This window comes from the organism of the source record quoted next, unplaced genomic scaffold (genome assembly GCF_019419815.1).
Source record: "Pyrus x bretschneideri cultivar Hongxiangsu unplaced genomic scaffold, Pyrus_bretschneideri_v1 Contig105, whole genome shotgun sequence".
In the NCBI taxonomy this organism is placed as follows: Eukaryota; Viridiplantae; Streptophyta; class Magnoliopsida; order Rosales; family Rosaceae; genus Pyrus; species Pyrus x bretschneideri.
The window spans coordinates 602,369-674,457 of record NW_025999397.1 but is presented as its reverse complement, the minus strand read 5'-3'; the positions used below and the strand labels follow the sequence as shown (position 1 = coordinate 674,457).

At 39.5% G+C, this 72,089-nt stretch overlaps 3 protein-coding genes across 3 annotated transcripts; 2 read left to right on the top strand and 1 right to left on the bottom strand.

Annotated features, from left to right (window-relative positions):
• Positions 1 to 26,040: 26,040 nt before the first annotated feature.
• On the top strand, positions 26,041 to 32,668 carry LOC103954100 (probable glucan 1,3-alpha-glucosidase). Its single transcript, XM_009365906.3, has 6 exons — positions 26,041 to 27,663; positions 29,009 to 29,282; positions 29,359 to 29,494; positions 30,779 to 30,989; positions 31,091 to 31,297; positions 32,135 to 32,668. Exons 1-6 carry the CDS (start codon positions 26,056 to 26,058, stop codon positions 32,501 to 32,503), a joined length of 2,805 nt encoding a protein of 934 aa, XP_009364181.1. The 5' UTR covers positions 26,041 to 26,055; the 3' UTR covers positions 32,504 to 32,668.
• Positions 32,669 to 45,146: 12,478 nt separating this feature from the next.
• On the bottom strand, positions 45,147 to 53,243 carry LOC103954101 (auxilin-related protein 2). The gene is made up of 8 exons (XM_048571349.1): positions 52,571 to 53,243; positions 49,676 to 51,374; positions 49,478 to 49,598; positions 49,273 to 49,373; positions 48,701 to 48,766; positions 47,798 to 47,887; positions 46,991 to 47,167; positions 45,147 to 45,659 (listed from the first exon to the last, which is right to left on the bottom strand). The coding sequence occupies exons 1-8, from the start codon at positions 53,209 to 53,211 to the stop codon at positions 45,621 to 45,623; spliced, it is 2,934 nt and encodes a 977-aa protein (XP_048427306.1). The 5' UTR covers positions 53,212 to 53,243; the 3' UTR covers positions 45,147 to 45,620.
• A 6,219-nt stretch (positions 53,244 to 59,462) lies between these two features.
• Positions 59,463 to 60,014, top strand: LOC125471203 (uncharacterized mitochondrial protein AtMg00810-like). Its single transcript, XM_048571402.1, has one exon. It carries the CDS (start codon positions 59,463 to 59,465, stop codon positions 60,012 to 60,014), a length of 552 nt encoding a protein of 183 aa, XP_048427359.1.
• Positions 60,015 to 72,089: the final 12,075 nt, after the last annotated feature.

The following is a 72,089-nucleotide window of genomic DNA, read 5'->3' as shown; positions in this document are numbered from 1 at the left end:
ATTGAGCACTTACGTACTTGTCTTGATGTCACACACACCAATGACTCGAGACTAGTCACTCTCCCTGAGAGAAGACATAGCACGTACTGATCTTAACGGACTGTCAATGCCCAATTGACAATCCTATGATCAGGAACGTTTAGGATGTGTCAACGAAAGAATGGTCTCATGAATCTAACTTCTTTAGATCGCATTCTTCCAATCACATATTCCTTGGACTTATCGTTTAAGCATATAACATTTATATGAGACGGCTCAAACAATAATCTTTGCCCTTTACATTTAAACTACATTAGTTTGAAATGTCTGTAAAGTATCATCATATGATTGGTTTTAGGGCACATTTCCAACAAAAATTACAAAGCCTACGTGGCGCGCAGGCCGAGTAACTAATAAGCTAACTACGTCCTTCGGTTGAATGCGGGGCGTGCCAACTCGTCGGCCGAGCTCGGCCGAGGAGTAAAATATGTTGATGTTGCGTTGAGCGCGTTGTTGACTTCTTTATCTTGCGACTGCGGCCGAGGAAGGAACAAATCTCGGCCTTTGGATTCTCGAGCCTGAAGACAAGGCTGTTAGTTCAACGAAGTTCAATATCAAATTCGGCTCTCAAGGTGCCGAATGTAGTAACCTGGTAACACCTCACTTCGCCGAGAAGGCTAATGAGATGACCTCTGCCAATAAGGATTTGAAAATCCTTCTCGACCGAGACTTGGATAGATAACCAGTCGGCCTCGACGCAGTGCTGTTTATCCAAATTGAAGATGCTTCGGGAACGGCTGATTCTACGGCAACAGTGCTGTTTATCCAAACTGAAGATGTTCGCCGGTTGCCTTCACAGTGCTGTTTATCCAAACTGAAGATGTGTCGGCGGAAAAAAGAAAATAAAAAAAATCTCAAGATGTTTGAGAGGTTTTGCGCAGGGCAGTTGTGTGTTGAATTAGAGGTCCTTTTTTAATTGTTAGCCGCTTGGTATTTATAGAGATCTGCAAGCCAAAGTCGCGAAAACCAATCCTAATTGTACTGTGACTGTAAGTCTTTATTGCGCACCTCTTATCAAAATTTGTTGTCATCTTGCAACCTGGTGCAATCTTGCTTTGACTAATAACCCTTATCCATCATTATCATAACCTTTATCCATCATCAAAACCTTCTGCCAAAGACCACATGCATGCATGACTCCTTCACCAATTCCTAGATAAGACCACGTGCACCAATCTCATCCATGAATTCCAAGTCACTTTGTACCGCACCACCCACTTCTATATCAGAAATAGGACTTAGGTTTAGGTCATAATTAGCCACGTAAGAGACTGCATACACTTAAAGTCTTATATAATGAGCCAATTCGAATGTCTCTGCGCAATCCTTTGAAGACGGATCAGATCATTTTTTCCAAAACAACCAATTGGATATACCAAAAATTAGGTTTTAACTATCCTAGTTATTATTAAGATATAATTATTATGATTAAAAACCATAACATTATCTCAAAACAAAATTATCTTAACTTTCTTATCTGACGATCTAGAATCATGCTTACTCAACGGCCTCGATAGCACGGGCCGATGGTGTAATTTTGGGTCCAAACATTGCCCCCCAATTTCCTTGAGCTTCGGCTCATAAACCGAATGGTTAAGGAAATTAATTATCAGTAACCAACAACATTTCGTCGTATTGCCGAAACAAATTTTGCTTAGCGGCATTAAAATCACCTCTGTTCTACCAGTACCTTGGTCTTCCTCTGCTAATTCACCAACCGTCCCTTCCATGCACATGCATGCACTATATTTATTAACACTTGATGGATACTATTTGTTTTCAGCAGCCCATTTGTGATGGCAGAGAAGCTGCAATGGAGAGTAGAAAAGGAGACAGCTACCACAACTCTCGACTGCCAAGGTTGAGAAAAAATTTGGGAGGGTCAAGAAAAATTGTTCTTGGAGCTCGGCCTGCCTATATATACATAACTAATCATATATAACTAATAAAAGTGGCTGAGCTCATTAGCTATATACGCTTGGTGGGCCGAGAAACACAAAGATAATTTCTGGATCGCCGAATATATCTCTCCTCCTTTTTGCTGCTAAAACCCTCTTTTCCACTTCAGTTTTTTTATAACCAAAATCCCTACTACAATGGCATCCTTGAAAAGCCAACTTTGACTCACATAATGGCCATGCAGAAATCAACCGACTGACAGGAAGCATGATATTGAGTCACCTTCATTTCAAACTTGGACACGGCACGAACTCTGAAGCTTTAAAATTTTCTTCGACCAAATCTCCTCGTTTTGATTGTTAGTAACTCGCCGAAGAGACATGGTCATGGCCTTTTTTTTTTTTTTTTTTTTTTTTTGGACCCAAAAAAAAAAAAATGGTCACGGCCGAGGCCGAGAAAATCTGAGCCAGGGTCGAGCAGAATTTTTCTTAGTAGCTCGGCTTGCATATATATATATACATATGGTGAGCCGAGGTCGAGAAGCTCGGAACGAAGGCAAGCAGAAACCAAGTGAACACTGTTGAGCTCGACAAACACATCATTGCAATTTTTCTCGGCCGAGACTATTCCACCGAATAGGTCACTAATATCATCATGTTTGAGTCGCATCAAAATTCTCTGCTTACCTGCCCCAAGAAAGGATGCGGCAAAAGTGGACATCATGGTGACAAATGACCACCAAACAGTGTCCTCCCACATCCATAGGCTGAAGCCTACTACCATTCTTGTCGGTAGTGGCATCCTGAAGAAACTATGTATATATAGCCTCAGTGCTCGTTGCCCCCCTAATTTCTTATGCATCGGCTAAGGAGAAGGAGCCGAATGGTTAAGAAAATAATTTACTCATCAATTTTTTTTTTTTAGCAAATGAAAATGAAAATGGCCGAACCATAATCAGGAGGAGGCCAACGATGCTTTATTCCCAGCCGAGATCTTTTTATATCAAAATTTTCACTTTGTTTTTGCTCTAGGCCAAATAAAGAATTTTCTCCAAATATTTCTAACTTGGTGAAATATTTTTTACCTTCGGCCGCCGAATGTGTTAGACAATTATTATGCCCCCCAGACATAATTTCTTTGCCAATTTCGACTTTCAACTCGAACAACTTAGCCGAACGGGATTTCTCCATATCGGCTTTATCACCAATAATCATATCGATTGGCGTAGTTTTGGCATCTAAAACCATGTCTCCAATTACCATATCAATTGATGTGGTTTTATGGTCCGAAGTCGTGTATCGGTCTTGGTCGTCATTGGAACACTCCTCTAAAGAATCATTTTCTGAGTCAATTTTTGGCTCAAAAACTTGAACATTTTCTTCTAGGCCTACCACACTTTCAGTCTCGACCGAAAAAATAGGTGGCCTTTGTTCCTCGACCAAATTAACAATTTTCTTAGGCCGATGTCTGATTCCGGCCAAAGCGGAAAATTGCCCCCCAGTCTTTTCAACCAACCATTCCTCAAATGGAATTGATTTGTAGTCGAAAACGTAAGGAAAATATTTTCCATCTAGCCAGGCATTAAATTGAGCCCTGTCTTCATTTACCCATTGCTCTTGCAGGGTAACATGAGCTTTTATTCTCAACATGTAAGCGAATGACTTTTGCAACTCTTTATGGCCACAAAGAACTTTTTCCACTTCCAAAGATCTTTTTCGTTCTTCATTGTGTTTTTTCAATTCCTCTAGGCGCTCGTACAATTGGCTACGTTGAGCCAGATTGGAATCTTGATATATCATATGAACTTCGTAGTTTTAGCACTGGGTCCCACTGGGCGTGCCAAAATGTTGACCCTAAAATTACAAAGCCTACATGGCGCGCAGGCCGAGTAACTAATAAGCTAACTACGTCCTTCGGTTGAATGCGGGGCGTGCCAACTCGTCGGCCGAGCTCGGCCGAGGAGTAAAATTTGTTGATGTTGCGTTGAGCGCGTTGTTGACTTCTTTATCTTGCGACTGCGGCCGAGGAAGGAACAAATCTCAGCCTTTGGATTCTCGAGCCTGAAGACAAGGCTGCTAGTTCTGCGAAGTTCAATATCAAATTCGGCTCTCAAGGTGCCGAATGTAGTAACCTGGTAACACCTCACTTCGCCGAGAAGGCTAATGAGATGACCTCTGCCAATAAGGATTTGAAAATCCTTCTCGACCGAGACTTGGATAGATAACCAGTCGGCCTCGACGCAGTGCTGTTTATCCAAACTGAAGATGCTTCGGGAACGGCTGATTCTACGGCAACAGTGCTGTTTATCCAAACTGAAGATGTGTTGGTGGAAAAAAGAAAATAAAAAAAATCTTAAGATGTTTGAGAGGTTTTGCGCAGGGCAGTTGTGTGTTGAATTGGAGGTCCTTTTTTAATTGTCTGCCGCTTGGTATTTATAGAGATTTGCAAGCCAAAGTCGCGAAAACCAATCCTAATTGTACTGTGACTGTAAGTCTTTATTGCGCACCTCTTATCAAAATTTGTTGTCATCTTGCAACCTGGTGCAATCTTGCTTTGACTAATAACCCTTATCCATCATTATCATAACCTTTATCCATCATCAAAACCTTCTGCCAAAGACCACATGCATGCATGACTCCTTCACCAATTCCTAGATAAGACCACGTGCACCAATCTCATCCATGAATTCCAAGTCACTTTGTACCGCACCACCCACTTCTATATCAGAAATAGGACTTAGGTTTAGGTCATAATTAGCCACGAAAGAGACTGCATACACTTAAAGTCTTATATAATGAGCCAATTCGAATGTCTCTGCGCAATCCTTTGAAGACGGATCAGATCATTTTTTCCAAAACAACCAATTGGATATACCAAAAATTAGGTTTTAACTATCCTAGTTATTATTAAGATATAATTATTATGATTAAAAACCATAACATTATCTCAAAACAAAATTAACTTAACTTTCTTATCTGACGATCTAGAATCATGCTTACTCAACGGCCTCGATTGCACAGGCCGATGGTGTAATTTTGGGTCCAAACAGGATGTCTAGAGAGCCTAATATGTGCGGCAAATTATGTATATATAGAGGGAGAAAGGTTAAAGTCTTAATTAAATGTTTTGGGAAAGAATTTAGCTCCAAATCCTCAAGGAAAAAAGGTAACAAATCAGAATCCCAATGGAAAAAGGAAGGAAAAAGTGCAGCAGCACCTAAGGAGAAAGGGAAAGGTGTTTTAATGCAAGGAAAGGGGGAATAAGGGAATGTGGGGTGCGGCACATCTAGGGAAAGGAAGATATGTGGTAGATTTTGGAAGAAAATGGTAAGGAGGGTGCGGCAAAGACTAGGAGAAAAGGGAGCTTTGGTTTGTGTCCTAAAATGCATAAGAAACCTTCAATGTTGCTGGAATTTAGGGACATTTAGGATTAGGAAAGGTTAAACCAAAATAGGAAACCTTGGCTTAACTTTCCTACTTTGATTAGGAATCCTTCTTTGATTAGGAATCCTTCTTTAATTAGGAATCATTCTTTCCTAATCCTTCTTTGATTAGGAATCCTTACATCTTTAAGTCTTCAATTTCGTCCATTCCTTTTGCTCCAAGCATATGCTATCCATTCCAAGTCCAATTTTGCTCCAAAATGCACTTTCTTGCTACCTTAGCCATATGAACCATAAACACACGAAAATAGCTTAAAATACTAAAATAACTATGAATTAACAACATAAATGTAAGAAACAAGCTAACTAAGTCGCCTAAATATGCTCCTATCATAGGCACATAGTATGAATAACCACTAAGTAAGCACATAAAATCATGAACATAATCTTTCCAAAATATATCTCTTCGGAGCTCTATAGCTCAAACATCATATCATAAATATCTCAGTACACAGTTATTCGATAAAGCATGAAATATCATAAAGCGTAAATCCAATTTACTCATAAATGTTTCATAAAACGTAGTCACAAAATCATGTTTTTCATGTATGCATTTCTAGTAATAAAATCATGCATTTCGGAAGGGGTCCACTCACATTACTCCATCATCGAAGAGCTATGCAGACTAGAGAAGATGAAAATGCCACTAACAAACGCACCTAAGCACATAAAGGGACTAATTAATAAAACAATACTATAACGATTGAATTTGGGAAAACGAACATCGTAAATGGATTCAGGATGTCGAAAAACCTAGAGGGGAACCTTATGTACCCCCATGTGCTGCCATAGGGCAGCAGCCCAAGAGGCCACGCGCCACCGCACGCACCGAGTTGAGTCACCAAAAAAGTCACCAGCGCCGCTGTCACAGTACCTTCGGCGGAGGTGCGTGTGCTCTACACGCCAGCCATGGTAGACACCTGTGCGTGCCCACACGCCAGCCTACGCACTGACTTGGGAACCGGTCGGATCTAGGTTTCAGGTCTAGGCTTGCTTTGGGTTGTGCAAAAGGTGATGGGTTTGGGTTTGGGCTTGGTTTAGTGGGCCGAATGCTTGGATTGGGGCGAGTAGTATGGCCTAAAGGTTTGGGCCGGTTTGGACAATTAAGCCAAGTAGCAACTTGGGTTTGGATCCAGGTTTAAAGGTGATGGGTCGGGTCGACCTGGTTTTGGGCCATTGGTTCTGCTGGAAACTGAGCAACACTTCCCGAGCTCTGTTTGAGCTCATTTATACACCATTTGCAATGATTCAAAATCCAAAATGAAGCTTAGGATGAGAAAAGATTCGTATCAATTGGAGTTGTGTGGTGGCCGGAAAATGGCCTGGAAGACATGAGTTCTCGCCAAAAAATTGGGAAAGTATCCCTGAGTAGTTTCTTCGTAGTTTCGACGTCCAAAACATGTACAAAGTAGTTAGTCTTCAACCCAAGATGAGGGAAAGACGATGAAAAAGGATTTAGAACCTTACCCTCTGCCATGACTCGTCGGGGAAGACGATTAACAATACCTCAGTCACTGTTGGGGTACACTGCATCAAGCTTGGGGTTTCGAGGTCATGATGTTCAGATGGTAGTGGTGGTCAGGTGGGGAGTTTCATCGATGTGGTCGTGTGTGTGTGAGTCAAGCTCGAAGGGAGATGGGGGTTGCAACGAGAGAGAATGAGAGAAAAAAAGGGTCTGAGAGTTGTAGGGTTTTTAGAGAAAGACATAGGGAGAAGAAGATGAAAAGAGAGAGTGGGCCGGGGGACCAAAAAGGAAAGTGGGGCCCATATGGCACACCAAACAAGATCCAAGAGCAACCATTTCAAAATATCTCCCAACCAAAGTGAAATTACAAAATTGCTTTTTCGATTCTTAAAATCCGGGATGGGTCGTTACATAGGAACTCCAAGACTTATAACTAATCTTATTGTGTCCACATTCGGATTAGATCTCGTGTCTTACGGAGCAAGCATGGTTATTCCAGCGGAGTCATTTGGACTTCGCCTATTGCCCCGAAATAAGGGATGGCACTGCTACTAAGTCTGATCCAGCTCCGCATGGAGCAAGTAAGTCTATGACCGAATTTCTGAGGTGTCTGTTTACGTATCAGCCTTACTTTGGCCCCTAGAAAACCATGGTCCCAGATCTTTGAAATATCCTTCTCGTGGGCTAAATGCACCAAAACCACCTTCAACTCCTTTATTTGTACTTTCAACTTACTAACATCATTTGTCTCGGGAGTAAGGATGTTAGGTGTTGTCTTCATTCCAAGTGCAAATATAAGGATAGTATAATTGCACAAGTAAGGGTGTTGAACCACAAAGACTAATTAGACCTCTACAAATTACTAGCTTTAAGTGAACGTAACTAAATAATGAAAGTAAGAAATTGAATGTAGTTTTTGTGCTGTAAATGAAAATAACTTAAAATGCAAGAAAAATTGTAACACTTAATGATATGTTGATTGAGAAACAAAAGGATGGTACTGGGGATTTCGAGTTCACCATTACAAAACCAATTCCATGTTTGTAAAGTTAAGCCGTATTCAATTACCAACCTATTTCCAGAGTTTGTTTTACATATGTATGATCAGTCATATGATGTGTGGTTTTGATCAAATTCTCCAACTCTACACCTAATTGGGATGTGCAATTTCAGTTCTAAATTAAGAGACAATAGCATGCAAGACAACATCCAAGAACCTAAGAAATTACACAATAGAATGTTTGCAAAGCATTTTCCTCATTCATTCACATGTCCACCAAGATTAAGCATGATGTATACTAAAACCTTGATCAAATAATCTGTAAGCAACCCTAACTGTGATCAATCATTAAAATTAACAAACAAATTTAACAATAGATTCAGTGAATGAAACAAGAAACAGATTGATGAATTCAATACTTTAACTTAAAAACATGGATCAATTGTGCAAGGCTGCATCGAAATCCCTAGCTATGAATTTAGCTGCACATCATGTTTACATAGATGAAATTGGAAATACACAACATGAGTGTAAATAAATCGAAGAGAGAAAACCCTTGAAACAATTCTAATGTTGAACTTCTCCAACAACAACCTGTTGGGATGAGTCTTCGGTGATGGTGGTAGTGTATGGAATGGCTAGGGTTTTGAGTGTGGATGAAAAAGAGAGAAAAATAGTGGTTGGAGTGGTGAAACTTGTCCAGAATGAAAGGTTTGTGTAAAAGTGACTAAAAGGTTAGTTTTTATGAGGTTAAAGAGGCTGTTACAGAATGCTAAGACATCCCAGTAATTGAGCATTTATTTCACAGATTTTTTTTTTCTTCTATTATTGGTCTTCTAAAGGGGCCATATTCATCACCATCGTCAATTTTCCACTTTGATCCTTTCTCTACATCAGCATGCTTATTCAGTTCTACACTTTCACACATTTTGCCTTAGTTGCCTTCAAACGGACTTTAAAATATGATTAACTGCACACTAACACAAAAGATGGTAAAACATAACCAACTGGCTCTCCTCTTTAATTGATCTTTGTTGTTTGTTTTTGTCATCCAGGGCCCTTGTGCTATAATTAAAGGATTTGGAAATTGCATCTTCTTTGATTTTTTTTTCTTTTTTTTTTTTGAAACTTTGTTTCTTGTTTTGTCATTCCAACACATGTTACATCGGTACACACCACTTTCTTGATGTGGAGCTCAAATTATCTTTGTCTACATCACCTTGATATTCTCAAGATATAGGGTATGACTACAATGCAAAGTTTGGTGTGGGTGATGAAAGAATTGGGTTAAAAGTGTTTGGTTGCAACAAGGGTGAATGGAGCACACAAAATAGTTGGGAATTATAAAGCCATTTAGTGGTAAAACATGCATAGCCTAACATCATCTCAATGAGTTCATTCATAGGTGATAACAAGCACATGGTATCTACAATACATGATTATTTTTAGTATTCAATAAAAAGGAAATAGTGAGATCATTTAAAGTGAAGTGAAAGAAAAAGATAGGAGTAGAAACACTTTAAACCTTCTAAAAGAAGCAAATAGGTTCAAAGTAGTTCACTAGGTAGTCTCCACTATTCTTCGTCATGAATTTGAGCATGATACTTTAATCACAATAATTCCAAGAGTAATAGCTTTGTGAAAAGAAAAAAAAAATTATGATACGAAACTTTTCATGACAATGCCATAGTCATGATTGTATACACATCCGTTATATACATTCACATTAGCAAGGAAAAGCAAACTTTAACCAAAACTAAAAACAAACGAAAATTTTCACTCCTATACCCCTAAACCTAAACAAAGCATTGTCCTTAATGCTTAAAAATGAATGGAATGCATGCAATGCAAATAGGCAGAGTGTGCATGGAATGGAATAAAACAACATGAAAAAAAGACACAAATAAAAGGAATGAACACAAACCTAGCTAGGTTGCCTCCTAGCAAGCTCTTTATTTAATGTCTCGGCAAGACATGACAACATGGTTAAGTTGTCGTAAACTCGAGAGAATCCACAACTAGATAAACCTGCTCTTGTGCGACACTTTCTAAATAAGGCTTCAACCGCTACTTTCCGAAAAAGTCGAATCATCTCTACTTACACCACAAGTGAGATAATTAACAAAATTAGCATGCCATAGCTCTTTTTCTTGAATGACATAGCTGTTCATCTAGGAATGATTCATTGAGAGGCAAAATTTGTCTGTCTCCATGGTTTTCATCAATAAGGCGTGACAAATGATCGGCAACAACATTTTCACTCCCTTTCTTGTCTTGAATTTCCAGTCAAACTCTTGTGGCAAGAGTATCTATCTGATCAAGCGTTGTTTAGTATCCTTCTTGGTTAACAAGTACCTAAGAGCTGCATGATCAGAGTAAACAATCTCTTTAGAGCCAACAAGATATGAATGAAATTTCTCTAAAGCAAAAACAACAGCAAGTAACTCTTTCTCGGTTGTAGAGTAATTGAGTTGAGCATCATTGAATGTCTGGGTTGCGTAATAAATCATATGTGGGAGCTTATTCACTCTTTGACCTAAAACAACACCATTAACATAGTCAGAGGCATCACACATTAATTTAAAAGGTAAAGACCAATCTGGTGCAATAATAATAGGGGGCAGAGGTTAGTCCATGTTTCAAGATGTTAAATGCATTCACACAATCTTTATCAAAGTTAAATACAACATCTTTAGCCAAAAGATTGCATAATGGACAGGTGATATTGGAAAATTTTTAATGAAACGACGATAAAAACTAGCATGTCTTAGAAAGCTTCTGGCTCCCTTTATTGAAGTGGGAGCTGCCATATTTACTTTGTCAATTTCAATACCCTTGCTAGATATTACATGACCCAATACAACACCTGTTTCACCATGAATTGATAGTTATCCCAATCGAGAATCAAATTTGTTCCTGACATCTTTGAAGCACTAGAGAGAGATGGTTAAAGCAATTATCAAAGAAGAACCAAAAATTGAAAAGTCATCCATGAATACCTCAATAAATCTCTCAATCATATTTGAAAACATTGCCAGCTTACATCTTTGAATTGTTTTTGAGGCCTTGCAAAGGCCAAAAGACATCCTTCTATATGCAAAAGTGCCAAAGGGGCAGTGAATGTAGTCATTTCTTAATCTTATGGAGCTATTGAAATTTGATTATAACCTGAATGTCCATCAAGAAAACAATAATGTGAGTGACCAACTAATTTCTCTAGCATTTGATCAATAAAAGGCATAGGAAAATAATCTTTTCTAGTGTCTGAATTCAACTTCCTGTAATCGGTGCAAACATGCCAACTAGTTATGGGTCTTGTTTACACAAGCTCTTTGTTCTCATTCTTTGCCATTGTGATTCCAATCATCTTAGGCACTACTTGAACAACGATGACCCATTTGTTATCAGAAATCGGGTACCCATATCTAAGAACTTGAACACTTCAGCTCTCACTACTTATTTCATGTGTGGATTGAGCCTCCTTTGTGGTTCACAAATTAGTTTCGTACCTTCCTCTAGTAAAATCAAATGCATGCACATTCTAGGGCCCATTCCCTTGATATCTACAATGGACCCACCAATGGCTAATTTGAATTCTTTTAACACCCTATTTAGTTATCTTTTTTCAATGGGTTGAGGTCAGATGCTATGGTAACTGGGAGAGTTTCAAATTCAGCTAGGTAAACATATTTTAGATGTGGTGGGGCAGTTTAAGCTTAAGTTTTGGAGGCTTAACAATGGAAGGGATCAGATGTTTGGCAGATGGTTTTGATGGCTCTATAAGAGGTGAAATAGTGGAAGGAGGCTGAGCATCATCAAACTTGACGTTCTAGTAAGTCGCCTTCTTTTCTTCCTCAGTGGGAGTAATTGGCTAGACAAGAAGCTACATCCGATAAAATCGGTGTTGCATAAGTTAGTAGAATCAATTGTTAATAAAAATTCAGTAAGTTTATTAAAATTGGATCAAACACGTTCTGATTATTGAGCAAAGAGATCCATCTTCAGCTTCTCATGGGTTGGACTTAAGTTGGTGTCCCAACGACCGCACTCATCGAATAGGAATTTGTTTTCTGAAAGATCCTGGCTTTCATGCTTTGGTGGGTCTCTGAGATCCTTTCAATGAGCCATGTTGTGTTGAAGCGATATCTATATGATCCGATCGATTGTGCAAAGTCAACAGTGGCAATGGAACCAGGCAAAGTGTACAGAAAAGATAGTTCTATTCTATTGTATTAGCATTTTCATTAGTATTAGATTAGTAATAGTTAGTGATCTCGGCTCAATGAGTCATTTCTTCCGTGACGAGGAGAAAAGGGGCTCAACAGGAAGATGATTGTAACATGAAAGAAGCAACCTTTTTCAAATATACAACATGGATTCTAGCAATGCAATGTAGTTGGACTCTCACGGTGATCCGAATGAATTATCTTTTCCACGAAGGTAAATCTTTGCCTGCTAGGCTAGAGAATAGCAAGTTACAAATTTTGTCTCAGTAGGACATGTATTTCTATTACTATGAAATTCTTAAATGATCGGGAGGCCTATTTTAGTGTCACAAACTTTTTTGTTTTCACGCCGGGAGACTCTTAACTATATTTAGGTTATGAAAGAATATGCAAATAAAATTTTTTTATTTGACCAAAAAAAAAAAAAACTTTTGGATTGCTAAATAATGGACAAAATAAATATATAAAGCAACAGAGCCATCATAGTATTTTTGAACTACTACTACTACTACAAAAAAAAAGGTGGCTATGGGATCTTTTACCAACCCGAGTTTGATAGACCCTTTATTTAATTTATTTGATATTTAAGTACGGTAAAAATGAATTCCATTATAGAACCGTATACAATGCTTAAAAGATGCATGTACAGTTGTTCAATTATATATTTATTCTTCATCTCTTCACCTTACCATCATGCAAGATAGAATAAACATTTATTATGTTATATCATCAAGGTAATGATCCATCAACCTGCTAGTTCTTTTTATGAGGCACAGATGGGAGAATTTATCTTGGAAGCGGAAGAGCTTTTGAAGCTACGTGAAACCATCACAAGGGTTTATGTACAAAGGACAGGCAAACCTTTATGGGTCGTATCTGAAGATATGGAAATAGATGTTTTTATGTTAGCAACAGAAGCCCAAGCTCATGGAATTGTTGATCTTGTAGTGACTAAATAAAAAAGAAAATCCAGGGCAATAGCTCAGGGTTCTTTGTTTGCAACTTCGCATAGTTTTTGGTCCTCGGGTACGACAAAGTTTCAAATAATCAAATCTACAAAATTTAAAGTGATAATGTAAATAACTTGCAACGAAAACGACTGCAAAAGTACGTTAAACTTATAACAACAAAATAAAAGGGAAATTACCTGAAAAGCGCATGGAAACTCACTCAAGTTATAGGAGTCCCGGATCGGAGCCCCCGGTTTGTCTACATATTTTTCTTTCACAACCTTATGGTGGGTCAAAGCTGCCGCAGTTATGCTTGGTATTGACAAATGGAATGATGTAGATCCCCATAATGGTAGTCAATGGATGAGACATTCTCCTTGCCCAAAACAACCAAGTGGATGAACTACAGGAGGCCCAGCTTGTAGAGTTCGTCTTGGTTTTGGCACAAGTTGAATTGATCCTCCAATTGTTTCAGGGTTTTCTTCTTCCCCCTGAAATAGATGTATCTAATATGACATTCATCTTCCTTCTTTTTTTTTTTTGGGGGGGGGGGTCTGGGGGGAGGAGGGGGAGGGATTCTCCTAAACTGAGTCCACTCACCAAACAAAAGTTGCAACATGTTCCAAAAAAAAAAAGGAATGAGATGGAATCATCACTCACTCTATCCTTAATAGCCTTAGAATAACGTAGTGGTTGAGTTGCCCAAACCAATCAGTGCAGTCCAGATCAACCAAATGACCGAAACTAGATTGCTCAAATTTCTTCAAGAGATCTTTTGAAAATCGGCTTCTAATATTACCCTGACATCCCAAGGTGTAGATAGACAGGAGATGGTCATAGCAAACATCTAATCCGATGGACATACAAGTTCCAACAGAGATGAAGATTTGACTTTCAACCTGCAAGATTTTCAACATAAGGAAATCAAATTAATAAGATAATCATGCATATTGGATATGCACAATGTATGCATTTTGTCTGCCCAATTGAATCGGTTCATCAACCAAATACAACCAAGTATGCCCACATCTACACATGCATAGAAGATGCACATAATATGCACATAATATCTACCGATTCATGAACAAAATTCAATCAATTATTTCTAGCAATATCAAAAGGATGTGCACATAATATACATACAGTTTGCACAAATTCAACCAATTCATGAACCAAATCCAAATGTGCCCAATATATAGACATGCACGAATTATGATTGTAGTATGCACAAATTGATGAACAAATTTTAATCAATTAATTTCTAGCAACATATAAACCACATGCACATCACAAATTAATATCGAACATCTTAACAGTACAAAACGCTAAATCGCACCCAAAACCCAAAATTCTCAAATTTACAAAACTTAGGTCTAAATAATGAAACGTCATTTCAAACCATACCTTTTTATTATTTTACTGTTGAAATTTTTTGAAAGGATGGTTAACACACTCGCTTAGGCTACGAAATATATAGAACGGATTCAAAAGTTAGCATCGGTAAGAAACTAGGGTGGAAAAGGGTCATGTTGTTTGGGGTTATGGTTTTTGGAGCTAAGGGTTGGGCACTAGAGATTTTTGAACAAGGAGGTGCAAATTCTGACTAGGTTTGATAAAATTAACCCATTTATATACAAGGGCAATTAGGTCATTTTAATGTGTAGGAAAAATCCTAGTTGTGTCATATTATTGTGCATGACATGGGCATGCTCTATGCATATTCAAAAAATCCTATTTTGATCTCAAAATTAAGAAAATTGGTCATTTCTATCAATTCTCCAAAATTATGTATAAGGAAACCCCAATTAGTTCATACTTGGGTCATCCAGGTCAGTACTTGAAACCACTGTTCTAAAAATTCCTGTCTAGCGCTGAGGCAGTTAGTCACTGCCCCGATTAATGCCTAGGCGCTTGAAAATTAAGAAAGGGCACCTAGACATGCTAAGGCATCCGTCTAGAATGCCTAGGCACCCGGCTAACCCGCCCAAACCCGCCTAGGCATCCGCCTCAATTGCAACTCACTTAGACAAATAGAAAACTTTCATTTTGCATTTTATTTTTTTCAATAAATTGTAAGAGACTTGTTGAATACTTATATGAACACACATTAAATGCTTATTCCCCATGTTTTCATTATGGTATAATACTCCATAATGTATATGTCATTCTATTTTGTAGCATATGATAAAATAATAAATATTTTTAGTATAAACACACATTTATTTATACAAAATATAATACATGTACTTAAATCCGCCTAAACGCTCGCCTAAGTGCCACCTAGCCGATCCGAGTCCACCGCCCTAGCTACTTTTATAACCCTGCCTGAAACACATCGATGAGAGATTGCCTAAGAAGAACTGAAAAGAGAAAATCCTTCTTGTTCATTTTCCTTGCTATTACTCCTACTGATAAAGGTATTGTTCAGGCAGAAATTTCACTGGGAAAAGTCCCTGGCTAGAGCACACAGCTCCCCGAGAAGTTGGCACTTTGGTTAGTTGTCAGGCTCCTTCTTGCTGAGACGCTGCAAAAGGAGAACAAAGTTAGTTTTGAAAAGTGCCTTTGTGGGGCCTTAGGTGTAGGCCTTAAGGCTCACAATCAAAACTAACTAAGTGCTTAGGCATGCCACTACCATCTCAGTATGGCAGATGTATAACAAGTGTGTTTTAAGTCAATTACTTGAGCCCCCAAGTTATTCTGACTTCTTTTTATCAAAGGATTGTCGTAGATGGGTTAAGTTTACATTAAGTTCTTTTTTGTGCCTTGAGACCAAGGACTTTTGGTTTATTATCTTGTATGCTTTAAAGGGTGAAAGCCCAGATCTGGCTTAAGCCATCAGTCTAATTTCCGTTCATCTTTTATGATAGTAAAACCACTAAATGAACCAAATCTGAGAACCTGTGGAGCTTCTGATCACCAAAAGACTGGAAATAACTTGAATATATATTGGAGAATACATCATAATACCAGATCTACTAATGGAAAGATGAAACAAAGAGTGTCAGGCAAGATTTCACCTTGTCGGGCAAGGTTGAACGTCTTGCAGTCTCTTTTCTTTATGATTACAAAAGGTTGTGTGTTTGAAATGGATGGATGGTAAGCAATTTTACATGAGAGAATCGACACTACACCACTAGGGGTGATAGCAGAGCTTTAAACTAGACAAAAGATGGCTTTTGTAAGGAGTTATCCTGGAAATGATTGAGGTCTGTGCTGATTATAGCTTTGGATGCAAATCTGGCTTGAGAGCAAAGTTTGTATGTTTGTTTGTTTGATTGGTTGAGTGTCCTTGTCTCTTGGCCCTATTTTCCCTTTTATAGGCAATGATCTTAGCAGTTGCAAGCTTTGCCTGAAAGCACTTCAATGAGTCATCATCTTTTTTATGTGTTTTGCCATTCAAAAAGTCCTTTTGGGCTGAGAGTAGGTTGATTTCCATCAGTTGTCACTTGCCTTATAAGCACTTAACCTTTGCATTAATGAGGGGCCGTCATATTGTCTTTGAGACAAATGGACGGGCTTGATGCTGGGCATCAGGCAAGTCTCCTTTCTTTAGTTCTTTTGGGCTTTCTTTCCTTTAAGTCTAAATATTAACCCAAGCAGTGCCCCCTTCAATCGTTGTTGAGCCTGAAATCCAAGGCGTAAATAATGATTGAACAACTGCCATCGTCCCACGCCCTTTCTCGGAACTTGTGCCATTTTAATGCAACCGTTTGTTTGCTTGAAACCCTTACACTAACGCACAATCTCTGATATTGATTAACTTCTTATTATATAATCCTTTCTAATCCCTTGGTAAAATACCTTGAGTCATTTCAAACCTTTAAGTTCTTGAAACTTCCCATAATTCCCAGAATTTCCAAAAAACCTTTCTCATTTTCGGCTTCCTCCTTTCTTCTGACTTAAATTCTTTTTATCCCTTTTTTTTCCTTCAAACTTAATCAATGGCCCCAAAAACCACCCAAACTCAACCAACCACTCGACCTCGATCTTCTTATGAATCTGGTGAGGGTATTACCACTCTGCGCTGTTTGTTCAATAGCCTTCATCGCCCTTGGGCAAGCCTGCATTCTGAGCTTTTCTTTGAAGAGGGGGGAGCACACTCACTAGGACCTTCATGGACTTCTCAAATTCCAATTGCAGTAGAGACCAACATGCCTAGGGCCAATTGGTTTACTTCGAACCCGTTTATGGCTGAGTCGAGCATTTCTTCTTCGAAGTGGCCAAACCACCATTGCGATTTTCCTTTGATGAATGATGATGCCTGGGTTAAGTGGATAAATGAGCTTGAGCCTATCTTAAAAAAGAAATGGATGAACAATGGCATCTATGAACTGATAATGCCCTCAAAGATCACCGTGGTTGCTAAACCCGAGCTACTGACTACCGTTCTCCTTTTCTGGAACTCAAGCACTAACACCTTTGATTTTAGGATAGGCCCTATGTCTCCAACTATCCTGGATATGGTGCAAGTCTTTGGGCTAAGACCATCGGTCAGAATCTTGGATGTGACTCACGACTAGGCTCCACCTTCTTGTTCGACTGCTGAAAGTTCGGGCACTTCGGCTTCCCCACTTCAACTAGAATATGACTTTGCAACTTTTAAGAGTTATGAGACTTCTTTCAAGGGTTTCATCCCTTTTGTGAAAAATAATTTTGGTGCAGACTCCTCCAATGCCAATTTAGACCAAAAGCACATGTACTTCCTTTTAAACTAGCTCAACAAGCATGTCTTCCCTAACAAATCTAAAGGAGTGAAGGTTGAGTGGATCCCTTTAGTAGAAACTCTTCATAATTTTTATGATGTTGCCATTGGCCATTTCCTTCTCTCTCATCTCTACCATCTCATTTTTGAGATGATTCAGGGCGAACCATTTGAGACCAACCCTAATGGACCAATCTGGATGGTCCAATTATGGTTAGAAAGGTATTTCCCAGAGTTTGAGGTGGCTAACTTGGAGTTCCCGAATGTGTGGCCCTTGTTCAAATTTTGGCTGAAGCTCTCCCCACTGACCATTCCACGTTTGCTTGTTTTTATTTCTTCAGAGTTTGCAAGACTCGGGCAGACTTGGAGTAGGGGGCGTCTGTTCTTAGGAGGTATCCCTGGTTTTCTAATCAAGCTTTCTAAGATGCCTTTGGAGAAAATGCTAATCCTTTTTGCAGAGAGAATTTCATCAGCTGTATTCAACCACAGGATTTAGCCTGGGCAATTCACAGTGATCGTTATGAACGCGGGCTGGAGGTTTATTATCCAAACTTCTGCAGTAGGCAATTAGGCTTTAGGCAAGCTATTTCAATCCCATTTTTTTATTTTGTTCACTGTCGTACCTCTTACCTCCTCCATTCCCCTTAAGAAGTCACATTCTGAGCTGCCCGACTTAGCCTTGAGGTTATGAGCAAGGTTATCTGAAAGCCTTTAGCCCTTAATTTTGAGTATTCTTCAATTTTCTCTACTTGGTGGGAGGCTAAGTGGGTCAAGAAGTATGGAAGAGATATGCGGAAAGCTCACGACCGTCTCTTTAGCCAACTTTCTCTCAGATCCTATCCTAGCTCGGGTGAGCTTGAGAATTGAAAGGAAATGATTAGTCAAAAGAACCAGCTTCTCCTGATAGGTACTTCTTCTTTCTTCAATTTGTATTTTATTTCTATCCTTAAGACTTTGTCCTCCTCTTGATCCTTTATTCATTTTTAAACTTATAGCTCAAGGGAATGCTGAGACAATAAATACTGGTTCAGATGAAGAAGTTTTCAACACACTGATTCTTCAGGAAGCTGCAGCTAAGGCTAAGAGGCAAGAGGCTGGAGAAGGTGGAGATAACTCTGAGTTATTTGGAGACTCGGAGCCTGAGGAAGAGCCCGAAGCAAGAACTCAGGTGTCTCGTCGGGTGAGGGCAACAGTGGTGGAAACTTCTGAATTAGAGCCCGAGAAACAACCTGTGCCTAAACGAGCAACTCCTATTAGGAAGAGAATAAAAGCCCAAACTTCCAAGATTTCAAAAACCACCACCGTTTTCCCGTGTTGCTACACCTGTAGCAAGAATGAAGAAACAAATAGCTTCAAGTAAGTGAATCATATGTCCATCCCCTATCCTGACTTGTACTCTATTTTTTAGGGCTAATAACTTTGTTTCATTGAATACAGGACCCCGAGCAACCAAGAAATCCCTAACTATTTCAAAGGATGAACCATTGGGCGTAGAAATACAACGGAAGGCCAGAGAGCAATGAGATGTTGTCCTTAAAGAATTGGAGGTATAGTCGGTTTCTCTAAGTTATTTTTCAAACTTTCCTTCCCTCTCTTACTTTTCTGACTGTATGAAATAGGAGATTCGGGCAGAGAAGATCTCACCGCCCGAGACTTTTTTTCATTAACCCGATCAAGGCAAGCTCCTCCTTCTCAAGCAAAATCCATCCCTTTGGTGGTGACTCCTACTTCTCAATTTGATCCTTTAACTGGGAAGATGATGCATTTCGTGGAAGATGACAATAACTCGATAAATACCCCCTTTAATACATTTATGCTAAGAATCCCTTCTCTTTGTATTAATCGTCCTCTATTTCTTCCAACTTTCCCCATCTCAGGAATTCCACCAAAGACCAGTTTCTACCTTTGGGGAGCCTATAGTCCTTGAGTTTCTCGTGGTTTCAAAAGTAACTAATCCACAGGCTTCTCAAGTAGCTCCTACTAATGCCCCTGAAGCTTCTAAAGTGCCTACTTCCAAACCTCAGGTTCCCCCTCAGGTACATCATTACTTAGACCCTCTGCTTTTCTTCTTCATAAGTTAATTACTAACTCTTATCCCTTCTTCTGTTATTTGTAGGTCACTGTTGAAGGTTTGGGCATTGTCTCTCTTTCCCTAGTAAGCAATGATAATTTTTGCCAGCAATCACAGGAAGTAACTCCCCCTCCACTTTCTTCTAAGGCTTCAGGCTTGACCCAGGTATATCGACTTTTCTTACCTTGTCCTTCTTTGACTTGTGAACTCTTCTTTTAACATGTCTGCCTTAACTGTAACAGGGTTCTGGAGAAGGCACAGGCAAATCTCCGTCGCCCATAGTGCGCAAGAGACATCTTCCTCGTCCTCTTTTGGTTTCTGGGATTACAGGGATCTTCGTCCCTGAGCCTGTGAAGAAGTGAACCAAGACTACTACAACAGCTACTTTCATTCCTGCTCCTGCTCCTACTCTTACAATTTTTTCTGCCCTTCTAACTGAGGCCGCTCCCACTGCCACCATTGAAGGTGTGACGCGCCCTCAACTTCATCAGCATCATCAGCATCATCCTTGGCTGAACTGGTGAAGAAGTTCGGGCAAATCAAAACTAAACTGCAGTCACCTTCAAAATTTTACGAGTTTCATCTTCTTCAAAATGCTCGTCAAATCTTCAAGGATTAGACGAAAAGGGACTTTACAACTTCTTTCAGCCTTAAGATTCTTTATGATGCAGAGAAGACCCTTATTGAGCTTTACAAAGCTCAGTTGTTGTCCAAGGCTTAGCACAAGTCTTTTTTGAGATTGTTCGAGAATTTGCAGGCATTAAAGGATCAGCATCATAAGGCGGAGCGGGCATCAAATAGGGTGAAGTGCTTTCAGGAAAAATATGTGAAGAATATAGCCACTCTTCGATAGTTGGTAGAAGAAAGGTTAGTGATGGAAGAAAGGATTGCAATGGTCGATTCTGAAATCCAGTGTTTGGAAGAGTAGTTGTCCTCCCTCAGAGCTGAGAAAGTGACCCTTACCAACCATCTCTCTCAAAAAGTCGAAGAATTGGAGAAGATTTCTCAAGAGGTTGAGGATTCCAAGGACCAACTTGTGAATAACAACATGCATTTAGGAGAACTAAGCCGAATTTTCACTATCATGCAAGCTTATTTTTCTAGAATAGTTGCTATGGCCGAAGATGTAAAATTGTTAGACTAAGATTTCTGTAATCCCTTCATGAAATGAATTCTGCTTCTATTTTAACTCCATTCTTCTGAACTTTTAATAGTATAAGTCTATCTCCACCCTTCTCATCTTGGTTTAATCTCCAAATTTGCCCGATCTCGCCTCTAATAAGCCACTGATCTGGCTAGGCCTTGGATCTTCCTTAGTTCCTAAATCAATGGTCTCTAAAGGGTCTTGTACTTCTGGTGGTGGCTTGTCAGATTCTGCGCAAAGGAATTCAACCAACTCTGGATTCTCGGGCAAGTTTTCTGGCCCATTTAGATCATATACACATTTAACCATTTGTATGGCCGCTTCCAACTCCTTTCCAAAAAACTCTTCTTCGTTTTGACTGCTTGAGGCTTCTTTCTAGTGTTCTTCTACCCAGCTCTCATTTTCTTGCTTTCTCTCTCTTCTATACACCAATAGTCTTTTGATTAAGGACCTGACTGCAACTACCTGGTCCTTCTTTCTTTGTTCTGACATCACTGGTGTTGGGGATTTGGGATAATATGGGGTCGGTCCCATTCTTCCCTTGTAAGGAACAACCCTTGTTCCAAAAGCTTTTGGGTCATCACCTTAGTCGGGTGGTCGTTCTCATCAGCTCCTAAACAATGGAGAATCCCAATGCTAGAATTATAAAAATTAACTTCTGCCACATTGGCAGTGGGAAGGAATGACCATGACTCGGCCTCTACCATCTCCCAAAATCCAGGTCTTGCTTCCCCTTTTTCATGATAGATAGCCACTTATTGGTGTAAGGTAGATGGCACAGAGAGACTTTGATGAATCCAATCTCTGCCCAATAAAGCTTCATAAGTGGAAGTCCTATCTACAACAAAGAAGGCCAACATGATTTGTTTAAAACCCAAATCAATTTATAATGGCAGTATCCCATAAGTCTTAGTAATGGCTCCTGAGAAACTGGAAACTGTAAAATATGTGGGGATGAGATCTTCCTCACTTCTGCACACTCTTTTCATCTGCTTATATGGCAGCACATTGACCGCTGCTCCACCATCAATCAAGACCCTCTTGAAAGGTACTCCTTCCAGATGAGCATTCACATATATAGGTTTGAAATGGTTAGCCATGGCCAAATTTGGGCGACTGAAGACTATCATGTCTATGTATACCCTCTCGAGCTCTCTCTTTGTGGGCTCGGGCAAATCCATTATGCCTAACTCTTCTTTTCTGACGTTTTCAATACTAACATGTGCCAGCATAGATCATGTTACTAAGTAGTCACCCTCCATTGTGGCAGGTTGATCATGCTCAACACAAAACGTGGCAAATAAAACATATGTCATGTTTACGTGGAAGTTGCTCGGTCCAAATAAGTTCTCCTTTTTGCCCCCAATGTGGTTCATGAACTCATCTAACTAGGCCTATACTTCTTCAGGTAGCATCAGCTCAGGAACCCTTTCCTCTTGGGTTATGCCAAAGTTTGGTATTTGTTCTAGAACCTTGCAGAGAGTATCGACCAACAATGGTACGGGCAACACCCTCTCAGATGAGATAGTTTCAAAGCATATTGGTTTTGGGCTCCATCTTGGGGTTGGCATCATCATCATATCCTCTTGAGCTCTCCTCAAGATTTTATATTTCCTAGGAAGGGGGTTCTGCGGCACATGTTCTCCTTCCCCTTCGGCCTTGCTATTAGCCTTCTTCACCTTCTTCTTAGTCCTCCAATGGAGTTGATTTCTTCCCCAATCGGGTACCCTTTCAAACTTTACATTCTCTAAGGTCTCTGAGGCAGTAGGGACTTTTAATGAGTTCATGTGGTCTTTATGTTGCCTCTGAACTCCCCTAATCATGGATTGCCCCATCTTCTTAACGAGTTTCCCATCCTTTCTGACCACATACCATTTCCGCTCGAGTCGGGTAGGATTCTTCTTTGTAACTGGATTCACGGTTCTTGCCTTTACTCTGACATCTCCACCGGCATAGCTCGGTTGGGGTGGCCTTACATCCATCCATCTTGGCACCTTGGCTTCCCTATCTTCTACTTCTTTAAAAGCTTCATAATTTCTGAACACTTATGACAAACCCTTCGGTTGAGAGTCTCATCCCAACCATTGGAAAACGTTCCTAGAGGTTTCTCTTTCCGCTGCCTGCATAACATTTTTGCGGGCTTCTTACTCTTTTTTTTCTCTACTTTTGATCAACTCCTGATTAATGACAGCTCCTGCTGCTCGGACTTCGAACTCCGAACTCACACTCACATTGGCATTTACTACATAACACCACTCCTTTGATTATGGCTGTTTTAGGCTCTCAGGCAACTTGATAGCCCCTTCAGTTGGCTTATCATCTTGCCTTCTTTCTGCCTTCACCTCCCAGGTAGCTTTTCCTTTCCCCTTCTCCACCCACATCAAATTGATCATGTTTATTGGGACTTCAGGGAAGGGGTCAGTGTCAATCATCATGTTGGCTTATGGTTTCTCCAGCAACAACTTTCTTTTTACTATAAGGTCTTGTATCCAGTCCCTAAACTAGACGCAGTTGGTTATAGAGTGATTGAAAGTGTAATGCAACTTGCAATATTTCTTTCCTTTTAACTCTTCGGGCTTAGGCATCTTTTTGGTATTGTCGGGCACGATCATTCTTGCCTGAACCAGCTCCTCATAGATCTCCGTGGCCTTGGTTAAGTCAAAGGAATAACTCTGGTACTTGAGGGGGTTTCATGGGGACAAATCCTCCATCGTTCGTGACCACTTTCTGGTCCTTAACTGGCTATACTAATCCATTTACAGTCAATGGTTTGAAAGGGGTAGTCATCTCTGCTGCGTGCACGTCCATTCTCTCTCCTTCATGGCCATTAGTCTTTTCTGGCTCTCCTTCAAACTCCACTTGGTGAATGGTAACTTTGCTTTTATAGAAGGGAGACCTTAGATGAGTGCTTTACTTGCTGCTTCTCTAGTAACAGCTTCTCATACTTGGTGGCTACAATTACGAACTCATACAGCTCATTGAACTGCACGTCATAAAACCTCTTCCTTAGAGGCAATCTTAATGCCTTCTAAGCTATGGATATGAGCTGTGCATGATTTATAGGGAATTGGCACCTCATCCTCGTTCTCCTGAACCTCATCATAAAGTCTTTTGTAGACTCATGCTCGCACTGCTTCACCTCTACAAGGTCATTGATAAACATTTCGAGCTCGACCCTGTAAAACTGCTTATGGAAGGCCATCTCCATTTGCCCCCAGTTGGCAATGGAATTAGGGGGTAACAAAGAATACCACTGAGATGCTAAGCCTACCGAGGAGTTCCCAAACATTCTTAACTTGTAGTTGAGATTGTCTTCAAATGCTACATAGTGATTAGAGAACTTGAAAATGTGATCTCTGGAAGACACATTGCCATCTTCTCCGCTGAATGTTGGGAATGTGGGCATTTTGAAGTTGACTGGAAAAGGGTTCTGCTCGTCAACGTGCTCAGGATAAGGTTTCTGATAAGTAATCCTAAACAGCGGGCGAGTTTGTGGTTGGGCATTCCCGGCCACCATCCTCCTCAATTCAACTAACTCATCCCTGAGCTGTATTATCAGGAAGAGTATGAGGAGGTTCCTATTTCGGGCTACGATCATTGCCTGAGAAAGTTTCTTTTCTTGGTTTGGGCTTCCTCCACTTGGCATACCCTTCTTTATTGGCCAATGGAAGAGGCTTGTTTGCCTTGGTAGACTCGCCTTTCCCACTGGATTCCTCGATCAACTGGGGCATCCCATACTTCATTATTTTTGGCCCACTTTGCCCCTTACCATTTAATGGGAATAGAAAGGGGTCAGGTAACCCCGCTTCCAGTATTTCCTCTAACACTGGTACACTAGCTCCGGATCCTTCCTTGTTTTTATTTTTACCATTCTTCTCCTCAAGTAAAGGAAAGAATGGAATATCTGGTTCTTCCTAAGGGCTTGCTCCCTTCACATAGCCATTTTTTGGAGTAGAAAACTCTAGATCTAGCCTTCTCTGCAAACTCCCCGTTAAGGAACGAAGTCTGCTGACTTCTCCCCTAGTTTCCAGGGAGATCTTCTCCATACTTCTTAATACTTGCACCATGGTGGCTTGCAAGTCTTCATTGGTTACTAGGAAAGGTCCTTGGCTTGAGCACACAGCTCCTCGAAGAGTTGGCACTTTGGTTGGTTGTCGAGCTCCTTCTTGTTGAGAGGCTGCAAGAGGAGAACAAAATTAGTTCTGAAAGGTGCCTTTGTGGGGCCTTAAGCGTAGGCCTTAAGGCTCACAATCAAAACTAGCTAAGTGCTTAGGCGTGCCATTACCATCTTAGTATGGCAGATGTAGAACAAGTGTGTTTTAAGTCGATTACTTGCACCCCAAGTTAATCTGACTTCTTGTTATCAAAGGATTGTCGTAGATGAGTTAAGTCTACATTAAGTTCTTTTCTATGCCTTGAGACCAAGGACTTTTGGTTTATTATCTTGTATGCTTTAAAGGGTGAAAGCCCAGATCTGGCTTAAGCCCTTGGTCTAATTCCCGTTCATCTTTTATGATAGTAAAACCACTAAATAAACCAGATCTGAGGACCAATGGAGCTTCTGATCACCAAAAGACTGGAAATAACTTGAATATATATCAGATCTACTAATGGAAAGATGAAACAAAGAGAATCAATCAAGATTTCACCTTGTCGGGCAAGGTTGAACGCCTTGGAGTCTCTTTTTCTTTTTTTCTTTATTTTTGTCCAAAAAAAAAAAAAAAGCTTTGAATGCAAATCTTGCATGAGAGCAGAGTTTGAACGTTTGTTTGTTTGATTAGTTAAGTGTCCTTGTCTCTGGGCCCTATTTTCCCTTTTATAGGCAATGATCTTGGCTGTTGCAAGCTTTGCCTGAAAGCACTTAGTGAGTCATCATCTTTTTTACGTATTCTGCCATTCAGAAAGTGTTTTTGGGCTGAGAGTAGGTTGATTTCCATCAATTGTCACTTCCCTTGTAAGCACCTAACATTTGCATTAATGAGAGCCCGTCATATTGTCTTTGAGAAGGAAAGGCTTGATGCTGGGTCTCGGGCAAGTCTGGTTTGTTTAGTTCTTTTAGGCTTCCTCTCTTTTTAACTCCAAAGTCTAAATATTAACCCAAACAGGTTTGACAATCCATGAAGATGGAGAGGCAGGTCAGAATTCCCAATCGAAATCTGACGGTCATCGTTTTCCTCCTTCTCCTGGTTAGTTGTCAGCTTTGTTCCGTCGTCTCCTGGAAGAAAGAAGAGTTCAGGAACTGTAACCAAACCCCATTCTGCAAACGAGCCCGTAGCCGCAAACCCAGCTCCTCCTCCCTTGCCGCCCATGACGTATCTATCTCCGACGGTGACCTCACAGCCAGGCTCGTTCCGTGCGACAAAACCCAGGAAGATGAAGACCAAATACAACTCAAGCCCTTGATTCTCACTCTTTCTGTTTACCAAGATGGGATCTTGCGGCTCAAGATCGACGAGGACCCCAAACTCGATCCACCCAAGAAGCGTTTTGAGGTTCCCAATGTGCTTGTGCCGGAGTTTTTTAGCAAGAAGCTGTGGTTGCAGAGGCTTTCAACAGAGACCATCGGCGACGATGTAGGTCCGTCGTCGATCGTCTACTTGTTGGACGGCTACGAGGCGGTTCTCCGGCACGATCCCTTCGAGGTTTACGTGCGCGAAAAGGGAGGTAATCGCGTGGTTTCTATGAATTCTCATGGTTTATTTGATTTTGAGCAATTGAGGGTGAAGAAGGGTGGTGAGGATTGGGAGGAAAGGTTCAAAGGGCATACAGATACGAGGCCTTTCGGCCCGCAATCCATTAGCTTCGACGTGTCTTTTCATGATGCTGATCATGTGTATGGGATTCCTGAGCGTGCTACAAGCTTCGCTCTGAAGCCCACTAGAGGTCCTGGGGTTGAGGAATCTGAACCCTATAGATTGTTTAACTTAGATGTGTTTGAGTACATTCATGATTCCCCATTCGGACTTTATGGTTCTGTACCCTTAATGATTTCCCACGGCAAGGCGCGCGGGACTTCCGGTTTCTTTTGGTTGAATGCTGCCGAGATGCAGATTGATGTTCTTGGAACCGGCTGGGATGCGGAGTCTGGTATTTCTCTCCCTACGTCACAGAATAGGATCGATACGCATTGGATGAGTGAGGCAGGTATTGTCGATGCCTTCTTTTTCGTAGGACCTGGACCTAAGGATGTAATTCGCCAGTACACGAGTGTAACTGGAACACCTGCAATGCCACAGTTGTTTGCGGTGGCCTATCACCAATGTAGGTGGAATTACCGGGATGAGGAGGATGTTGAGCAAGTTGATGCTAAGTTTGACGAGCACGACATCCCATACGATGTTTTGTGGCTTGATATTGAGCACACAGATGGGAAGAGATACTTTACATGGGATAGAACGCTTTTTCCACACCCAGAGGAGATGCAGAGGAAGTTGGCTGCTAAGGGTAGGCACATGGTTACTATTGTGGATCCTCATATTAAGCGGGATGATTCCTACTTTTTGCACAAACAGGCCACAGAAAAGCGGTATTATGTTAGGGATAACACTGGAAAGGATTATGATGGGTGGTGCTGGCCTGGTTCATCATCTTATTTGGATATGTTGAGGCCAGAGGTTAGGTCCTGGTGGACTGAAAAGTTCTCTATTGAGAATTATGTTGGTTCAACTCCTTCACTGTACATCTGGAATGACATGAATGAGCCTTCTGTCTTCAATGGTCCCGAGGTAAGTTACTTAATTGCCACTGTGCCATGCTTTTTATTGAGATTTGATTTAACGTTAGTTATATATTTATGCCTTATTATTTCAATAGAATACTCTTTAATGTTATTCAAGGAGAAATTTGAGCCAAAATCTTTTCTTTTGTATTTATGATTTTATCAATATTTTAACGAGGAAAGCTGGTTAGAACACATTCAATTAATTATTATGTATTTTCTGACCGAGTGAAAAAGTTCAGTTCTGTTCCAAGTGTAGTAGGTCGATTTTTATGTACACGTAATCGTCATTTGTTTATACTAACATGTAGATCAGAATGTTAAGACACATTTATTAAGTTTGGTCACAATGAAAACATTGTTTCAGTAGCAGAATGAACAAATATATGATTACATTAAGAAGTAACCCACTTCTAATTGTGTTGAGTAAGGAATCAGCTTCAGTTTCGTTGCGACATTTTGCGTCATTTGGACTCTCTGCATTCTTAATCTGTAGTTGGTACATATTTTATTTGTTGCATCATTAATATTTCTTCTGGAATCTCCTTATGATTCTTTGTTTTTCCAATGAATGTACCATGTTTCCTTATAGATTAGTCTAATTATATAATATTAGAATAGAAAATCTTTAGTATTCAAATTATTCAAGCAGAGAAATGAGGTGGGCATATTTGCTTACAGGCATCAAATGCTATATGTGTGGTTTTCAATCAAACCCCTGTGCTAACATAATTTGAGCGGGGAAGTTCTATAATAGGTCAAATTTCGAGAGGTGCGGAGAGATGCAATTTAAAAATTGGTCATAGCAAATGAAAATCTGGAACATTCAAATGAATTTAACTGTCTTCTTTTCTGTACATGTAAACCTTCTATTCAAATGTATGCTTAATTTAGCTAAATTACACTCAAGATTTCTTACCCATATTGTCTTCTGTATTAGTTATGATGTCTAAAATAGGATTTGTGAGTAACTCATGGTTTCTTAGACTGGTTTTGAACTGATAACTATATGTCTAACTCGTCACATCAACTGGGACCTATTGATTGAAAACAAACAACTAAACTGCAGGTTAGACTAGCGGAAATGGAGTAGATTTTGGAGTTTATAGTCCTATATTGCCTTTTTTTTTGTCTTCATTGCCAATAAAAGGATAGGCTTTTGCTCGTTTACGAACTATTAGTGATACAAGATGTGACTCACTAATAAAGGAATCAACCTAAAAGGATTACTGGATTAGAGTACCACACACAAATTTTCATTTTTTACTGATGCTGTATTAGAGAACCATAGAGAAACACTCTTAATTTGTAGTATACCATCTAAGCATCTCATGATTATTGACCATGACCAGGTTACAATGCCTAGAGATGCTTTACATGATGAAGGTGTAGAACATCGAGAGTTACATAATGCCTATGGGTACTACTTTCACATGGCTACAGCAGATGGGCTTGTGAAGCGAGGTGATGGAAGGGATAGACCTTTTGTTTTATCAAGAGCATTATTCGCTGGAAGTCAAAGGTATGGAGCAGTATGGACAGGAGATAATTCGGCTGATTGGGATCACCTTAGGGTTTCAGTTCCAATGGTTTTGACACTTGGTCTTACTGGGATCTCATTCTCAGGTATCAAGAGCAATATTTTCTTATTAACACAAAGTTTCTTTTTCAACTGGTACTCATGGATGTAATGTTGTTACAGGTGCTGATGTTGGTGGGTTTTTTGGCAATCCAGAACCTGAGTTGTTAGTTCGTTGGTATCAGTTAGGGGCATACTATCCATTTTTTAGAGGCCATGCCCATCATGACACCAAAAGGCGAGAACCATGGTTGTTTGGGTAGGATTTCCTCTCTATGAGTATATTTTTGCTATTTTAGAATATTCTCTTAAAAGTGAATATGTTCAGACCAATGTTTTAAAAGGCGAAGGCGTAGGCGAGGAGTTTCTTGGATAGCCCCCCCCGAGGCAAAAGCCTTGAGGCGTGAGGCGAAGCCTCATGGCACATATATTATGTATATAGTTATATTTATAAAATATAATACTTTGAAAAACAAACATAATTATAACTAAATCAAAGATAATATCATCTTCTTCATTACTAAGTCTAGTTGTAATTGGAAACTATGTCATATAGTCTTAGAATGTTGTAGTTTTTTAATTTATAGTAAGCATTTATAGAGAACTTCAAGAGAAATAAGACTGAGTGGCCACAATTATAGGGAGTTTCAAGGAAAATAAAGGATCAAAGTCGCAATTATAGGGAATTCAAAAAGAAATAAAGGCTAAGTGGAGCAATTATAAGGAAATTTAAAATGAAATAATGGCCGAGTAGGCAATAATATAGGAAATTTAAAGGAAAATAAAGGCTTAGTGAGTGGATCAGTTATAGGGAAATTCAAGAGAAATAAATCTTTGTTAATCAAAATGCTAGGTGGCGGAATCTACATGGGCAACAATTAAAAAAGCAAAAAAATAGAAAAGAGTTAGCATTAGAGAGAAACTATCTTCTTCGTTGAAACTAGAACGACTTCTCTGCATTTCAGAACCAGACCTGGGTTTCGAAGGAAAAAAGGCCTAGATGAACACCTGGGCACGCCTCAGCGGGCCTAGGTGTGCCCTGAGGCCGCCTTACGCCGACCCCCACAAAACAGGGGCGAAAACCCAGCCGCCCCGCCTCCAAGGCCGCCTAGACGTGCCCCAAGGTGAGGTTTTAAAAAACACTGGTTCAGACATAACAAGCGTTCCACTTTGGTCCAACTAATACTGATTTAATTTTTCTTTCAAATAAATGAAGTGGAATATTATAGTACTTTTGGTGGGCGAGCACTCTATGATGGTTAAGTGCCTTTAAATGAAGTAGTGTTGTAATACTCATGCAATATGATTGTCTTCATGGTCTATTATCTAATAGCTTGGTCATATCCCCTTGTGAACATTTTATTGTCTAGAAAGATGATATTATTATTGCTTGAAGTCTAAGACTGGAATCAAAACCATGATATACCTTCTCCTTGAAAAACTGAAATGTGTTTGTCTGATTCAAAATTTGAGAACACGTGAAATATTGCTGGTACATAAGATATGACTGAAATCAATCAAATGGTCTTTACCTTGATTACAGAGAAAAAAATACTGAACGTATTAGGGAGGCCATACGCATTCGTTACATGTTGCTTCCATATTTCTACACATTATTCAGAGAGGCAAGCACAACTGGTGTGCCAGTTGTTCGTCCATTATGGATGGAGTTTCCTTCTGAAGAAAATACTTTCAGCAATGACGAGGCTTTTATGATTGGAAACAGTATTCTGGTGCAAGGGATTTATGCAGAGGTATTATTCTAGGCTGATATTGCTCATTCATTGCTCCCGTCTACCTTTTTTTGTGTTCTACTCTTTTGATACTGTGGTGTTATTTTATTATGTTGTGCAAGCGTGCAAGACATGCTTCAGTGTTTTTGCCTGGAAAGGAATTATGGTATGACACAAAAACTGGAGTCGCATACAAGGGAGGTAAAATCTATAAGTTGGAAGTTAATGAAGAAAGTGTTCCTGCCTTCCAAAGGGCTGGAACCATCATACCGAGGAAAGACAGGTTTCGTCGAAGTTCCACACAGATGGTGAATGATCCATACACTCTGGTATGTCTTTTGACTTTAAAGTTTAGGATACTTGATTAACTTTTGTATGTATAGAAGTTAGAACAAGGACTTCTGCATCTTTGATATAAAAATATCCATTAATGAAAATGTAAATCCATTCGAGGGCTCACATTGACAGTCTATTTCTTATCCTTGCTTGAATCCCAGTCTCTCTTTGGTAAATATCAAAGAAAATCCTCAACATTAGAGTTTCCGCGAACTTCATGATGTTGAGAACATAGTTGAACTTCATCATGTTGAGGACATTGTTCCTACCCATAATAAATACTTGTTGGCAAAGAACAAAGGTCTCTACCCATAAGTCTGAGACGACCAATTTAGCGAGAAAATCTGGAGGGGTGTGGATTTTAAGATTGGGGTATACTTCTGTACGGATCTGGAGATTAAAGATGCAATTGACATTTACGTGCTGATTATGTCAAACACTCTATACCTTTTCATGCACTCTCCTTATCGTAATAAGAAATACCGGTAGGTTTCATAATTCATTAGCCTTGAAGATTTTAATTCCACCCTATAGAGTCTATCCGTTTCATATAGAGCCGACAATCGATTTTTTGTATTGTCTAAGCATTTTGATGATACGGTGAATAGATATCTGTTGTGGAATTTAAAATTTACTACCTATACCAATTTATTTACATGTTTTAAAGAAATATGATAGCAGACTGAAATACTTACACTTCAATACCATTTAACTGTGATGTCCAACACTGTCGTGTTTTCTCTGTAGTACTTATTTTATGAATGTCTCTTTGTAGCATGAAAAGCATATGTGTATAGTGGATGGTTGTAACTTAAGTGTACATGTTGTAGGTGATAGCACTTAATAGTTCACAAGCAGCTGAAGGTGAACTCTATGTCGATGATGGTAGGAGCTTTGAGTTTCAGAAAGGGGCCTACATCCACCGTCGTTTCATATTCTCAGAAGGGAAGCTTACTTCTCTTAATCTGGCATCCGCTGCCTCTGGCCAAAACGAATTTTCTTGTGGATGTGTCATTGAGAGGATTATTCTGCAAGGACTCTCCACTGGGCAGAAAAGCGCTCTAATTGAACCCGCAAGTCAGAAGGCCGAAATTGAACTGGGCCCACTTCTCATGCATTCGAGGCACGGTCCAACTGCGATAACAATCCGCAAACCCAATGTCCGGATAGCCGATGATTGGGTGATAAAAATGTTATAAGAATTTTAATTTTTTCGTTATTCTCATGCTGTGAACTGATAAAATCTCCTGTAGGACTTTTTTTCCTTCTTTTCTTGGGTTTAAGGAGGGATATTTCTTAGATTAGAAACACTGGAGGAAAACACCAAGTACTTTACATGTGAGAATTATACATCATCCACTGCACCCGTAGGATTACATTTCTGTTTAGGTCAGTTCTTGTTAAGGTTCCTCCTTGACGTCTTTTGGCCGAGGCACCCTCTTGTTTGTTAGCCTTCTGATGCCCTCGCAATGCTTGGGAAGTAGAGAACACTCTGTTGCAAAACTTGCATGTGAAACCCTAGGTTGGGATTTTTTGTCGTCATCACCCCCACTACCACATGGGTTATTGTCTCTCGTCTCCTTGAGTAGAGATGGCTCTAACCTAGAGTTCAATGATCAACCCGGGTTTAGAGGGTGCGTTTAAGCTTGGACAACGATTTTGATCCATGAGAAGACACTACAAAGCAACCAACAATGTCACCTCCTAGCACCCACCCACAACCCATTTAATGAGAACAAGGCTAGTCATCCTTATTCAAGATGTCAACCATTGAAGATGAGGGTCGGTTGACCCATGTAGAAATGCTCATTTCCGAGTTCTTAAAGGACGTCAACCAATCCATAGCCTTTTTTGTCGATCTGGGGACCCACGACCAGCGACAGACCTGGAAATCTTACCTGAGCTTAAAGAACTTTTTGCAAGATAGGGAAAGCCTCCCATCTTCCAGAGAGGAGAGAATTATTTAGACATAGAACATTTTCCTTTAAATTTGACTCCACAATGATCCTACACAAACCAATCTGGTTGGCAAGTGAGCAGCCAACGCCTCTACCATCTTAACACTTAAGGCTGTGACCCTAGATTTCCTAGCAATGATGAAGTTTCCATCAGAGTCTCTAATCACCACCCCAGCATACCTCGATTGAGACGTGGCTCCAGCTACCTCCCACATTGACTTTGTATAGTTGGGATTCTAGGGGGACTAACAGCAACTGGGCTGAGAAACAACATGATGTGCCTAATTGCATGGTTGGGCTCTGTGATGCCTCTCTGTAAACCCCAACAACAATCATAGAAGGAAATATAAGATGCACAAAAGAGACTGGTTTGTGGTTGAAGATGGCATTGCACCTTGCCTTCTAAATATTCCAACAAGTAAAAGTAACCCAAGTCATAATCAGGCCCTATCCTGCTTAGTGCCACATTCGTATCAACCATCGATTGCAACCAAGCGCCAAAAGAGGTGATTCCCCATTCAATTGACTCTATAGTTAAGCTTCCCTAAACCACACGACTTTACCCACATGCATAGAAGAAACAGCTGCTCAACTATCTCATCTTGCACAAAGCAAATCAGGCAGGTAGAAGTAGGAGATGACTGTCTCTCGAAAAGGTCTGCCATAATCACAAGGGCATGATGTAGGGCTTTCCATATAAAGCATCGGATTTTAGGTGGCCCTTCCATCTTCCACACTCGCTTTTAGACCTGACTGTTAATCACCAAGGAGTTCATGGGTGATGCTGGCTATTGAGGCCATTCCAACCATGGAGCCAATGATAACCCGATTTGATCGCAAAGATCTCTCTTTTATCCATAGGCCAAATTAGACAATCACGGCTCCTGGGAATCCCAAGTTACAAATTCTTTATCGTGGAGTACTCCCTCCATGAGACAAGTTTTCTGATGGGTTCCAAATCCCATTCTCCCGAATTATGACAAATCAAGGAGTTAACCCGTTGGTTAGCAGTGATAATGACTTCATTACTAAGGATAAGATGGCCCCATGGGGAGAGAGAGGAGCCACATATCCACCCAAAGTCGCACATCGCAACCATTCATTACCTTCTAGTATGCATCCTTCAATAAGATCTCACATCGCTCCAATAGACTTGCTCATGAGGCCCCAATTCCTCTTTTAGCTTACAGAAACAACATATATAGGATCTCACACTTCTCCAATAAGGTTTAACTTCCAGTAGACTCGCTCCACGAGACCCTTCTTCCCCGTTTAACTTCCTAAAATGACATATTAGGAAAATACCTAGCTTTTATGAGTTGCACCCAAAGATCGTTTGGCTCATAATCTGCTAGCACTGTTTTGCAAAGAAACCAAAGTTAAATTCCGTCAAATTCCTAAAGCTGAGCCCTCCCTCGCATTTTGGCTTGCCCAACTTACCCCAATTAACCCAATGGATTTTTCTTTCGTTTCCCCTTTCACCCCCACCAAACTCTCCCAAGAAAGGAGTTAAGCTCAATGGTAAACAAAGATGGAGAATTTAAAAACATTCATTGGGTAAATCGAAAGCGCGTGGGTCACCACTGTTATGAGCGCTTTGTTGGAAATGTGCCCTAAACTCAATCATGTGATGATACTTTACGGACATGTCACATGTTTAACTACACTAGTTTAATGGAAGGGCAAAGATTATTGTTTAAAGTCGTTCATTAAATGTTATACACTTAAACAATAAGTCCAATGAATATGGCATTGACAATCCGTTAAGATTAGTACTGTTGGAAATGTGCCCTAAAACCAATCATATGATGATACTTTATGGACATTTCACATGTTAAACTAATCTAGTTTAATATTAAGGGTAAACATTATTGTTTGAGCCGTCTTATATAAATGTTATATGCTTAAACGATAAGTCCAAGGAATATGTGATTGGAAGAATGCGATCTAAAGAAGTTAGATTCATGAGACCATTCTTTCGTTGACACATCCTAAACGTTCCTGATCATAGGATTGTCAATTGGGCATTGACAGTCCGTTAAGATCAGTACGTGCTATGTCTTCTCTCAAGGAGAGTGATTAGTCTCGAGTCATTGGTGTGTGTGACATCAAGACAAGTACGTAGGTGCTCAATAGAGAATGAGTTCACTGAACACGATCAACGAAGAGTTCTCATATTCATGTCACATGAGAACTCATGGTTGGGATAATGCAAATTAGTCTTTTGACCTGAGGCATCACAGTTGTCTTGTGGTTAGGTCCTTAATCTTTGATTATGTCAAAGTCACTCCATCAGGAGGGTGTCCAAGGCATCGTTGGGGTTAAGCCACTTAGCCATGGAGGCAAGTGAATGCGCAACAAGGGATCTCTAACCTTCAAACTGTTTGAGGGAGAATACTCTATGATATGATTAAGAATCTTTGGCCAAAGTATGAATGAGATTTAGGAATGTGTTCCAAATCACATTCAAGGTAATCATATAAGCACAAGACTCACATTGGATAGTAGACATGAATAAACTATCAAACCAAAGCACAAGACTCACATTGGATAGTAGACATGAATAAACTATCAAACCAAACAATGTGGTCAAGAGTATTGTATTAGAGAAAGACCGTATTGCATTTGTAATCCTAAAACTGAATAGGTTCTCCACCTCTTCTGATTAGCTTGGGTAACCATGACATGCTGCTAGGCGTCAACCATGGTTTGTGGAAGCCCTAAAAGTGTATTATCACTAACGGGAGAATTGAAAGTAAGTTTCAATTCACAATCGATTAGAAAGAGTTTTAATCGCCCACTGCCTCGCTAAAAGGAACCTAATGGATCGTTCACCGAGTAAGGTAGAGTTTGAAGAAACAACGGAGATGAGTAAGAATAATTAAATGGTTTAATTATTTATCTAAGGCTAGGATTAATTAATATGTTAATTAATCAAACGAATAAGTTTGTTAAAGACCTCGGGTTAGTTTTGGGCCGCATGGCCCAATGGGATTTGAATGTCAAGCCCATTAACTCAAGTTGTATGACAACTTGAATAAACAAAGGGCTTGAAAGCCCAATAAACCCTATAGGCTTGCCATGTTAGAAGAATAGGGCTTTTGGTCCATTAGGTCACTTATTTGAAGGGACTATATAAAGGACTTTATAGCCTAAAATTTACATATGGTAATTTTTGGGGAAAGGATGAGAACACAAGCTCTCCTTTCTCTCTAAAATTTAGGCCACCTTGGAGGGATCATCTAGCAATCAAACTCCTCCAAGGTCACTCATTTCTTCTTCATTATGCCTTGGTGATGAATCATTAGAGGTTCTCAATTTTGGGAACTTTGGAGAAACTTTTTCATCCATCCAAATCCATGGATCTAAGATGCAAGGAATGAAGGCCCTCTCTTTGGGTGATTAGCCTTTGCTTATGCAAAGAGGAATCTACAAAGGTATTGATTTCTCAACTCACTTTGTTTTGAGTTGAGTCTTGGTTCACCTATCTACTAGGCTTTGAATTTCATGGGTAAATGTTTTGTTTTAAGTGCATACAAGCATGATTCCGCCTTTAATTGTTAATTGCATGCTATTGATGTTGCTTAAATGAACATGTTTTTCACAAATCTTCCTTCAAGTACATGCTATGTCTTCTTTTGGGGAAAGTGACTGGTCTCAAGTCATTGGTGTGATTGACACCAAGACAAGTATATAGGCGCTCAATAGAGAATGAGTCCACTAAACGCAATCAACGAGGAGTTCTCATACTTATGTCATATGAGAGCTCATAGTTAGGATAATGCAAAGTAGGCCTTTGACCTAAGACATCACATTTGTCTTGTGGTCAGGCCTTTAGTCTTTGACTGTGTTAAAGACTGTCCACGACATAGTTGGGGCCAAACTACTTAATCATGGGGACATGTGAATGTGCAACAAGGGATATCTAACCTTCAAACCGTTGAGGGAGAATATTGTATGATATGATTAAGAATCTTTGGTGAGAGTATGAATGAGATTTAGGAAGTCATTCTAAATCACATTCAAGGTAATCATATAAGTAAGAGAATTGCATTATATAGTAGACATGAGTAAACTATCAAACCAAACAATGTGATCAAGAGTGTTGTATTGTAGAAAGACCGTATTGCATTTGTAATCCCAAATCGAATATGTTCCCTAACCTCTTCAGACTAGCTTGGGTAGTCATGACATACTGCTAGGTGTCACTTATGACTTGTGGAAGCCCTGATGATATATAATCACTAAAGAGAGAATTGAAAGTAAGTTTGAATTCACAATCGACTTAGAAAGAGTTCTAATCGCCTACTGCCTCGCTAATAGGAACCTAATGGATCGTAAACCATGTAAGGTAATGATTAAAGAATTTAAGGAAGATGAGTAAGAACAATTAAATAATTTAATTGTATATGGAAATGATTAATTAATAAGTTAATTAAACATACGAAAGGTTCGTAACGGGCTTTAAGTTAGTTTTTGATTTAGGGACCCAAAATGGTTTAGGTCCATTTGCCCCATTGTGTTTAAGTTGTATGACAACTAAAACAAAATGGGCAATTGACCCACTAAACAAAGGGAGGCCAGCTTTGCACAGAGAGGGAGTGATCTTGGACTTATTACAAGTTTGCCACGCAAATGAAGGAAGGTAAAAGCAACTTTATAGCCTTCCTCAATCCTTCCTTGGCGTCAAAACTTAGAGGCCTCCTCTTTTTATGGCTTTTGGAGAATCCATTCCTCCATCCAAATCCAAGAAGATATGGAATGAAGATGTAAAGTTCCTCCATCCATAACCATTGAGCCAAGGAGCAAAGAAGAAAAATGAAAGAAAGCCCTCACATGGGTGATTAACCTTTGCTAAGCAAAGAGGTGCTTCAAAGGTATAATGTTTCTCAACTCACTTTGTTTGGATTTGAGTCTTGGTTCACCACCACTACTAGGCTTTGAATTTCATGGTTTAAGTTTTGTTTTAAAGTGCATACAAACATGCTTCCACCATTTAATTGTTAAATGCTTGCAATATGTTGATTAATGAACTTAGTTTCTCAAATATTTTCCTTCACAATTCATTACTAGCTTGTGACAGAAGGCCTTTCTTCCGTCTTTGAACTTTTCTCAGCAGTCTCTCTTTAACATAAGCCAAGGCATGGTGGTTTGATCTTTCCCATATTGTAGGCATACCAAGGAAATTCCAGGATTAAAGATTAGAAATCCCTTGTTACGCAATCACCGTCCTCCAAGGTTAAGTAGCTTAACCCCAATTATGCCGTGGACACCCTCTAATGGAGTGCCTTTGACATAGTCAAAGATCAAGGACCTAACCACAAGACAGCTATGATGCCTCAAGTTGAAGGACCACTTTGCATTATCCCAACCATGAGTTCTCATGTAAAATGAGTACGAGAACTCCTTGTTGATCGCGTTCAGTGGATTCATTCTTTATTGAGCACCTACACACTTGTCTTGGTGTCAATCACATCAATGCCTCAAGACCAGTCACTCTTCCGAAGAGAAGACATAGCATGTACTGATCTTAATGGATTGTCAATGCCCAATTGGCAATCCTATGATCAGGAACGTTTAGGATATGTGTACAAAAAGATAATGGTCTCATGAATCTAACTTCTTTAGATCACATTCTCCTAATTATAGATTCCTTGGACTTATCTTGTAAACATATAATATTTAATGAGATGGATTTAAACAATAATCCTTGCCCTTATATTAAACTAGTTTAGTTTAACATGTGAAATGTTAGTTAAAGCACCATCTTATGATTCCCTTTAAGGCATATTTCCGACAAGTATACTGACTTGAACACAACCATCAACAACATCCTCCTTAGCACCTAGGACAAGCCTTTACTTAAGCGGTGCCCCTCCTAGAATATTTGGCCAAAAAAAGGCTAAACAAGTACGATTCTTTCTACCAATGTAACGGTCATACCACTCGAAGCTGCCATACGTTAAGAGACCATATCAAGGAGCTCCTCGATCAAAGGTGTAGGGGGATTTTTTTTGTCAAAGGCTTTGATGGGCATGTGTAATAAAGGGACGAGCTAAAGCCTTCACTTCCCGTATTTTTGAGTTAGCGAGGATTAGGCTCAAAGCATTCCAAAGGAAAAGCAAGTCATGAGGAATGCTGTGTTGTTCTTTCAGCAACTCCTAAGTGTTTGGTCTAGTGTTATGTTGAGTGTTTCTGGCGCTGATGAGGTGTCACCTGTAGTAGTTGAAGTTCTTCCAGCAGTTGTTGAAATGGTTCTCACACCTGTTGAGGTGCTTCCTGCAGTTGTCGAGGTGTTTCCTAGGGCAGTTGTAGTTTTTCCCGTGGCTGTTAAAACTCTTCTAATGATTGTTTGAATTCTTCCCGTAAGTTGTCAAATGTTTCCGACACTAATGAAGTGCTTCTCGTGGTAGTCGAATGTTTCCGACATTGATGAAGTGTTTCCCATAGTAGTCAAATGTTTCCTACGCTGATTTTGGTGGCTTTGAGAAGTATTTGTTAAACTAATAAATACTGGAAGTTAGAACAATTAGGCTTGACATGAGAGCTTGAGATGTGGGAGCTAAAGACCCACAAGTTTAACAAATAAGATGGCATGATTCATTTTGGTGTAGGTAGGCTAAGGTTTAGGAGAAGGATTTGTAAAAGCTTTTGGATGCGATTGAACTTCTAATCATGGTGGCTGGTTGAGGTTTCTAAGTTAGAAGATGAATGGTAAAAGGGGAAAGATTAAAGGTAGAGTCTATGGCTTGTTGGAAGGCTTGCAACAGTCAAGAAGAGTTTTTGCAATAGGAAGAAGGATTCCTTACAGCAAAGAGAGGGGTTTCCTGCAGCAAGATTAAGATGTCATTCTCTAGGTATGAGGCTAAAAGAACTTGTTGGAGAAGATTTGATCTGTGGATTTGGTATTTTTGCACTACGTGAAGGAAAATATTGGAGGAAGGAGAGGGGAAACTTAGGGCTAAACTTGTGGCTGGTGCAAGAAGCTTGGAGTGGGCAAGAGAGATTTCCAGCAACTGGGAGAAGAGGTTCTTCTCCTATTCTTGCAACTAAGCGTGGTGTGTCTCCCCTGCTTGCAATTGAACTTGCTATCTCCCCTCTTTTTTTATGTTTGCTTCCAACTTATAATAAGTGATGGTTATCCCTAATTTTTGTTGAATAAAGGGGTGTGCCAAAAAAATTCTACGATAAGGCGCCAAAAACAGCTTATTCCCAGCATATAAAGTGGTGTGAAGGTCAAATATGCTACATATATTTTTGCCAAGAAATCCTCAAGAATTTTCCTCTTACGGTGAAAGCCAAGGATTCTAGTGCATGGAGTGGTTCACTTTGGTGAAGAAAAAGGTTGAAATACTCTGGTGCAAGATGTTTCTTGGGAAGATAAGTTGTTGCGGAGTTAGGCTAATGACAATGCATTGCTAAAATAATGTGTAGGAAATTATCTCATTTGTTTACCCAGCATGGGATCACTCTAATTTAAGCTTGGACTTTGGCACTCCCAAGTAGGCCCAAGTCTCCAATATTGAAGAGTTTTCCATGGGCCTTGTGGATCTCTATAACCTTGCACACCTCGACCCCTCAAGCAAGCCCCATTAAACCACGTCTTAGGTCCATGTGAGCAAGGTAGGTGTTGGGTTTAAAGATTGTGCTTGGCGTGGCGTGATATGTTTCCTTGTTTGCCGTTGCATGATAATTAAATAAAACCTTGCCTAATTACTAATACATATAATATAAATAGGATTAGCATCAAATTGCATGACGATATAGAACGTTTGGTCCTTCAATCCTCTTAGGCCTTGCGTGAAAATTTTGGACCCTAACATTAGGCCGCTTAATTATTCAGGCCATGCAAGGACAATGAAATGGGTTGAATAATCAACCAAGCCTAAAACTCCAAAAGCATATGCATGGACTCAGCTTCTTTTCGTCACTGTCTTTGTAGTTGTAGATTTCCAGCATTTAATTTTGTTATTGTTTGCTTAACGGTCTCACTTGGACATAACTTCCTAACCACTTGCATGTTCTTCAAATGATTTATGTCATGTATTTGGACTTGTGTGGTTTCGTTTAGTAACCTTGATATTTTCTTGTAGGCATGACACTCTAGCATAAGTTGGTTGAACTTTCACGCTATAACAATTTTATTTCCTATGTTCTTGATCATCATAAAGTCATTAGCATGTCAAGATTGGGTTATAGCATTGTAGATTTGGCCACAAGAGAACTTTGGGCTACAATGATCGAAGTTTGATCATAAGGGAAGCTTGCATCAATATTGTAAATATTTGCTTGAATTTCTTAGGCAAATCACAAATAGAATTGCTAATGTGATTGCTGGCGGAAATGGTTTTCACATGACATTGTTGCTGGAAATGGTGTTCATAAAAAGTTGTTGGAAATGGTGTTTTTTGGATATGAAGGCACGATGTTGTTTAGCATGTAAAATGTAGCGAAAACAGTTGGATAGGGAAACAACTAAATATAGGTGAGGAAACTGTGGTTATAGTAAACAATCAAAATGGTGTTTGGTAACTAACTTAAATTGAAAAGATATATGGTGTGGGCATAGTTATTTTTGTGTGGGGTTTCTTGAGTCAATTGCAATGCTTGAATTTCTTGAATTGCTTGGGGTTGACAATGCTTAATGCTTGCTAGATATGTTGAAATATTGACATGCTAAGAATTCTTGGATCAACATGTTGCGTGGCTCAAAGTACTTAGATCTCTTGCTCGAACCATTTGGTGCCGGAAACACCATTTTGTTTTTTGCATCTCAAAGGAATTTTAGTTGCATGGTTAACAACTTGGTACACATTCTTGATTCACGTGATTAGCATGATCTTGTTATCGGTACTACATTTTTGATTAATTTGTTTAGCCATGTTAAGCGTGGGTTTCTACGCGTATTGCATTGAGAGGCTTGCTTGTTTTCTTCTTTCCGACAGTAAATATGTATGTTTGTAGTGTAGTTATTTAATAATCAACCCTCAATATATAGCTTGGGCTTAGTGCTCGAGTTATTCAACAATTTAATAAAACGCATGGAAATCTTAATGTTCATGGAAAGTTAACTTGTGTAGTGAGCAGTTCGTAAGAGTGCACTAGATTACATACTAAGTGGCATGCTACGCACTGAGTGAAAACTCTTCGCATGCTAAGCATTAAGTGAAAATTCTTCTTTGCTTTCGATATTCCATATACACTCATGCAAATTCTTGAAAGTTCCATCAACCTAATCCTTGTCATTAAATTTGTTAATGATATGCCATATGCAATACCAATGAAAGGTAGTTGGTAGTTTGCTACTAATCGCCTTTATTATGGCTCCATCTCTTAATTATGAGTTTGGGCTACTCACTCGACATAGCTTTGAGGAATTCTTTTAACAACCGCTCAAATCTCTGTCTTTTCATTTTTTTAGGAATGCACAACCCATTGACCATGGTTATTAACTCCTAACAAAGAAGCAAACATCATCTCATACACATTGGTTTTGAACAAGGTGCCAAACACAATCACATCACCAAAATGGCTATAACCACGTCGTGACTTAGCATCCGCCCAAAAGAAATTGCCAAGTTTTCCACCTTCATCAATCTGCATCTTGAAATAGAATGAATCGTTTTTCTCTTTCTCATCCTCAAAATGTTCTTTGAGCATTTCTGCATCATGCCCGATTAGTTGAGCTCGCAATTATTGTTTGACATTACATATCCTTAAGGGTGCAACCAATGATTCCAATTCATCCACTTTGCACCTCCAATAAACCCATTTGTTTACTTATGGAAGTATCTACCTGCACTCATTGTTTAATTATCGCCTTCTTTGCCTCTAAAACTCAATGATGGGATCTAAACAAGTGTGAGGCACTGGCCATAATGTGGTTGTGTCCTTCATTCAAAACTGTTACAACAATCTTTTCACAACCAATTCCTTTATATAGCATAAGTTTTGCCTTGCAATCACTTCTAGCATCTCTCCTCCTACCTTTCTGATTGGGTTTCAGATTAGCATCCACCCTCTTTTTGCATGTTTGCAACAAGCAAATTCTTTCCTCACCAACAATCACCATCACTGGACTTTTTACCACTACGCTCCCGAATCCCAAACCCAACTACAAGTGCATAATTATTCTGAAAAATACCCTTCATCCAACAAATCAAACTCCATTTTTAACTTATCATCTACCATTAGTATCACAAATTCAACCATCCCTGCACCAAATTGATCTCTTGCATCTACTTCCTCTCTTTCCTCCATAATTTTTTCTATTTCTAGCTCATCACCCATCGAACTACAATTCAATAACTACCTGCTACAAATCTACACAACTATAGCACAACTTATCACAGCCAAGCATAAGTTTATATATGTAAAATCGAATTTCAAGATTTCAACCAAGTCTAGTGGTAACCATGTAGCATTAATGTTCAAATCCAAGAATTATAAATATCTTACACACATACCCAAATTTGATTTGTAGAACCAAAATGGAACAGAAATGGATTAATTGACGGCACAAAACTGACCTTCACAATTTGGGTTTCTTCAAAGGTTATTGATGAGTCACCCTTGTCAACTCCAATCCATGCAAAGCTTCAACCCACATGAAATCGAGCACCCTTCACCAGCTCCCTCTCTGTGTATTAGTGTAGGAGAATCCACATAGGATTCTAATAGGCTAGGTTCTGTAAATCCCTGTGGGCCTAGAATACTCGCACTCCAAGTCACTTGACTTGGCTCTCCTATGTTCTCCGTGAACTTCGTTTTCCGCACACCCACATTTTTGTATTGTGATAATCTCAGTACTAGTTATATGGTTGCCAATTCGGTTTTTCATGTTCGGACGAAGCATATTGAACTGGACTATCACTTTGTTCGTGAAATGGTGAAACTCGATACTCACAAAGTTCAATTTATACCTTTTATTGATCAACCAGCAGATGTTCTCACCAAAGGCCTCTCCAAACCTCGCTTCACTCTTCTTCGGTCCAAACTTGTTGCTCTAAGACCACCAAGTTTGAGGGGGATTGTTAGTGTAGGAGAATCCACATAGGATTCTAATAGGCTAGGTTTTGTATATCCTTATGGACCTAGGAATACTTGTACTGTGTGTGTGTGTATATATATATATATATGTACCTTTGTGAGATCAATGAAATCAATATAGTTATAATTCTATACTATGCCTCTCTTTCCCCCACAAATACAACCCTCAGCCTCCTTTTCTCTTTGACAAAAACACACCTAGTGAACCAAAAAATAGTAAGGTATAGGATTACCGGGTCACAATTGAAACAAAGCTTCAATCCACTTAAAATTGACTCCTCACACCAATAGCTCTCTTTGTGCCTCTCTTTCCCTCTTGGACATGTGAATAAACCCTCAGCTTTCATCCTCTCTCTCACAAAAACATACCCAGTGAACAAAAAAAAAGGTATGAATTACACCGGATCTCAACAACCCGGTTCTACATGTGAGCTTGTGAACTCATAATTGTTGGATTCCTGTCCACACTCAGGGTGCACACGTTATAAACGCCCTATAACATTTGACTTTTGGACTGAGTAATCATTTTTCCTAGAACTTTTTACTGGTAGTGAGTAGGAAGAAACTCAAGACGGAGTTCTTCCTCTTTAGCAACCCAAACACGCACAAAACCAATTATGCCTTCACTGGCAATGGAAAGCAACGCATGTCAAATTTTTGTCAAATAAATTCCCAATGGAAGGCAAGTTTTACTGCTTGAGCATTTCCGAATCGTCTGTTAATACCAAAAGAAAGCTATTTCGAAAGAAAAATAATAATAAAAAAAAAATAAAAGAAAAGGCAAATACAAAGCAGATTGAATTCATCAAACTCAGAGCAAAATCATACATTCACATATGAAAGGTTTTGTTGTCATTGCAAATAATGGTATATTTATATATATTCAACAGAATGTGCTATATCACAAACAAATACAAAAATAATAAGGGCAAAATCTGCCCACACCCACCTAAAATATCAAGTGAACCACTGAATAAAGATTGAGTGCAATACCACAATATGGTATTGTACATCACCCAGCCTTTCGCATTTTTCAGAAACCATTCTTTCGAAAACCCTATAACCCCTCAATGCCCTACACAAACAATTACAAGAGAAGAAGGGGAATAAAGAAAACGGAAATACATGAGAATTCCGAGCAGGCACCTTGGCGGCCAACAGAAGCCTCTCGATAAGATTCAATCAAAATTCCACCATCACCAATGCATAGTCTTTCTTCTAGAGAAGAAGCTGATATCCTTCTTCCCATGTGACAAATGATTTGGTTGCCAAATGACGTAACTCAAAGCAGAAGAGTCACTTAAGGGTTTCAAAAAAGCTCCTCCGAATTGAACTTGTTCCAAGCTTCCTACATTGTGCCATAATTCAAGGACCGCAATTTCAGAAGCTTGTACAATAGTACTAGTGCCACAGCAAAATAGGCTTGTATAACAATACACATGATCAAATAATCTAATTGGACATCAAACCAACAGTAATGGGAGAATGACGAACAGTTTTTCAACAAACAATTTCTTCTATAAAAGTGGTCCTTTATGTTTTGGAAACCCATCAGTTTGGTCCTTCGCATAAAGGACCCATCAGTTTGGTCATCAAAATTGTCCTTGCCGTCTACTTCCGTTAAAAACTCATTAGTGTGCTGATGTGCCATTTGTGTGGGACCCACGAAACAAATTATGTGATGCCATATGGATTAAATACATAAAAATAAATAAATTTTTAAAAATAGGATAGAATTTTAGAAAATACCTAGAAATTTTGAAAACCAAAAAAGATTTAAATGAAGAGAATGGGGTCGGTTGGGGAACGGGGAAATCTGGGTGGGTAGGGGAGGGGGCGATGGCAGGAGAACTGGAGAGGGAAAGTGAGAAAGAAGTTTGGGTCAGTCTGGCCGATTCTAATGCCTTCTAATAGTGAAGCCTTTCTCAATACATGGGGTATATTGCTTGCGGAAGGGGGTGGGGTGAAATCTGGGCCAGGAATGGTGTGATTGGTGGTTTGAAGAGAGGGAGAGTGGTGGGTTCCTTTTTTAACTTTTCTATAAAAAAAAAATTAAAAAAATTAAAAATTAAAAAATTAAAAATTAAAAATAAAAACAAACAAACCTTAAAGATTTCTGTGTATACATATACATAAGACAAGTGTTTCTCAAGCAAAAGAAAAATCATGGATACCAAACTAATTAGCAGAAAACTATAGATGGTCTCTTTCTCGTATGCTAGATTGCTAGTATGCCCCGGTGTTAATTTACAAAAGATTCAAAACATGTGCAGTCTTTTAGTTTTATCAACAGAAGAACGAATCAATAGACCATGGAACTGTGATGAATGAGGGACGGATGTCTCCATCAAGTTCTTCGCTGCAGAAGCACAACTTTTTAATTTCTTTTTAAATTTTTACCGTACTTTTTTTTTTTTTAAATTATTATTTTGGTTTAATCTATGTCTTAATTTGTTTTGTGGGCCCAACACAAATGCACATCAGTACTCTGACACACGTTTTAACTGAAGTAGAAGGCATGTACAATTTTTATGACCAGAGCAATAGATGGACCAAACTGATCAGTTGGAAGCATAAAGGACCAATCTGATGAGTTGCCAAAACATAAAGGACCATTTGTGATCAGACCAAAAAAAAAAAAGAAAAAAAAGGACCATGATAAAAACCCGAACATTATACCTTAAGGAGGTCGAACACCTTCTCGGCTATATACTTCTGTTGAAGATTAGCACCCTTTTGTTGTACCTTATCGGGATGAATGCATAAAGTTGCCTTCCTATATACTTTCTTAACTGAAGCGGCGGTAATCATATCCGTTAAAGAAACTGGCTGCCAACCACACTCAGGCCACAGCACCTGACGATCAGTCAACAATTCAGGTCAGTGTAAGCAGCACAAGTATTACAAACTGTGGAACCATTCAATATTCAAAGTATATCCAACACTATCAAGTACTTTTACAACAATTAATAAAAAACAGGTTTTATATTTGCTCATCAATATGGGACTAAAATTGACTATTAAACAAAAGAAACAACTTGAACTGATTTGGCATTCCACCAAACATCCCTTCCCAACTGCCAGTAGAAAATCTGCAGTCTGACCACCGCCATATGCAGACAAGAACACCAACCAACAGAAAAACATCTAACGAGGTTTCCCACAAATCTCCATCTAGTTTACTTTGGAGATAAGGCTGTCCAAACCAAAAAAACAGCCTTAAAATGGGATCTAGCATGACACTAAATGTTTTCCAATGCAAGCACGTGCCAAGGACCCTTTTCAACACTCTCTAGTAAAAATTCACCAATAATTTTAGCCATCGATTAACCTACAACCCTCCTCATAAGTCATAACCAACCACAGAAACCAGTGGTCCGTAAAGAAAGGCTCCACAACTCCAAACCCCCATCCATGCACTTTAAACCTCAATACATTTAAAACAAAAAAGAATATCATAATGTGGAGCACAATATTTCAACATACATATTGCATTGTTGAAAGTAGAGCACGCAAGTTCCCCTCTTTCCCTACAGCCCAACGCTTGATCTCAACATCTAGTGATTCGGCAATCCTCTGAAGACATGTACAAGGATAAACAATCAGCGACAACTCCATAAACGTCATGTGAGTTTCAGTACGGCTCAGAAGCTAAGGCATGAAGAGAAATAAACAACATGCAAATAAAAGCAAACATATTCATATATACAAAAATTGATGACAAGCCAAAATACTATGCCAACTCACGAATTATAAAATCACACTTACAAGTGATATCACTAGCATCCTAGGCAATATTAATCACAGATGTAACTTTGTGGCACACAAAATTAGTAGGCAAGAAATTGAGTTCTATATTTAAAAATGAAAACAAGTAACTTTACATTCACGTCTTATGAATCAATGCCAACATATTTACATCTTTGGTTGATAAACTTACACACACATATAAACATATGTACACAAATCGCATGTGAATATTGTTCTTTATATAAGACACTAATAGTCTGTATGCATGTGCATGTAGGAGGAGTGAGTTGGTTTTACTGGAGATATAGTTGAGAATGAGGTCGAACTTCTATGCCAGAGAAATCTGAATTTGATTTCAAACACACCAGAACAGAACTTTTATGTTATATTCTTTTTAGTCATTGTTTTTGGGTCATTCAACTCAGTATCAGTAACTAGAAGACAGGACAGAGCCTAGCACAACCTTAGATTGGATCAACTCTAGGTCAATGACAACATGCCTTAAACCCACCTTAAACCCATATTGCACGTACACCATAGTCTATACATCCAATTAGACAAAAAGATGCAACACATAGAACACATTGGAAGAAAAATGCAACACATAGAACACATTGGAAGAATGGAAGATAGATTTACATGTCTCTCAGCTTGTTCTCTTTGGGCTTGAAGGTCCCTCTCATTCTTTTCAGCAAGTGCTTTCAACTGAAAATCAAAGACAACAATCAGAGCTTCTCAGAAATGATAATAAAGTTAAACATAGCACAAACAAGTGTGTGCATTATATAAATTCGTTCAAATCTGGGGAACATACAGTGATTTCACAATCCAAACCATCAAGCTATTACGTCTTCCCTCAAAGATCATCCTTTCAAAATATCACTCAATATCCAAAATGGTTGATATTTTAGTGTTTCTTGAAAATACCATGTTCGTCTATTTTCTTCGCTACAATTGGATGTCTTAATTATTTCCATTGTGTCTTAAGTTTTTGCAGGGATGATCTTTGAATATTGACTTAAGAAAATAGATTGTTTGAATCATTGAAATAAAATTCGGACTGGGTTCCACAAGGTGTCCTTCAAATAGGGTTATTTGGGAAATCCCTCAATATAAGGGGACTGGAGGAACATGTATCTTTTCCAACTTTATTCACGGGAACAAAATATAAATATATAAATATATGTAAATCTAACGAAGAAACCACATACCGTACGCTCCTGGGTCCTTTGGTGTCGTTCCAACCTGGCTCGTCGCCTTTCTTCAGTCTCTCCTTCAACATCCTGGAACTCTCCTCCAGAAGATGGAGCAGCTTTTCACCAAAATTAGTAAAGTTCAGCAGAAGCAAGATTTTACAATGAAACACAACAGTATTTACAATCAAATAACTGAACTGAACTACAAGTTTCAAACTACCTCCAAAAATTGCTGAAAGATCATCAACAATATTTGTAGTTGAATTTGCTTTCCTTATGTTCGAGGATGCAGTGCTCGATGCCTTTGGCACTTCAGGCTCTTGCCTATTCTGAAATGGATCCTAAAAATATACAACCACCTAGTCAAAACATGATTTTCAAATGCTAATGAAAAAGAATTTTACAATATTGTCCTTACCGATGAGTTAGCCCTAGGTCGTGGTGCACTGCTAGCTCGCCCCATGTTGAAAAAGTGCTCAAGATCATTGTCACTCCTTTGCTGGTTTGCCCTTGCTGCAGCAGCAGCTCTTTCTCGAGCCTCCGCAGCAGCCCTTTCTCGAGCCTCTGCAGCAGCCCTTTCTACCGCAGCACGTTCAGCTCTTGTTCGTGCTTCAGCTCCAGCCCTAGCTGCAGCAGCTCTCTCTCTTGCTTCCCTCTCCTTTACTTCTGCATTTGCTCTTTCTCTGGCTTCTGCAGCAGCCTTTTCTGCTCTTTCCTTTGCCTCTGCTGCAGCTCTTTCTCGAGCTTCACTTTGAGCTCTCTGAACAGCAGCCCTTTCAGCACGTTCTCTAGCTTCAGCAGTTGCCTTGTCTACAGCTGCTCTCTCTGCTTTAGCCCTTTCAGCTTTCATGCGAGCTTCAGTAGCTGCTCTCTCTCGTGCTTCCCTAGTAGCCCTTTCCACAGCTTGTCTGGCCTTGTCCCTTTCCAACTCCATTTCCCTGGTTCTCTCCCTTTCCTTTTCAAGTCTCCTTTGTTCTCTCTCTTTCTCTTCCCACACCCTCTCAATTTCCTTCTCTTTCTCCGCTCTACTTTGTTCCATATTTTCCTCTTCACCTTCCCTCTGCAGCCGTTCACTGTCAAACCTCTCCAGGTTTTCTTGCAAAGCTTTTTCATCCTTTTCCAGCTGTGCTTCTTTACTTCTAGCAGCCCTTGTACTTCCTCTCTCTCTCACTTCCTTCGCATGTCTGAATTTAGCCTCAGCTCTATCCATAGCCTCTTTCATGGCAGCAGCAACTGAATTCATCTCCAATTCTTCACCAGCAAGACCATTTGCATGTTCAGAAAAGTTATTCTGGTTCTTACCCCTGGCAAAATCTTCAAGTTCATCAATTGTAGAGGCACTCGAGCCTCTCGCTGCAGCAGGAGCTGACTTCGGAGCTTGAAAGAACTGTGTAGAAGATTCACTAGCCTTCCTTCTCGCATTTGTGGAAGCAGGGGAACCCATTCTTGCCTTTGAAAGCTGCACTGGTCTTGGAGGAGGAGGTCTTGACGGTGGTGGAGCACTAGTGGGCTGAGTCATTAGAGGGATCTCCGATACAGTAAGCCATATATTATCAGATGAATCCATGTTTTCTTCAGATCTTGGAGACCTATCCACTTGTACATTTACTTCCTTAGGACTAGGATTTACATAGGAAGGTGGAGACATCGTTTGACCAGATGATTTCTGAGAATCACTTGAGACTGAAGGCATGTCAAACAGGGTCTGATGAGAATCCCAATGATCTTCAATAGGAACCTTCTTCTGAGACAGGTTATCTGGACTTCTCACAGAAGGCTTCTCAGTTGATTCTTTACCAGTTGAAGCTCTGCTGTTATTTACGCTTGTATCTGCCTTTAAATTGCCACTATCATTTCCCCTGTTATTTCTCCCTGAAGAAAATGCTGGGACTGACTGTCCAAGGCCATCAAAGGGATCGATATCATCAAATGCTCGCCCATTATTAACAGATGGACTATCAACCTTCGAGCTTCCTGATTTGGAAAGTCTGCTTATTTCTTCCAAGGGGTCACCATACTGCCCTGATACTACAAAAGGATCTTCCATCACCTTGGAGTTTGTTTTAGACACGTTATTGGCAGCCGTTTCAGGGGGCCAATTGGCCTCTGACGTTGACCTGATACATGAAAAGACAGTACAGATGCATAAATGGAACAAGATTCTGACTTGAAATGAACATGAACTTATTGTCGCATTTACACAGGAAGCAATGCAACTTAAAGATGTTGATAAATTTACAAATAAATCACGACACTGTAAGTAAAAAATGAAAGTACATCAATTTAACGGCATACACCTCACATTTTCATGCTAGTATAAGTTCAGGCTTGGCCCAAACTTTTAAGTTTAATTTTTTTTTTAATTTAACTGAATGTTTATCAGTGCTTATCCCTGTGAAATAATATATGCGTAAGCACAATACTATATGAATCAATTCACATATATACGGAAATCTTGTCTTTCCAGATTAATTGATGAGGTTGATTATTGTTTGAAGAAATGGTCACAATCCTGAAAGAAAAAAGTATAACCAGTCAAATTCACAATCAACTAAGGCTTCTCCTTATCTCTCGTTTGAAATAACTATACCTACTTTTCTAGTGAAGCAAAGGGGATTATGCATCATTACCCTTCATAGTACAATATGACACTGAATTTGAAGAAATAGGATTGCACTTTCATCTATATGGTTTCTTTTCCTCCTAATACCTCTGAGTTTAGTGCCTTATTTTTCACTCCACGCAGTTCAGGGTAGTCACAACAGAACATTGCAGAATCAAAATCTGAAATCTCAGCTTATGTCAAACATTGTTGGAGGGTAAGAAACCTGACTAGGAAATACCCAGTGAATTACACAATTTTCCTTTTGAAAGTACAAAATTAGCATCAGACCATACATGATCTTTCAATTTCCATGTCTGCATTTCAACCAATCCAATGTCAACCATCAAAAGTGAAGCATCACTTGGTGCATCACTATCAATCCTCAGGACTTGGGAATAAATGCCAATTCAAGACAAAATGCAGAGAAAGCCATATTAGTATAAACTTTCAAACTCAACGTGCAAGTTGACCCTAATGTGGGTAATGCAAATCGATCCAAATTATTCATCATACAATTTTCTGTGCTTAACCAGTTTTCGGCTACATATCCAATAGAAGATTTACCATAATTTTCGACAACGCATAATTCGTCTCATACAATTGATCTAATTTGAGCTACTTGTGCTTGATCAAACAAGAAAATAACATGTTCTCTAAACACAAAAGCAGAACCCATGAATATGCATTAATGTTGGCTAATACCAATACCTTTCCCTCGGGGAAATACCACCTCCAAACCCAGGTAGCAAATCATCGAAACCAGGCACGCCCTTCTCCGTTTTAACCGATCCTCTGGACCCTGAGCTTTTCGATTGGGGCTCGGCCTTCCCAAACCCACCAAGAAGATCATCAAACCCACTACTTCTACTACTTCCTTTGGACGGTGGGGACGTCACAGACGAGAAAACGTCCTCGTACTTAACTTTCGCAGCCGTGCTCTTCAGCCCCGGAACGCCATCGAAAATGTCGTCATCGTAAACAGGTTTATCATAAACGGGCCCCGGATTCGACGACTTTGGAACCGAATCAGCAGGCCCGCCAAACATTGAATCGAAGTTGAAAGCCGCGTCGTCGCCGCGGCTCTCCAATTTGCCGGGATACCGTGCCGACCCGCCAAAGATATCGCCAAAGTCTTGACCTTTCGAGGGTCCGAATATCGAATCGCGATCGTCGACGACTGACCCACTAAAGGAATTGGTGGCGCGAGCTGATTGGGAGGTCCCAGTAGATCTGAGATCAAAATTTGAGGACTTTGAAGAAGAATTAGCAGAAGAAGCAGACATTGGGGCCGATTTGCCAGAGGACTTGAAGCCGTAATCGGAAGCCAAGAGACCCTCGAAGTCGTTCATGGCGATTGGGATTTCTGGGTATCCCTCTCTCTCCTTCCTCCTCGTGTTATTGGTTTTTGGCTGTACAAAACCGAATGGAAGGATCTCTGAATTCTCTCAAAGGGTAGATGTGGAATTATGTGAAAAGTTAAAGGAGGATCATGTTGCAGAAGAGGAAGGGGGGTGTTGGGAGATCTTGAGGGGAGAGAGAGAGAGAGAGAGAGAGAGATCAGGTGAGGGAGGAGGGTAGAACAGGAATCTGACCTCCTTTTTATTTATTTATTTTTTTTTTTTTTAAAAAAAGTTTAGAATTCTTTTGAATTCTTTTTCTTTGTTTATTTGAATTTTTCTTTTTTCTCTTAGTTTCTTCTTGTCCTTCTTCCTTCATCTAGATGATAAAAATGATGTAAGGTCACTTCGAACCGAATAGCTCTATTCATAATTATAGTACTATAAAAAATTATTTTTTAATGAATAAAATTAGATCATATTCTTTGAGTAGATTAAACATAGCTCCCTCAACAATTAATTAGTTTTAAATTATTCTTTAAAATTTATTGGTTGATTTAACTTGGCTTGGTTGTAAACTCATTCCAAAAAAACCTTTTGGGTTTGATAAATGTGCGACCATGATTTTCCAGGATCATGATAAGGCTAATTTGAATACAGTTACCTCAAAAGTCTGGTCATGGACTTACCAGCTCTGAACGGAGCTGTATCAAACGGAGTAGTGGTGTCACCATCACTCACTTTGGGGCTTTAGGCAGAGTCCTAGCAACTCCGTTGGATGACCATGCTTGTTCCGCATGACACATGATATGGTCCTAATATAGACACAATCAGATTCTAAAAAGTCGTAGAATACCTATAATCTGGAAATTGGCGTGTAACGTAAGTAATCACAACTCCTAAAAAGATGGAATATCTACTTCTAGATATCCTCTAGGATTATCCCGACTTAGAACGAGGTTTCTATCCTAAAAAAGTCTCTCTCCCCACGATATAAAATTATAAATACACCTATCTAGGGTTCATCTATGGTAATGCAATCTAAACACTTGAATTCTCTTACCCACTACTTAAGTCTACAATCATTCACTAACTTGATCGTCAGATAGCCTTTGGCCGGCATACCCCTCCGACCCTTGGCTTGCTCACGATTGTTTCACTTTTTTGCAGGTTGCTCAAATTTGTGCTCAATCACCCTTTACGGAGGTACGGGAATTTGGTTCTAATAATTGGTGCTTTCATTGAGAGCGAACGCATATTATTCTCAACTAGACCATTCTACCTTGTGGAAGTTATGCCCAGAAAATCACCCCATAGTCAAGACACAAACCTAGGAAGTGAAGATGCCTCCCTTATGGATCAGGTCTAAGAGGACACCCTAAAGATACGCACATCATGAGAGTTGTCGGAGACACCATCGCTGGCCTTGAAATCTTTACCACTTAGACTCTTCCAAAGATAATGAACCCAAATCCAGGCCGCTTGGCCCTGAAACTTGTCCCAACGCCACACGCCGAAAAGCTACCGAAGACCTTGGGTTTACTACCACCCCACTATTTGGGAAACTAATTTTTTCCTGACTATCAGCCGCTTAGAAGGAAAGCAGGATTACTTCAAAAAGGCTCAGAAGGAAAATAAGATGATGCAAGGAACACGCCACCCAAAAAACTTTGCTACCAGGCTCAAAAACACCTACTCCCCTCCAATGGCACTCTCATTGTTAAGTTACAAATCTCTGATGCCATGGTGGGCAGAGTTCTGATCGATAACGAGTCAGAGGGAAAACTTCCTCTTCATGGGCGCAGCTAGAATGATGGGTGCCCTCAACAAAGTCAACTTTAAAATATCCACTATCCAAACTCTTAATGAAACTCCACACAATACCATGGGAACAATAAGACTCAAGGTGCAAGCAAAATCGTCTAAATATCTGATGGCCTTCCATGTGATAGATAACCTATCCCCCTATAACGCTATCATTGATCAAGAATAGCTGCACGTCATGAACATTATTCCCCCAACAAGTGATATCATGCCTCACTATCCAAGAATGGTGATGAACATGAGGCTAAACACTAAAGAAACAGAAGAACATGTGCTGAGAAGTAGAGCCCTAGCTTGACAGAATCAAACTCCTTGCTAACCATTCTAGGTAGCTTAAACAAGGACAACACAACACGAACTACACACGGTTTGATTCCCTTCTCGAGATATGTAGGCAATCTTCTCTAGACCCAATTTCAATGTCGTCATTAGCGCGAGGACAAGTCTATGGAGAACTTATCTCCTCACGCCCCACCATAGGCTTATCGTCAAAAGTGATCCCTAGTAAATTTTTACATCACATCATCTTTTTCTTAGAACTAACATTCATGATTTGATTCTCCATGTTGGAGATATATAGGCATTCCTTTTTGGATTCAATCGATGCCCTTGTCAACTTATTTTACCCTGGGTTGTGAATAGAAGAAAAGTTATCTACTTTGAATGATCGCTTTTTTTTTTTTTAATGATGTAGGGAGTACCCTACTCGTTTTATGATGCAGGGAGTACCCTACTCATTCCAAACAGGGCCTAAGCTTTGAAAAATTCATATAAACTCAAGTCTAAAAAAGTTCTCAAAGTTACACTGTAAAAGGAGCCTCCTTTAGCCCAATCTGTCTTGAATGGTTAGCACGATTGGTGGGCTACGAGCACAAACACATGGCACCTTGATCCAGAAGTCCAATACACCATCCGACCTCCAAAAAGTTTATACAACCAGCAAGGTTGTGGGTTATAACATTCAAACCCAAACTCTATGCCATTCGAGGGAATAGTCAAAATGGCAATTCAGATCATCCAAAGATGGCTCCATACTCCGACCCCAAGTACGACAATTTCTAACCCAAACCAGCATACTAAGCCAAGTATGTTCTACAACACCATGTGTTAGCAGGTTTGAAGGGGGCATCCATACTTGGTAATCTTTAAGAGGAATTTCATTCAAACAGAGCTCTAAATGTGGAAGTGCTTTGGTCAAACCAACTAAGGTAGTGCGATTGGAAATGCTCAAGTCTGACGTATAGGGTTTGACAAAAGGATTCAAAAGGTGTTTCCAACCCACGTGTTGACGACCATGTTTCCATCGAACTTTCATTTAAGATTCAATAGAAAATAACACGCAATTCGGGCTAGGAAAATTCCTTCCTTTAGCATCACGTTGCATATAGTAAGGCCCTTGACCCAATAACTAAGGTAAGGCATGAAATATTCAACATCTATTCGCAAATTGTCTTCAAGTACGGTTTGAAGCTCTTTACTCCGATATATGTGTTCCATTAAGTGCATAAGCAAAAGTTTTTCCATGAGTTTAATATTTAATTCTTGGTATCGGAGTAAGGTGGTATCCTGGATTTCGCGATGATAATACCTTATGAATGCTAAGTTTGGGAGGCAATGTTTCCCCCAATTAGCATGGCCAAAGGGTGCCTTTTTAGTTCTGTCTCAGGCCCACAAGCTTACTCGTATTCGGCTCTGTAACTTATTTCTCATATAAAGTTCATTTACTTTAGAGAAATTTTATGAGAAATTTATCGGGTTAAGATTCACTCATGAAGCGAGGAAATAGCAAAACAAATCCACATTGCAAAAGAAAAGAATATGAAGACGCAGAAGGAACATGCCCCCTTCTTAGCTAGGAAAGTCTCAAAGTTGTTGGTCTTCCACAACTTCTTTTCCCTTGGACATGGTAAAGGATTTTTGGGGATGTTGGGGTCCGGATCATTTTTAGATACAAACTTTTCCCGCTCCGACTCAAAATCTAAGATATTGTCCAACAGGTGTTGCGGAGGAGAAAAGTTTATGCGTGTGATCCCTTCTTAGATCTTGTGAATGTCCCAACCTTAGGGCATGATCTTGCTGGGCGTAACTAGTAAGATATCCGTGATCGTATGCTTCTTCATGCTCCTCATCTAGCGATTTCCCGTGCTTATCATGAAGCATTGATAGTTTTGAAGCATGCGTGTTAGAAAGTTGTAGGAGGTCTGTTATACGCTTGTTCTCTTTGCGATCCACCTCTTAGTGAAGTTGCTCGACCTCCTGTTTAAGAGTAATTCGCTCTGCCGCCCTCACACTATGCTCCGTAGCCAACATGCGCTCTAATTCTCCCTTGAAGATGGTCAAAGCTCGGCTCATGTCAATCATTGCCCTGGCCTTCCAATGTCAGCTTTTCTTTCGCCTACAGAAAGCCTTCTTGGTAATCATTAGCCTTCATCTCTTTGAGCATGGCAGCATCAATGTATTGGTGTATCTCTGCTTCATGGGCATCCTTCCAAGCTTGCTGCTCAGACTGTACCTTCTTGAGCTCTTTCAATTGGGACAACATCCGCTACTCAGCTAGCAGTTTCACCTCAATTCCCAGATCATAAGACCGCTCGAGTTCCCGAACTCGTCTCGCCTATTGCATAAGAAATGGCTTACAAAGCCTTTGAGTTTTTCTTCTAAAATTACAGAGCCTTGTATCTTGAAATTTCCAATTTTTTATTTCCCTTCATAAACTCTTCAAATCAAGAAATAACTTACTTTAGACCAACTTCAACAATGGCTTATAACCTAAAATTCCCTTCCCCCCCCCCCCCCAAAACCCACTCCAAAGAAGGCCAGATACCGGCCCGTTTTTAGGCTAGAAGTCATTATGGGCTCGTGTTCATGGAGATTTATTTGGACCGACCAGAACTGCTTCATTTTCTGGTAATTATATGTTGGTTCTTATAGATGACTTTTCAAGATTCACATGGGTATATTTTGTAAAGCACAAATCTTATGTTTTCTCCAAGTTTAAGGAATTTAAAGAAACTCTTGGCTCAAGAATCAAGTGATTCCGCTCTGATAATGGAGGATAATTTACCTCTGAAGTGTTCATGGAGTTATGTCGGAAACATGGCATAAAAAGGCAGCTATCATGTGCAAAGACTTTGCAACAAAACGGAGTTGTGGAACAGAATATTTGACTTCTTATGGAGACAAGTAGGAGCTAGATACATGCTAAAAATCTACGTAACGCCTTATAGGCAGAAAGTATGATGTGTGCTACTTATGTAATCAATCGGTTGCCTCTAAGTCCTAACAATATGAAGACTCCGTATGAGCTGTTATTCAGAGAAAAACCTAGTGTGAAGCACTTTAAAGTTTTCGGCTCAATTTGTTATGTCCGTGTTCCAGAATCAAGAAGAGGCAAGTTGGATGCAAAAGCCAAAAAATGTATATTTGTGGGTTATGATGAAAGAAAAAAAGGGTGGAGATGCATGGATCCTACAACTCATAAGTGTGTGGTGTCAAGAGATGTAGTATTTGATGAAATTTCCTCATTTACGATTTGTAAGATGCATTTGCAAGTGGAGAATTAATTTTTCAAGAAAGTGATGTGGTTGAGTTGCCTATATCTTTAAATCCTTCTACTATTGGTGGTGGTTCTCACGTGCAACAAGGTGAAGGGGGGAACTACTGTCCTCCAAATGAAAAGGTGCTGGAAGATGAAAGAATTTTACAAGACGAAGAAATTGAAACAAATCAAAGATGAAGACGAGACATCATCAAACTAGCTAGACATCGAGATGAGAATTTCACTAGCACATATTCTTGTTTCTTTGTTGGTCCATTTGAGGATCAAAAGCCCTTATGCTATGAAGAAGCTTCAGATTTTAAAGAGTGGAGGCATGCCATGGATGAAGAGATGAAGGCACTTATAAAAAATGAGAATTAAGTGCTTGTGCCTAAATCTAAAAATAAGCATTCAATTTCATGTAAATGGGTTTATAAGATCAAAAGGAAGGCAGATTGAAGCATAGACATATTCAAGGCCAGATTGGTTACTCATGGTTTTTCTCAAAGTTATGGAGAAGTTTATGAAGAGACTTTTAGTCTGGTTGCAAAAATGACCTTTGTTTGTGTGGTGCCCTCTGTTCGTATGGTGCTCTATTTGGCAGCTTCTTAAGGATGGAAATTATGGCAACTCGATGTAAAGAACGCCTTCTTATATGGTGACCTGGACAAGGACATTTACATGGAGCAACCAGCCAGCTATACTTCTAAAGCTCATCCCAATTTTGTGTGCAAACTTAAGAAAGCTCTTTATGGGCTAAAGAAGGCTCCGCGAACATGGTATCGTAAAATTGCAAAATATTTACAATTCTATGGTTACTCTACTTCGAACTTGAATTCTAATTTATTTGTTAAAAAGCATGGGGGACTTACACATGATTGTTTTTTTGCATGTAGATGACATGATTGTGACAGGAAGTGATGAAAATGAGATCGTAAAGCTACGGGCTAAACTATCCACTCGTTTTGAAATGAAGAACTTGGGTGAGTTGAATCACTTGCTTGGTTTAGAAGTGAGAAGTATGAAGTCTGACATATTTCTTTTGCAAGAAGGATATGCCAAGAAGTTGGTTGAAAGATTTGGGCTAAAGCTTTGCAAGAAAAGGTCTACTCCACTTGATTTGAATGAGAAGCTAAGGCGTAAGGAAGGTTCACTACTTCCAGACCCTAAGCCTTATCGTGCTCTTGTTGGTAGTCTCCTTTATTTGACTATAACAAGACCCGATATTGCTTTCTCAGTTGGGCTTGTTAGCCGTTTTTTGCAAGAACCTCGAAAACCACATTTGGAGGCAGCCAAGAAAATTCTAAAATATGTTAATTCTACACTTGATTTGGGACTCTTCTATAATGTTTTTTCATTTAATGGTTATACTGATGTTGATTTGGGAAGAGACTTGGATGATCGAAGATCTACATCTGGTTATATTTTTCTATGTAGTTTAGCCAGTATTTGATGGTGTAGAAAGAAGCAAGATTCAATGTCTCTTTCTACAACGGAGGCAGAGTACAAGGCTTCTACACTTGCTGCTCAAGAATGTGTTTGCCTTAGTCTACTTGTCAAAGATGTTTATAGGCCTACTCACAAGCCAACCATTCTTTTTGGTGACAATCAAAGTGCTATTAAGCTTGCATCAAATCCCGTATATCATGGAAGAACACAGCATATTGAGATTGAGCATCACTTTATTTGTGCGAAAGTTTTTGATGGCACTATTAAGACTGTGCTGGTACGAAGTAAAAAGAACGTTGCAGACATTTCACGAAGGCACTCTTGAAAAGACCGTTCGAATCACTTCGAGCTAAGCTTGGATTGATTTCCAAAAATGAACTTTAAGGGGGAATGTTGGGTATTAAAGTTGCTTTTTGGTAAATGAACCGGTGTATCACTTTAATCTAAATATCTTTTGCTATTCTCTATGTTGTTTTGTGTCTTGCTAGATTTATCTGGAATTATCTAAAGCCTAGTCTTTTGGGTCTAGACAATTGCAATTAGACATTAAATAGGAAGGCTGATTAAGAGAGTCCTTTGTACGCTTCTCATCAATATAGTGTATTTTCTGAAGCAGCCTCTATTTTTGAGTTCTTTTTTCTTGTTTGATCCTTTCACAATTTTGTGTTTGATCTTGGGCTAGATTAATCTCTGTATTTCATTTAATTTCTCACTTAGCCAGGACAAAAATTTTCCTTCACCACCGTCGGCATCATCAGTGAATCAAAGAAAGCAAAGAGAGTAGCAATACAAAGAGAGAGCAAAAAGCCTCATCATCATTATTATCACATCACATCATAGCAGCTAGAAGTTTCATACAACAGTAAACACATAAAAGTGCAATGCTATGCATAATCAAGAGTGCAATCATGCAATTATTACAGACAAAATAAAACTGCAGTACAGGAATCATCACCCAAAATCCAAATGATGGATGCCTCATTGCCAAGCCCACTCGTCACCACCGAGGTTCTCTTTACTCTTGCTATGTCTTGAGGGGTTGAAAAATAAGGTGTGAGTGGAACAGTTTTATCTCATCAAAATCAATCAAAACTAATAACCCCCGTTTTGAAATCACATATACAGTAAAACTACATACGTAATAATACTATAACAATAGTAGTCACATTTAATTCATCTCGCTTGTTATAACAATAGTAGTCTTATTTAATTCATCTCGCTCGTTATATCAAAGAAAGTAAAGTCAATCATATAATCAAAATAATTTGAATGTATATCAAGCAAGTGAAGTGGTGTCTACCTCATCATTAACTAGCACCTACTAGCAATTCTAGCCTCTGCTAGAAATATGAGTACTTGCAAGAAACCTACGACTGTAGCTAGCTATACGATATGTATGATAACCATGTGGTGAAAATAAATCACCAGTCGCAATATATCAATTTAATCTAATAAGTTATAAGCCTCGTCAAAGACTAACAATAATATTCATATGCATTGACATTTATTAATAATTTGAAAACATTTAATTCTGAAGGGATTCACTCATAAGTAGGCATGGGTTTGGTTCCATTTGTGATAACCCGTCCCTAATTTTACGGTTTTATAAATTTTGTTTGAGTGAATTGACGGAAATGCCCTAGATGCAAGGATTTTGGTTTCCATTAACCATTGTTTAGAGGGACGGATGAGAAGAGAAGGAAAAAAAAAAAAAAGAAAGAAAAGAAAGGAAGGGGGATGTTGAATGAAAGAGAAAAGAGAAAAAGAGAAAAAAATGAGGGAGGCTTGGTCAATGAGAAGGAAGGAGAAAATGAAGGTGACCAATCAGAAGAAGGAGAAAGGAGAGAAGAGAGGGAGGAGAGCAAGCAGCCAACTCGAACCCTTCCTTGACATGGTTCCTGTCCCGACTACATACCCGATTTTTCCTGCACGATTTTGGCGAAATTCCATCAATTTTTCGACGAATTAAGTCGATCTATCACCACCATTCATCAAATCTTCACTTTCCCTCCACTTTCCACCCAAACCCAAACCTGACTAGGTTTAAGCTTAGTTTCGTAGAAAACGAACTTGTGGGTTCCGTGAGTGTCTCAGCGGTGATCAACCGTTTCAACAACCATCACCGATGACCACCACCATAGTTCAACTTCTCTTGAACCCAAGAAAAAGTCCCAAGCTTTGGTTGGCACGGTGGAGCATCAGAGAAGGTGAATCAAAGCCCACTTATTTCTAGGGTTTTTGGCGGGTTTGAGAGAAATTGGAGCTTTTTCAGCCAAATTGGACTTGGCCACAGGTATAAAACTTTCTCTACTCATTGAGATCTTCACTTTTGTGAAATTTGGTAATTTTTGGAAATAGTTGATTTTTTCGGCGAGCCGGGGCGGCCAGCTGCCATGTGCGGCAACAACGCCTGGGTGGAGACCCCAGCTAACCATCCTAGGCTAATTTGGATGCCCTGAATCCATATTAGACATCTGATTGATGAAATTCCGTTATTTGGTTATATTTCTATTAAGGGTCGTCACTTGGGTATTATAGGATTCAACAATTCGAACATTGGATCGTCACCAAACTTTAATATGTTATGGTACATAATATTTGAGGACCCTAGAAACTTGCAGATCAAGAATCCGACGTACGGATCTTTTCAAATTGAATTTGTAAGTTAGTAAAGTAAAACGTTGACCTCCACTTGAATTGTGATTGGTGGAGATCCAACCGTCGGATAATGGTAAGATTTTAGTATGTTGTTTTAGAAGCATAATGTGGATCTTTGGAAGTTACGAATAAAATATCTGAGGTGTGGATCTTCCGGATCACGTTATGTAGGTTTGTAGACCCTACCATCGATCTTTGACCGACAGTTGACTTTTGGTCAATGGGTTTCAAATCATTCTAGAACGACCTTGGGGATGTATTTTATGTAAGTTACGTGTTCTATCGATAAGAATTTTGAGATGTGATTTGATATTTGTTCTAGGCGTCGATAGTTCGTGACGCCTTGATATTCATGCTAGAGAGTTGTAGCGTGGACTTCAAGTGAGTGGGCCTTTTGTTTTATATAGTATGTACATATTTATTAGTTTCCATTTATACATTGAAAGAGAATTTACTACGTATGCCTAACTTAGACTAATGCTTATAAGAATTAGCGAAATAACGAAAAATTACGAAGTGACCATAAATCCTACAGGATGCACAGGTATGCGTATGTTTATTGATGCTATGATTATACCTACAACTATGAATGATAGTATGTTGATTAGAACTATCGAACCATTATGGCATGATTGTATTTATGTAGTATGCTTATCATTGCTGCACCCCGATGTTAGTGCTTGCCCAGGGTTAAGGCTAATATTTCACGTGTATGTTCACCACTGCATCGCACGCTCGCCTTGGATCCAAGTAGGTGCCAATCCTGTTGTACAGTTTGCATTAGGCAACTCTAACTCGTAGGTGACCGCAAATAGCGCCAGTCTTCATGTGATTGTAGCACTAGAGGGTGTATTATGATTACGCTTAGTCCTGTCGTACAAGTCGCATTAGCTAACTTCGACTCGTGTGCTAGCATAGATTGATGAGCATCAGTTCAGTCATACAGGTTGCTTTAGGCGACTCCGACTTGTGTGCTAGCATAGATTGATGAGCACTTGATTTTACTTATATTACTACTAAGATTTTGTGATTTTGGATGTCCTGCCCTTAGTTACGAGATATTGTACCGTAATGAATTCTTAAGATTTTGCAGGCTACGGTAAGTATTTTTATACTATACGTAGTAAGTATATTTTTGCAAACTATACTTGTTTTACGGTGAGGGGTTACAATGTTTTTAGAAAGGTTTTTATAAAACTTTATTTTCAGGCCCGCTCACCTTTGTTTTTCGCCCCTACAGGTTTTAGCAGCTGAGCTTTCTTATCGACGAGGATTCTTGGCAAATCTTGGTGTAGATGATTACCTTTGAGGGTATAATTCTCACCCTATTTTACTGTACTGTACTTATGCTCTGTCATCACGTGTGAAATGGGTTCATTCCTACTCACAGTGGACTCTTTAAATTAGGTACTTTTAGGTTTAAATTGATTCACATATTCCACTACACTACACTTTATGGCTTCATCACCTTCTAGGTGTTCGCCAGCACAGCTCGATTCGGAGTCCAAGTAGGCAATCAGGGTTGGGGTGTGTCACCATTTGGTTCGGTTTTTAGTCAAAATTAAAAACCAAACCGAAATTACTATTCGATTTGATTTTTTGTCAGTTTTGTTCGGTTCAGTTTTTTTTTTTTTTTTTTTTTTGGTTTTAGTCCGGTTCGCTATTTCCAAGATTTTTTTTTTTTAAATCTTAAAATTGGTAAAGAAGCAAATCTAGAAAGAAAAACATCCGCAACCCAAGCACATACTCGATCAAGCCATTATCTTAATTTACAAATCACAACAACAAAAATCGAACAATATCGTCTGCAAATCTGCAAAAATCGAAAAAATAAATAAGAGAGATTGGGGAGCTTAGCCTAGAGTGAGAAGATAGAGAAACGGAGCGACAAATCCGAGAGTGGTGAGAGAGCGAGACGATGAGAGTGAGCTGTCGAGACGAAGGGAGGGCGAGTGGGTTAGGGGTTGTGGTCCTTGTGAAGATGAAGTGAGAGCTTGGAGAAAGGGGGTCAAGGTATATTAAGAAAGTGGATTGAGGTTTAGAGAAAGATAGAAAGAGAATAGGAGGATAAAGATGGGGGATGAAATATCATACTGCAGCTATAAACTTTTGATGATTAATGACTGATGAGGAGGGTTTTATTAACTTTAGAAATACTATGAAGACTATAGATTTAGATCAGTATAAATAATTTACTCGTACAAACATAGCAAAACAAAACCTGTTTCCATGTTGGGTTAAAGTAAACCTTTCCAAGCTTGAGGGCAAGCGTTCCTTGATTTTTGAGTATTTGTATGGTTTTCATAAATATAAATATTATATAAAAAAAATTAAATATATATTGGTTCAGTTTGTGTCACATCCCGGCCCGGGCCGGACCACTTCCCGGGCCCACTCCACCACCGTAGCACGATATTGTCCGCTTTGGGCCCCAACCACGCCCTCACGGCTTTGTTTTTGGGAACTCACGAGCAACTTCCCAGTGGGTCACCCATCATGGGATTGCTCTAGCCCCCTTCTCGCTTAACTTCGGAGTTCCTACGGAACCCGAAGCCAGTGAGCTCCCAAAAGGCCTCGTGTTAGGTAGAGATGGGAATATACATTTAAGGATCACTCCCCTGGGCAATGTGGGATGTCACAATCCACCCCCTTTAGGGGCCCGACGTCCTTGTCGGCACACACGCGGCCAGGGTTAGGCTCTGATACCAAATTGTCACTTCCCGGCCCGGGACGAATCACTTCCCGGGCCCGCTCCACCACCGTAGCACGATATTGTCCGTTTTGGGCCCCAACCACGCCCTCACGGTTTTGTTTTTGGGAACTCACGAGCAACTTCCCAATGGGTCACCCATCATGGGATTGCTCTAGCCCCCTTCTCGCTTAACTTCGGAGTTCCTACGGAACCCGAAGCCAGTGAGCTCCCAAAAGGCCTCATGCTAGGTAGAGATGGGAATATACATTTAAGGATCACTCCCTTGGGCAATGTGGGATGTCACAGTTTGGTTCAATTTTCGAACCCCAAAAACTAAAACCGAACTAACCAAATTTGTTTCGGTTCGGTTTTTTACTGTTTTGGTTTTTTTTTTTCAATTTTTGGTTTTTCCAACCCACCCGTATTCACAGGTAAGCAGAGCGTCCTTCCTCGTTAGGCTCCTTGCCTAATTCCTTTTTAATCTCTAGTATGCTTGTGCATTAATTATAAAGCTGACATAAGCTTTAAAGTGAAATCTAAGAAAAATCATCTAAAACTACTATTTAGACATCGAATTAGCACAAATGGAGCATGCCACGTGATTTAGAACATGGAAAACCTAAGGTCAAGTCTCGAGTCTTGCATGTGCCGTCATGCACCACCATGCTTCAGCCACGCGTCAGTGGGGTGGTGACATGCAACGTCTCGCATTGGGAAACACGCACGCCGTGTGGTTGCCCTCACCACCGAATGCGCCGCCACGGTTTGGCTAGTAGACGTCGCACATCACCCAATTTCGTCAACTATTTTCGTTATTTCTAACGGAACCGTTGCTGCTGCTGTCAAACTTGATGGCGTCCGCCATTAACTAGTGCCTGAATTTTGCATAGAACCCAAATCATGGCCAAACTTAGTTATAGGTCCAAATTCAATAATTTTCAACCCAAAACATGACTAAAATTCATCCCAGATACTTAGGAACTCACCTAAAACTAGTTTAGGAGGAGGAGAGGTCAAATCCACCTCGGATGCGACAGTTTTTGCTCGAAAAAAGTCCTCAGACACTGCAGAGAGAAATGGGAAGAGATGGACTGCAACAGGTTTCGAGAAGAGATGGACCTCAAACTCGTCGAAGTTCGTTCATCTTCTTTTGCCGGAAACTAAAAACAGAGAAGGGAATGCATGCATGGATTAAAATTTGGTCTTTAAGCTAAAAACCTCATTATTCCATTTAATATTATTGGATTTTGCAAGTTGCATATTCATTGTGTAAAAAAAAAAGTAAAAGACCTAACCAATATATATATGTCGAAGAGAAGGAACAAGCCTCCTATCTCTCCTTGATTTATGCCTAAAAGCTAACAAACAAAAGTAAACAACTGCAAGATACACATCCCCTGAATTAAGGAGATTGACAACAAGAAACACTATTGGTGGCAACAATGTACAAGAGGGCAGAAAACAACCCACTCTACACGGTACATCAACCCATCCCCCTAAAATTAGGTTAACAACTTGCACACTTCTTCTAATACTCCCCCTCAAGCTGGATCAAATGGGTCAATTAATCCAAGCTTAAATAAAAGATGCTAAAAAATAGCAAACGTCAATCCTTTTGTGAAAATATCTGCTAGTTGATCATGACTACGTGTATACTGGATATGTGGCAGTCAATCTCGATTGAACTTGATTGCGAACGTAATGGCAGTCAATCTCGATGTATTTAGTTCTTTCATGGAATACCAGATTCGATGCAATGTACATCGCAGCCTGGTTATCACAGTGCATGAACATAGGTTGCTGATGAGAAAACCCTAAGTCCAACAAAAGGTGTTTGAGCAAAATTAGATCACACACGGTGGATGTCATAACACGATATTCTGCCTCGGTGCTAGAGTGTGCACCAACACTTTGTTTCTTGTTTTTACAGGTAACTAGGTTGCCTCCTACAAAGGTACAGAAACCTGTGGTAGACTTGTGATCGAGAAAATTGCCCACCTAATCAGCATCTGTATAACCTGAGATGCAAGTATGACCATTGTTGCGCATAATAATTCATTTACCAATAGAACCCTTAAGGTCACGAAGCACATGGTGAACAATCTTCAAATGTTCCATGGTTGGAGAGTGCATAAATTTGCTAACAAGATTGACAGCATGTGATATATCAGGATACGTGATAGTTAGATAAATGAGTTTGCCAACCATCCTTTGATAGTAACTTAACTTTGGAATGACATCACTGTGAGTTTTCAACTTCAAGTTGCTATCCAAAGGAGTGCGAGCAGGCTTGCAATATGTCATATTTGCTTCATGAAAAAGATCAATAACATACTTGCATTGGTTAAGGAAGAAGCCTTTGAGAGAGTGTTCCATCTCAATTCCCAAAAAATATTTGAGAGTGCCAAGATCTTTGATTGCAAACTTGTTGTTGAGATAGTGTTTAAGAGCATTGATCTCTGACATATTATCACCTGTCACAATTAGATTGTCAACATAAATTAGCACAATGAGTTTACCCATTAAGCTAGAATGAACAAGTAGAGAGGAATCCACAATGCTTCGATGAAAACCAACTCTTTCTAGAACATGACTTAGCTTGGCAAACCATGCACATGGACTTTGCTTGAGACCATAAATGGATCTATGAAGTTTGCACACCATTTCTAGGTTATTGATTGACGATGACCTGGGGGAAGCTTCATGTAAACCTCTTCTTCAAGTTCACCATGCAGAAAAGCATTTTTAACATCCATTTGAAAGAGAGTCCATGCCTTGTTGATTGCAACTGACAACAACACCCTAACAATGTTCATTTTTTCCATGGGAGCGAATGCCTCCTTATAGTCGACCCCATAGGTTTGTGTAAATCCTCAAGCAACCAAGCGAGCCTTATGTCTTTTAGCTGTTTCATCTGAATAAAACTTGGTTTTGTACACCCATCGGCTGCCCACTGCCTTTTTCCCTTTTGGCAGTTTCACTATGGTCCATGTGTGATTTTCATGAAGAGCTTGAAGCTCTTTTGCCATGGCAGTTCTCCACTCACTATGAAGATTAGCTTCTTGAAAACTTTGTGGCTCACGGGCTTCATTAATAGCACTTAAGAATGCAACAAAAGATGGTGAGACTTTGCTATAATCAATAACATCTGTCAAAGGATTCCTGGTAGTGTATGTCATATAGTCATTTAACTTGGAGGGAAGTTTCCTCTCACGAGTAGGATTGCGATGAAGTGGAGGAGAGTAAGTTGCAGGCAACTAAGTAATGTCATTGTTGGAAGGAGTATGAGTCTTTGAAGGAGGAAAGAATTCCTCTTCAGGATGGGTCACGGAGTGGAGGTTGCCAGTATCCAGTTCATGCTCACTAGAAATGCATGTTGTATCTTCTTCATTTGGATATGGTGCTCCCCCTATCTAGAATAATCCAATGGTTGCGAGAAGTAAGGAACATTTTCTTCAAATTTAACATCCCTTGAAACAACCATTTTTCTAGTTGTTGGATTGTAACACTTGTAGCCTTTTTGGGTGGATGAATAACCTAGAAAGACACATTTGGCAGCCCTTGGGTCTAGCTTGTCATGATTTTGTGCTTGAATGTGAACAAAGCATGTACACCCAAACACTCTCAAATGTGATAAATTGATGAAACATTCATCCTTGTGAAATCATCCACAAAACTTACAAAGTATTTGTATCCATCAAAAGACTTTAGAATTGGTCCCCAAACATTGGAATGCATGATTTCAAAAGGATTACTAGCCCTAGACAAAGAGGAGGTAAATGGTAATCTAGTGAACTTAGAGAAGTGACACAGGCCACAAGAACTTGTAATTTTGCACAAATTTGGGAACAAAGTGGATATGACTTTTTCAGAAGGATGTGCGAGTCATTGATGCCAAAGTTGTTGTTCTTGAGCTAAACTTGAAATGACTTGAAAAATCTTGGGAACTTGAGTATGCTTGGAAAGATAGTAGAGACCATTTAAGAAAAATCTTTCACCAATCGTCTTCTTGGTGACTAAATCCTGAAAAATCACATTTTTTGGAGAGAAAATGGCAAGAGAATTTAATGAGTTTATGATCTTGCCAACAGATAAAAGTTGAAAAGGGAATGCAGGGACATAAAGAGCTTCAGACTCAATATCACTTGAGATCAAATGTGTTTTTCCTTTTCCTACAGCCATAGCACCCTTGCCATTAGCAACTGACACTTGAGATGGAGTTCAAAGTTTTTCAAAGTTATGCAAGTTTGTAGACTTGTTAGTTATATGATCAATGGCTCATGAATCTATAATCCAATAAATGGACATTACCTAATTTGAGAGCAGTTGAGAAAGAATGTAAGATACATGGGATATCTTGTTGTATCAAACCTTCATTCTCAGCTAGAAAGCCAGCAAACTGTCCTAGCAAGGCAATTTGATTTTTGTCACACTAATTCATTAGTCCTTCACTATCTCAATGACCTTGTTTCTTGTGAAGGAACGCAACAAATTCATTAATTAGAGTGGCTGGATTGGAGGTGAATTTCAGTGCTCCTTCGGATAAAGTGGTGGCAACATGATTTGCCATGTAAGAAGAGTTGTGTGAGCCCTTAAAAGAACCTTTGTTGTTGTCCCTAGGGAACTTTGGCCTTAGCTCTGGATGAAGAATCCAACAATAGTCTCTTAAATGCCCACTAACACCACAACGGCTACATTTCAAACCAAATCTTCTTCCTTTGTAGTGATGTGAAAATTAACTTGAACACACAAATTAACCCTCTTTTGACAATTGTAGCATATGAATAAGTAGGGATCGTTCTTACACCGGGGATTAGGAGGGATTGTTAAACACTCTAAACTGACTCAAATAAATAAAATTGACCTTTAAAACACTTGACTCACTTAAAAAAAACTCAAACAAGTTCACAAGACTCAAAATAGCCTAAAAACACTCAAAACTGCCTAAAAACACAAACTGGGCAGTTTTGAACCTAAACACAAACTTGGACGAAAATTGGTTCTAACTTGACTCAAAACTCTTAAAAACACAATCTAAAACATATTTGAACTAATTAGACACTCTAAGACAAGTGGGGATTTGGTTTTGGATGAAAATCAAACAAACAAAACAAATATGTAAACTAGGCAGATTTAGGCGAAGTTGGTAGAATTAAGTGGATGGTGAGATGGCTAGGAGGTTTTTCTCCACACATGGCATACTTGCATACAACACAATCTTCAGTTGCTTATTCAATGAATTTTGAACCTCAACACCCCAAGTTAATTAGGTACGCTTAAATTAACTCTCAGATTTCCCTTAGGTCATTGAATTGAATGGAATTAGCGCATTGCAATCCAATTATTCCTTAAAAGTTTTCTATATGAAAGCGCATAATAGAAAGACAGTCAAAGATCATTAGGTTCTATGGAAATCATAGGTGTTGACGAGGCATTCGTAACTATGAAAGCGCATGATACTTATGCCAAGAATTTACTTAACATAATTGTGACCTACAATCTTAACTACTCATGAATATAAGTTCCCAACGATTAGGTGAAGTTTCCTTATACCCTAGCATCATATTTATGCATGCAAATTAAGTGTGCACTCTCAATTCATATACATAAACAAGTTTTAATTAAAACAGATAAGTAAATTGAATTCATCATTCATGAAATCACAACTGAAAGTAATCAAATCATCATGCAAATATAACCATGGTTTCGAACTTTCCCCTAGCCAAAAGGGGATTAGTTCCTCATGCTTGCAAAACAAAGATTATTGAATTTAAACATTGAAATCATAAGAAAGATTACACCTAAACGTTTCAGCAATTCCAAGATGGATTTGATGCACGGCTTGGCTCTTCTTCCTCCTCCTTGCTGCGACACAAGGTGTGTGTGGTGGAATTCGGGGTTTTGGATGGTGTTTTCTTGTTTAGAGGGATGGAGGATGGTTGATTATGGTGGTAGGGTTGCGGCAGATGTGTATGGAGGTGTATGGAGGTGTATGGAAGTGTATAGAGGTTGAAGAATGGATGATAGAGGTTGTGGCACAAGGTTTCTGAATTGTATAAAGGGTGGTACGAATTTTTGGCTGAATTTATGCTTATATAGTCCTAGGGTTAAGTAGATTAGGGTTAGGCTTAACATATTTAGTGGACTAGGGCCCTAGGGTTCGGCTATGGGTGATCAAATCCACCTAGGAGGGGGTTTGGCCCACTTAGTTTCATAATAGGCTTGTGTAACCCAAATACAAAAGGGATTAGGCCCTAGAAATCAGAATCCAAAGGGAATTGGGCTTAGGAAGGTGCGGCACAAGTGAGGGAAAGGGTGGCTTGGCTTGCAAGGCAAGGCAAGGCCTTCTAGAAAGGTTTGGTGCGCCACTTTTCTAGGGTTTCTAGAAAGAATGGGTTTTATGGCTGATTTAGGCCTTCTAGACTAGGATGCTTCTAGAAATAGGTTCTAGAATTACCTATTTAGGTCCCCTTGCAATTAGGATTAAGACATGATAAGGTTTGGATAGGATAAGATGAGATAAGGTTTGGATAATGTTGGATAAGGTTAGATAAGATTTTGGATAGGGTTTCCTCTTTTGAGCTACTTCCTTATCCACTTTGTCCTTAGCTTAGTTCCTTCCTCTTCTTATCACATTTCTAGCCTCTTGAAGTCCAAATTCGTCCATCCATGTTGGCCCATATGTAAGCTATCCACATAGTGTCCAAAATTGCTCCAAATTGCACCAAA

Bases quoted from the DNA above. Each gene is read 5' to 3' on its own strand.
- LOC103954100 (XM_009365906.3), top strand. From the start codon at position 26,056: ATGAAGATGGAGAGGCAGGTCAGAATTCCCAATCGAAATCTGACGGTC. The intron at 27,664-29,008 runs GTAAGTTACTTA...GACCATGACCAG, and splicing joins CTGTCTTCAATGGTCCCGAG to GTTACAATGCCTAGAGATGC. The intron at 29,495-30,778 runs GTAGGATTTCCT...CCTTGATTACAG, and splicing joins CGAGAACCATGGTTGTTTGG to AGAAAAAAATACTGAACGTA.
- LOC103954101 (XM_048571349.1), bottom strand. From the start codon at position 53,211: ATGAACGACTTCGAGGGTCTCTTGGCTTCCGATTACGGCTTCAAGTCC. The intron at 51,375-52,570 runs GTATTGGTATTA...TTCATGTATCAG, and splicing joins GGTATTTCCCCGAGGGAAAG to GTCAACGTCAGAGGCCAATT. The intron at 45,660-46,990 runs GTATAATGTTCG...GGCACAATGTAG, and splicing joins AGGTGTTCGACCTCCTTAAG to GAAGCTTGGAACAAGTTCAA.
- LOC125471203 (XM_048571402.1), top strand. From the start codon at position 59,463: ATGATTGTGACAGGAAGTGATGAAAATGAGATCGTAAAGCTACGGGCT.